Here is a 72,089-nt window from a genome sequence, read left to right as displayed (position 1 = left end):
AGCATCTGAATTGACAGTGCAGGTTATAGTGGGGTCAGTAATGCCTAGGCAGATTGGTTCTCAAGACAGAGTATGGGTTAATGTATTCCCAGATCGACTCATTCCTCTCAAGCAACATTTCTCAAAGGTCACTTGAAAATCTAGCTTGAGTCTTCAAGGGGAGGTGGGGATGTTACATGAGGTACTGCCAGCTATGCCAGGAGAAGTAGGGCAGTGGATGTATAACATATGCCAGCACAGCTAGCTGGAATTTAGTAAAGAATTATACAATATTTGAATATCAAACTGATTTGTACAGACGCTTGTTATGAAAACAGCTTTGTAAAGCTGCTTGTGTTAAAAATGTATCAACAGTGGGTCCTGACTGTATTGTAACTGAATTAAATGTGTGTGTGTATATATATATATATATATATATATATATATATATATATATATATATATATATATATATATATGTATATATATATATATATATATATATATATATATATATATATATAGATATATATATACATATTTTATATATATATATATAGAGAGAGAGAGAGAGAGAGAGAGATACATGTTAACAAATGATTCTGGAAGAAAAGTGGTTAAGATCAACTCCTCAGCTCCAATCTACTTTGGAAAATAGTAAGAAATGAAATTACTGGACTTAAGACATATAGATGTTATCTCACAGTTTTTATTGAAGCCAGAGATGCAATGTCTGTAAGAAGCATGATTTGTTAGTTGCTGTAGGAGGAGTTGAAGTTTGAAATTGTTTTATGACTTCCAGAAAACAGCTTCAGTCACACAAGAACTAATAATCCAGAAAGCAGGAAATCACCAAACCTCTCCGTATGCTGACACCGGAAAATTTAGTAAAAATGAAACCACTTCAGTACTATTATACACAGCTCCAAAATGATGATGTAGATTCACAAAGGAAGCCAGAAAGTAGGTATAAAACTTTAATCCACAGATCAAAAAACACCACGATAAATCAGCTTTTTCAAGTGTACTAAGTTGCTGAAAGACTCTGCTTTTAACATAAACCAGTCCTGCCATGTGATTCTGTTAATTAGACAATTGCAATCAATTAGTTAAAATTCACTATGTAAAATTTGCGAACAGCGTTGTCAAGTATCAAATGCAGTTCATACAAATACAATATTTACTATATACATTATACTAACTGTCATTTCAAGACAGAATTCATTATGTTTTAAAATTGATTGTGCCAAATAACAAATACTTTCAAAGCTTGGATACCATAACTTATATTAGCCATGATATTTGTTTAAAAATGCTCTTTAAAACTATGGCCAGAAACATCAATGACTGTGTAATAAATATATTTTCAAATACTACTAATCTGTATCTATTTCATTGACCATAAGTTTTGTGTTGACTCTTCGTGTGGTTAACTTTATCAACATGAGATGATTAAATTAACTTTAAAAATGCTTACACAATATTCATGCAAATCCATTCATCACAATTACTGAAATGTGGTTAACTTGTACATGAAAAACATTTCAAAATACATATTAAATTAATGTTAAATTCATATTAATATTGATTTGCATCTTAAAAACATTTATTTGCATGAATAGTACTGAAGTGGTTTCATTTTTACTACATTTTCCGGTGTCAGCATACGGAGAGGTTTGGTGATTTCCTGCTTTCTGGATTATTATGACTTCCAGAAGCTGCACCAGATCTGAGAAATGCTCTTGTGTATCTATTATTGAAATGTAGGTTCTAATTCCTATCAGTTTCTAACAATGGAGGGTTGCATGACAACCAGAAGCCAGATGACCAGATGTATGTGATGTCATTCTGTACAGAAATAATATATTAATATTAAGTGAGACAGACATCTCAGAGCAGTCTATTTCTTGGAACCTGATATAGAAGCATCCCTCACCTACTTCCTCTTGCCTTGCTCTATTAAGTACATAGGAACAGTAATTCTCTAGATCAGTGAGGAAAATATAGTGAGAATAGTTAAGTATTGTTTTTCTGTAACTGTATGAATCTTTCCGGCTGTGTAATTTTTAATATTTCCTGTGATTGAAACTCCAGTGTTAACTGTAAATATATATTTTATATTTCATGTTCTTTTATTACTTATTAAATATATTTAAACTTTTCATTGTGGTTCTTTAGAGAACATTTTAACCTTTGAGAGTACTTATATCTATTGCTGACAGTGTTGCCACTCCTGAAGCCTGGCTGTTTGGTCAACATTACCATTTGTATTAATATTAATTTCACTCAGTGTAATTGGCTACCCTTGCAAGAGCTTTAGGTAGCTGTTTTTTTTAGTTGGTGGTGGCAGTGATAACTACCTTATAGTCTGGGCAGAAGGGAGCACAGTGGGTAAATCTGTACCAGCCTTTCCCAGGTGTCTGTGCGAGTGTGTGTGTGTGTGTGTGTGTGTGTGTGTGTGTGTGTGTGTGTGTGTGTGTGTGTGCCTCTGTGGAAATCAAATCTCAAAAAGTGTGTGTGCAGAAGTTACTTGGAGCAGGGACATAAAGCACTTGTTTCACAAAGAGGGTGCTGCGGGACTTGGCTTAGACACTTGTCTGAGGACTTTACAGTGGTGCCAGTGGGGACCCTTACTGGGGACCTAGGGAGAAACCGAAGGAGAAAGGAAGGAGAAGGATTCGTTTGGGAATTAAACCTGCTTTTACCATCTTTTTGCAGCAGTTGAATTACTGTCTCCACGGGTGTGTTTGGATATTGTTCTTAGTTGCTTCTCATTTTTCACGAGTTTTGTTCCTGTTTGGTATCATGACCACTCAACCCTGCAGTTACACCGCCTGTTACAGGAAACAGACGCTAATCTCCCTGTAACGAATTTAACCAGGTGTTAGACATGCTAACTGAGCTTAAGGGACTGCTAAAACAACAAAGCAAAGACGACGTAAGAACTTCTTCCTCTAATATCGCACCTAGCATTGTTCCACCGATACAACGGTCTACCGGAGGGGAGGTAGACGGAGTTAGGATTCCATCTGAAGTTTCTCAAGAAAACCATGTGGCCCAGGAAAGTACAAGATTCTCTAACAACCGAAGTAATCCAGGAGCTCGTTCCAAAAAAGCCAAAGACAAAATGAAAGAGTTTGATTTTGCAAACTGGGCGAACCAGCCCTTTAACTTTAACAAAGGTACTGTTAATTATGTCAACTCAGTGGCTATTGACACAGATTTTACAGCATTTAAAAACAAGCTGTATGCATTAAAATGTAATCAATGTGAGATTGACTATCTGTCAGAATGTGTCAGGACTAAGCGTATCCCTAAAGGGCTACGCTTCTTTAAATTTCCTAATTTTGTTAAACAAGGCTCTGCACAATATAAACAGCTTTGTAGTATTTTTGATAGAGCAGGCCTTGAAGTTTTAACAGTTATGATAGAGGAATATGAAAAGAAGGCCAGGGCACTTACAGAGGAATTAAATAATTTACATAACAATGTAATTTCAGACACTGACTTTGGCATGGTCAAACATGACTACGACAAAGTCTTTGATGAAGTTGACCAGTTCTGTTCTAAAATCATTTCCAGAAAGATCAAGAAACTAGAGAGAGATATGCATGAGTATAGGGAAGAGATAGCATATCCCTGTTACAACAAATCAACAAATAATAGTAGATACAACAGTACCTATGATAACGGAACTGATGAAGTTTTTCAGCAATTATAATGAAGCTCCACGTAGGAGCGTTTGGCTGAGAAAGATAGAAAGGAACGAAATCAGGATTTTCACTATCCCCGGGAGAACCGGGGATGGGGGTACAAACCACAGAGGCCAGGGGCCAGATGGAACAACAAATAAGCGTAGGAAGCTACGATGACAAAGCCCTTATCCAACTTCAGTTACTGCTCCATGCCCTTTGGTTGAGTTGGATGCATACTATGATTGCATCCAAATAGTGGATGCAGTCAATTGTAAGGTGTTTAAAATGAATAACTTCAGCATTTATAACTTTACTGATGTTTCAATAGACCCTATAGCCTTTGGTATTTTTACCAAAGGCTTTCAATTTGTACCTTCCCACAGAACTAATTTAGCTAACTTACTGGTAGATCTTAAATTATTTACCAGAGCACTAAATTTGAAACATTTTTCAAAAACACAGTATATAACTCAAATGGGCTTAACAGAAAAGTACATTTAATCCACCCATGGTACAACCTTTGAAACTGTATGAGGAGCTAGTGGAACATGAACTGCGTGATAAGTTCCTTTATTCTCTGAACATGCAGCAATCTAATATAACTAAACAAGAACTTGAATACATCTCAATGCTATCCAGGGAACATGTCAGGGTAATGAAGCCGGACAAGGGTGGTGGTGTTGTACTTATGTATGACCACACCTATGAAGAAAGTATACATAACATGCTGCATGATGACCAACAATACTGTCTCATATCCCGTAATGAGTATAACATAGCCCTAGCTAAGATTAAATATACATTATATGATTATCTTTTACAAGGAGCTATTAATGAGCAGCTTTATAACTTTCTACTAGTGAATAAACCCAGGGTTCCTATTATTTCGGAATCCCTAAGACCCACAAAGGCATCAGCCCGTTACCATTCAGACCAATTGTCTCAGGTGCAGGTGGGGTAACGGAACCTATTTCTAAATTTATAGATTTTGTCACTAAACAGTACACCCTGGCCATGACCCATGTGATAAAAGACTCATGGAGTTTCTCAGACTTTGTGCAAAAGAAAAATGCCTCACCTCTTCATTAATGATCACTGTGGATATTAAGGAGTTATTTCCAAGTATACCCCATAGTGTTGGTGTTGAATGGTTTACTGATTTTCTCAAACATGAAACCAGGCTAAGTAGCAATATCATTAACTTAACTTCTGAGTTGTTAAATATTGTTCTTAACAACAGTTATGTGTTTTTAACGGGAATTGTTTAAACAAACCAAGGGAGTGGCCATGGGTGCTTCCTGCGCTACCGTATATGCCAATGCGGTATTACATAGATGGGAGCAGGTGCACATTTTCCAGTCCCCTTGGGCACAGTACATCACTTTTTATTGCCGTTACCTGGATGATATTTGTATCATCTGGGACGGCACTAGAGATCAAGTAATAGGTTTTCTGGAATATATCAATTCTTCCACTGATTTCCTTACATTTACTCATGAAATCAGTGAGAATGAGCTTCATTATTTAGATGTACAATCCTTAGAGATGCACAATCAATGGAATTATACTCCAAGGTTTATAGAAAACCTTCATTTTCCAATTCTCTGCTACATTTCAACAGCCAACACCCATTCCAACAAAAGAAAGGAATAGTTAAAGGTCTGCTTATTAGGGCATCTCGTATGTGTAGCAGATTGCCTGATTTCATTGCTGAAGCTAACAACCTTAGGGTGATGTTCACAGAGAGAGGTTATCCGGATTATTTGGTGAATAACCTTATCCATGAGATTCTTAGTAAAAGGGACTCGTTATATACACCATTGTTTGGGAACAATGATGTTGGTATCCCCATCCCAAGGCCCTCCAGCACACAAGCACAGGAGAATTCTAGCTATTTTATTTATACTTTTCTGAGAATTCAAGGAGATAGAGAACACAATCAATAAGTTCTGGTTTGTGTTACAAACCAATGATGAATTTAAAACTTGATTCCAAAGAGACCAGCTTTTGTTAGAAAAAGAGGTCGTAATTTAAAAGAGGTGTTTGAGCAAAGACATATCACTACTTGTATGACAACTCAACAAAGGAATGGCACCTTTAAATGCGCACGTGCAAACAGTGCCCTTTTATTATCAATAGTAACCATCTATATCTTAAAGCACGTAAAACAAACTTGAAACCACACGGTCACTACACTTGTAACACGAAGGTGTGGTATACATTGGGTATTGCTTGACCTGTATGGATTTTATATAGGAAAAACTGAAAGGGAATTTAGGAAGCGCATATATGAGCATATCTATGATATAGGTAAAAGAAAGATAGTAACGCATTCTATAAACATTCCCTTGGTTGCCCTAATTTCAAACTTGCTTTTATGGTGCTTGAACAAGTTCATCCAAGTAGTAGGGGTGGAGACTGGGAATCCACCCTGGAATTTAAGGAATTAATCTGGCAGCTTAGGCTTGATGCTAGCAGTATACCTGGCATGAATGAGACGCTAAGCATAGGGCCAGTTCTCAAACTTAGAAGAGCCAGATTATAGCTTATAACACACACAATTTTTAATATAGGTTGACATTTTATACAACAAATTCAGTAGCTGACAGTTTGGTTGTTTGGTGTACAGACAACATTTCGTTGTCTATTACAGTTTTATGCTATACCGTAGGCTTAAATGTTGTTTTAAAAGTTTTAAATGTAATGTTTTAAGAAAATGTGTTATTGTACAGTATATGTTTAATATATTTGTATATGAAATCAATTTTGGTTTACACAAACATTTACATCCCAATAGACTTTTAGTAACAAGCTAAAAGGAAATGGAATATGTCTTTAAATTATTCTCTACTAGCTTGTTTTGTCTAATTAACAATCAATTTAAGCATGTGATTTAGGTATATAGGTAGTGCTTTCACAGTTTGTTTTTACTCTGACTTGATAAAGCCTGGAATTGTCCAGGCGAAAGCGCTTGTCTCCACTGTGTTTTTTCTCTGTGCTAAAGGATTCGTTTGGGAATTAAACCTGCTTTTACCATCTTTTTGCAGCAGTTGAATTACTGTCTCCACGGGTGTGTTTGGATATTGTTCTTAGTTGCTTCTCATTTTTCACGAGTTTTGTTCCTATTAATATTAAGTGAGACAGACATCTCAGAGCAGTCTATTTCTTGGAACCTGATATAGAAGCATCCCTCACCTACTTCCTCTTGCCTTGCTCTATTAAGTACATAGGAACAGTAATTCTCTAGATCAGTGAGGAAAATATAGTGAGAATAGTTAAGTATTGTTTTTCTGTAACTGTATGAATCTTTCCGGCTGTGTAATTTTTAATATTTCCTGTGATTGAAACTCCAGTGTTAACTGTAAATATATATTTTATATTTCATGTTCTTTTATTACTTATTAAATATATTTAAACTTTTCATTGTGGTTCTTTAGAGAACATTTTAACCTTTGAGAGTACTTATATCTATTGCTGACAGTGTTGCCACTCCTGAAGCCTGGCTGTTTGGTCAACATTACCATTTGTATTAATATTAATTTCACTCAGTGTAATTGGCTACCCTTGCAAGAGCTTTAGGTAGCTGTTTTTTTTAGTTGGTGGTGGCAGTGATAACTACCTTATAGTCTGGGCAGAAGGGAGCACAGTGGGTAAATCTGTACCAGCCTTTCCCAGGTGTCTGTGCGAGTGTGTGTGTGTGTGTGTGTGTGTGTGTGTGTGTGTGTGTGTGTGTGTGTGTGTGTGTGTGTGTGTGTGTGTGTGTGTGTCTCTGTGGAAATCAAATCTCAAAAAGTGTGTGTGCAGAAGTTACTTGGAGCAGGGACATAAAGCACTTGTTTCACAAAGAGGGTGCTGCGGGACTTGGCTTAGACACTTGGCTGAGGACTTTACAGCGGTGCCAGTGGGGACCTAGGGAGAAACAGAAGGAGAAACCCTCATCCTGGGCTGAGTGTGCTCCTGTGCACTCTTAAGGGAAATTGTGCTTGATGCAGAGAGCTGCAGCTGGAAATACTGGGTGTATCCATTTTTGTTCCAAGTGGACATCCCTGTATAGTGCCAGTGGTGAGGATTCAGGCTCCTTCATTACTGGCCCAGAGAGGGGACATCACAGTACAAAACATATACTTGTGAATTTTAACATCATAGTGATTTCCATTTAATCAGCCTTGTTTTGCATATATGCTTGTATTGTTATTATTATTATTATTATTATTTTATTATCATCATCTAGATTTTTTTAAATCTTTTTTATCTGTTTACAATTTACTTTGTGCTGTCATGTGTCCTTTCTGATAACTGTCTTTGCATAGCAGCATTTATACAGGTAATAAATGCAAATAAGTACATAAATAAATAATGAGCAAATAAACACTTCGATATACATCTATAAATAGGAACAATCCCGGGGAATGACTGGCTTGTTAGCCTAACAGAAGTAGTAAGAAAAGCCACTGAAGGATTCTGCAGGGAAATTCTCTTTCCTGTCTTAGTGGGCAATAATCTTCAAGGCAGCAATAAGCATGGTTTCATGGCTAGAGGAATCTAACAAATCTGGAAAGGCATTGCCAGTGCTCTACATGAACTTCAGAAAGGCTTTTAGTTATTTGTACACAAGTGTGTGTGCTAAGGGAACTGGATGACATGACAGGAGGACCAAGATTATGAAAATGAAACACTTTATGGTTAAATGGTTAGACACATAGTGTTGTGATGAGATGTACAATATCAGGAGTAAGGAAGTTAATGGAGTACAGCAGAGGGTGAGATCTGAGTGCATTAATCTTCAAAATATTAAAATCAGATATACCCAAGGAATGAGAGAAAGATATCAGGCCCTTCTGTAGTGACATAATGTAATGATCAACTAGCATGTTTGAGGGTAGGCTCAAGAAAAAATTGAAATGATAATTAAGCAGGCAAAAAAGTGGCAGCTGGAGATCATTGTAGAGAATTGTCATGTAACACATGACCACAGCAATCTCAGGGTGAAGTATAAGCTGTTTGTAGAAGAAGTGATGCCAGTAGAGCAGGAAAGGTTTCAAGGTGTGTTGGTCATACACTGCCTCAGGAGCAAAGAGAGAAGGCAGTGGCAGCAGTGGCAGCAACAGCAAAGAGAATGTTAAAGGTGTAATTTCTGTGCCATAGTCTCCAAGATAAAAAAGGAGATGCTTCTAACCTACTGGGCTTTTGTCAGACAACCAATTATATGCTGTATGCATGGAATTAACTTTTCCCTCCACTGCCTATTCTGTTAGCCCTGGCCCTTCTACCTGTAGATTTTAACCCCCAAATTTGCAACCTCACCAACATGTATTTCACTCCACTCACACTGAGTTCATCTAATCCAAATAAAGTGATAGTTTTTACCCTTACAATATTCCCTCTTTTCATCCCTGCTCTGCTCACAAACTACAACATTGCCTACTATACTTTCCCTTGCACACTAACTATACAACTACTGATATCCTCTTTCTCATTCAGTCTTATTCTGGTATCAGTCAACAACTTTTCCATGCAAGTTTCCTTCCTAACACTTTACTGTCTTCCCCAGTGTTGCCAACATATCAAACTACTTCACTGTTACTAAACTGCTAAGCTACCCAAATCATTGAAAGTCATTTTCCTTTCAACTTTCATTTCACATCTACACTGTGGGGACATACATACATCCATTCCCACGCCCCTCCCCCATATCTCCAATAATCAACACCTCACACATATACTCGACCAACATAAATATGCTAAAACTTTTTATCTAAATGCCCAGAGCATAGTTAATAACATCCCCTGCCAATATGCCTGGACTGAATCAAATAGTCCTAGTATTCCAGCCATAGCTGAAACATGGTTAAAACCCACTGTAGCCTCTGAAGAGATTTTGCTACCAGGTTATAGGTTAAGATTTGTTGACCATACAAACTCTACTAAAATAATGTCCAGTGTTCTCTGTTGGAGAAATCACTTCTATCTTTCTGGAAATCAGAAATCCTTATCTCACTCCTAAAGACTAGCAATGCCGAATCTACTAAAATAATGCCCAGCATTCTCTATTGCAGAACTCACTTCCATCTTTCTGGAGATCAGAAATCCTTGGCTCATTCCTAAAGATTAGCAATGCTAAATCTATTTTCGCAACAGCCCTCTATGTCCAACCCTCTAGTGGCTCACACTGTAGCATATTGGAAGACATTCTCTCCTGGTTACCCTCCAATATACCACTTTAACTTATCATCCTAAACAATGTAAACAATTGATCTTCCACAACACTCTTGACTCACAGTCCTTGTATAAATCTTTTTATCTACAGTTGCAACATCCGTTTTGTAGGTGTTCTACCAGATCCACTAAGTGACCATCATCCAATATTTGCTCTCCACTCCCTACCTAAATGCAAAGTCAGCAGTCTACAAGCCTGCCAGTAATTTAAATAAAAAAAAATAAAACATTTTCATTCAGTGTATCCCTTCTGGCTTACAACTGAGGTACACTAAAGCTCCTACCCACGATAAAGCTGTCCAGTATGTTAAGAATACTTTTTTAAATATCCTAAATTCTCATGCCCCATACCCCTCAGGCAAAAAGAATCAAATCTATCCCAGGCTATCTACCAAACAAATCATGTACCTATGAAATAAAACACTGTAAACCTGGCAAAAACCACAACTACCACCATTACCATTAACTTCATAATATGGCCACAGCCGAAATAAATAAAGGCAAAAATATATCCTCCCCCAACAGAACCATTACACCCAATATCCCAAATTGTTCTAGTCTATCATTTCTAAATGTTTAAATTTAGGCAAACCCTAACAACCTAACTACTGAATCTGACTTCAAAGTAGTTTTTACCTTCATCATACTCTTTATCAGTACTGCTACCTCCCTCTGAAACTCTAACCACCATACAGACACACATCCTACTCCAACATGCCATACGGAAAAATACTCCTGACTTCAAAACCAGTCACCATCAAAACCATCAAACAGTATCTCCATAAATTAAAGTCATCACCTCAGCCCTAGATAGCCTCCCCACAGAATATCTAAAACTAGCAGGCGGGATGCTTAGCTTATAATGACTCTCTCTTAAATAGTATCTCAATCCAGGAAGCATACTTCCCTTCCATTTGGAAAAAAAATCCTTCATCTTCCTGCTATACAAAAGGTGGCCTTGGTATTTCTAACTGCAGGCCCATTGCTCTTTGATAAGCCCCCCTCAAGTATCTTAAAGAAATGTATCCACTTGGAATTGCTAATTTTCCATCTCAACCACAACTTCCTCTCATCTTAACAACATGCTTTCCAGCCCTCTCACAGCACTGAAGCAGCTCTCCTGTCATTTTCAGCAATGTAAATAGTCTTACAAACAAAATTATCCTAGTCTCAACAGTATTCCATGACCTCTCTAAAGCCTTTGATAGTGTTTCACACCCCCTTCTCCTTCATAGACTCAATGATAGACTTATTAGACAAAGCCATCATGTAGTTCAAATCTTACCTTCTCCAAAGAACTGAGAGTTTAAAATGGTTACAAGCCTCCTTTGCATTCAACTCACCATCCCATGTGTTTTCCCTCAAGGACTTATTCTTAGCATATTTTTCTTCAGTATGTTCATAAACTAATTGCCCCCACAAAGAGCAACACCATTCTGATCCACTATGCAGATGTCCCTACCATTATCTGCTCAGCTCCATCTATGTCCGAACTATGAAAGGTCACTCAACATTCCCTTATATCTGTGGAAACCTAGTTTCAGGAATCTAGCCTAGTCCTAACACCCCCCCCCCCAAGACAAAGCCTATGTTCTTCTTCTCTGTTTTAAACCAGTATCAGCACAAATCAACCTACTTGCCCTTCAATCATGAGATAGAACATTAATTGAACTAGTACATCACATTAAACTACTTGAAATCACTACTGATGAACACCTAAAATTTGATTTACACATTCACCATTCAACCCATAAGAATAATCAAAAATTTGACGTGTATTTTTTGTCTGATTAAGTAAGGAAGGCTACTGGTACTGCCTACATTTTTTTTTTCACTTGTGACATGCTCCTGTACATTATTTACCAATTGGCAGTCAACACAATTCAAAAAAGACATTAAGCAGTCATACAACAAGATTGCAAAGTTTGCCACCAATCCCCCTCTAACACATTGCACCACTGTGTAACTCTCAGATAGCTAAACTGGCTCAACTTCCCTAAATTCCTCAAACTCAAACATTTAAAAATAACACAAACAATCCTTTACAATTCACAAGTATATCCCTATCTCAGTAGTATACTGAACCAACATTTCCCTTCTCCTACTCTCCATTCATCTGAAAAAAAAAAGTCTGGAAAATGTGACTCCCTCACATAACACTCCTGGAGACTCATGCACAAAATGCCTTCTAACAGGATGCAAAATCAATCCTTCTTGACAATAGCAATGTCACTGCTCCAAAACACATTATCTTCTCCCCTTCTTTCCAGCTTTCCCCAAATAATAGCATACTGCCATGGTTAACTACAGTATATATTTTGTATCTTCTAAACTAGCCATCACCCAAGTGCTCCCCTAATATATAACTGATCTTTTCAAGGTGCTCATCTACATCTCAACAGATACATATAGGTTCAAAGGTAGATACTAGGCTAGTTGCCCTTGTAGACCATTTTAAGCTTAGGCAACTTCACTTGGTGAGAATCAAACCCTGTTATTCTTGTTTATGAGGTAAAGCCTGTAACCATTATGCTAGCTTTCAGCCCTTCTCCCTATCTCATGTGAAGTAATCTTTTTAGCCATCCCATATCTCCCCTTGCATGTCTTCTGGAATATATTTCTCACAAACACATCACCGAATGAACTTCATCTCTGTCTTGTATCATACTAATACTTTTCTTTATCCTCAACTATTGTTCTCCTTTCTACTATGCAACAATCGCTCTCTTTCTCTTTCTACATTCATTCATACTTGTATCAGCCTGCCGTGAACACCTAATAAACAATGCTCCCGTTACTACCCGAGTGTTTAACTATCTCCAATACTGTCATTGCATAAAAATTCCTTTGAAGTATGCTTATTATGTAGCGCAATCAACAAACTGTCTGTGTATTCATTTTGTATAAAATATTCACTTAAATGTATGTGTACTAGTGAGCTACCACCAAACACTGTCTTTGCATAATTTTTTTTTAAACATTCAGTTAAATATATATGCATTGCACAACCCGTTTGATACATGTTTTAACATTGCCATAATAACATTGTATATGTAACCACAGAGGCTTTCTCCCAGTGTCTTAACTGAAGTTTCAATTACCAGTCAGAGTTTCCCTGTAAACAAATGTAAGTAAAAAAAAAAGAATTTATGGAAAGAAGGAAAATAATCAGGCCACTGAAAAACATTTAGAGGAAAGCTGCCAGAAATGTGGAGGAGAAGCAAGGGAAAACATCACCCATCACAATGAAAAAACATTTTTTTCTAACCTAAGACAAAAATAAATTGGTGGTCTGATGTTGGTGCAAGCAGTTGTGAATGAGTTGCCTTGAACTGGAAATAAACAAGAAAAACATGGGAGCAGAGGCAATAGTTTGAAGGGACCAATTACTTCATCACTCTCAGAAAGTGCTTCCTCAAAAACGAAGGCCCCATGGAATGGAATAACAGAATCCGTGTGGTAGAGACAAAGAATCTATGAAGGCATTCAAGAGGGCATGGGACAGGTGAAGAAGACTGAATGGCAAAGATATGAAAGGAGGTAGAATATTGAATGTAATTAAAGGGCAGATTTTTTGTCTTCTTTCTGCCCTTGGGTCAAGTATAAAAATAATATAATATAATATAATATAATATAATATAATATAAATATAATATAATATAATATAATATAATATAATATAATATAATATGATATAATATAATATAATATAATATAATATAATATAGCAGTAACCTAAGATGTGGTATTTTGAAGATTTACCCACGGTTGCTGTCATTTAACCATGACAGTGAAGCCTGTGTGATTAAACAAAGGCAATTGTGGGTAAATCTTGAATATATTACACCCAGGAGTTGGTTATTGCTATGACACAATGACATTATTTAAGAAAGAAATTACTTATTTTTCTTAAATAATGTCTTTGTATAATGGCGCTGTGGTGCTCTTCCACATTGTTTCCATATTATGCTGCATTGTTGATGTACAGGACATGCGTATAGGACTTCAGTTCCCACACTTACGCAGTACATCAGTGCTTTGGAAAGCAAGCAGTGGAGAAAGAAAGATCTTTGTTGCTTATTTTTTTTTTTTTTGGAAAAAAAAATTGTGAAATCCAGACAGTTTATAGGTACAAGAGACAGGGCAGAAATACAAGAAAAATTAGGTATGTTTCTTTCATTTTGTATAACCTACCTGATCTTCCTTGTATTTTCTCTGCCCTCCATAAGTACCTCTCAACCTCTTAGTTCAAGAAAACTGCAAAGCCTTATCATATATTAGTAGAAGAAAGGCTGGGTGACCAGATTTTTTTTTCTTTTGGTGTATGGTCGATTTACAATGGGCACTCTGGTTGGGCTAACCAATCAGCGTGCACATTTTTGAATGTTAATGAGATACCATTGTATAATATAATATTTACATATTTTATATACACATTTATAAATATATAATTGAGGACTTCTGAACAAAATAGGTCAGAGTGCTTATGTGTTCCCAAGTACAAGCTATAGCTTAAAGTGTAATGTTGGGAGATAATTTTACTGCACTATTGACAAAAGAGAGGTGCATTTTAAGAAAAGTGAAGTTAGAATGCATATAAAAAGCTGTCATTTGGAAAGAAAATATGTTTTTAGAGGTATACAGAAGGAGAATCCTGAGAAGCAGAGGAACTCAAGGATGACCACTCACTTGACCTCTGCTATGATATACTTTTCGGTTATACCAACAAGGTAGGAGTATGCTTTTCAAACAACTCTCACTTAGCCAAAATATAGTTCTAAGGAGGGAAAGATTTCTCTATAGCAAACAGATCAAAATTGCAACTGGTGTTTCACACGTCATCTGAGATCTCATAAGGAAGAATGCATCCTTTGTCCATGCTTGTAGGTAATGTGGATGGAGAACTATCAATTGTCTAATGATCCACATTTGTAAACTGAAAAAGAAACTATAAATAACAGGACAATTGTCTTAATCGTTTACATGTATGAAGAACAGAAAGGCAAATAATCATAATTTGTGAGTTATTTGAGGAACTCCATTGGGTGATACTGCTGTGGAAAAGAATTATAAGATGTTTAATCAGTTCATCTTGTATATGGCTGCATGTGTCATAGATACCCTGGTGATGTCAGGCAGCAAAACAGGAAACTGTGTCAGTGCTTTATATTTGTTGTTGTGCACATGCTTAGTTTTAAAAAACATGTGGAGAATTATTGTTAGCTAATTAGATGCCTGCAAAAAGATGATTTTAAAGTACACATTTTCTAGATTAAAAGTAAATAAATAATTAAATAAATAACCATATCTAATGAAAACCTAAGAGATAAGGAACAGAAATGTATAGCCCATGCCACTTTCTGTGCATTATGTATAGAACATTGCTTTATTCTTTTATTGCAAATGTTCAGATTGTAATATAACTGTTGTAGACTCCGATGTTGAAACTGTTACAATTAGAGCAATAATGTGTGTGTGTGTGTGTGTGTGTGTGTGTGTGTGTGTGTGTGTGTGTGTGTGTGTGTGTGTGTAGATATGCATGTGTTTCCCATTATTAATATTTCAGATAATTTTAAATATATAGTTTTCAGGCTCCCCACACATTCTTTACAGTTATACTTTGGTGGCATTGCAAATATATAATAATGAAAATCATGAAAATGAGTTAATTATTTTAAAGCTGCATGAATCCTTGCAAAGTAGATACTTAAGGAATAAGAAAGAAGAGATGTATGTCCATCATTTAACCTGCTCTTTCATATCTACCATTTTGTAGTTATATACTAATTATTCCTTTTTCATTAAGGTTCAGCATGGTTTTATTTATGTAATATTGCTAGTAGTTTATTATTTTGCTTATAACTGGTCTTTTCAATATATTATTACTGTATATGTTGTAGAGCTACTGTATGATGTATCCTTTACAAGCTAAGCCTTATAAAACTATTTTACTTTTTAAAGTGTTTTGTTAAAGCAGACAAACCCAGAATAATGTTTTTAAAAAGGTAAGTGATTTCACAGTTTCCTAATTGTTCCCCCTGTGAGTGTCATTATATGTTGTTATTAAGCAGCTTCCATCACATTTTATAGAAGCTATTTCAAATCGTAGAAAAGATCAAGCAGAACAGATTACACTGGCTTGGGCACATATGCAGAAAAGCAGAAGACAATCTGGTGAAGAAGGTTTGAGACAGACAGGAAGATGGTAATAGGAAATAAGCATGTCCAGCAAACTGGTGGATGGATTGTGTGAGAGAAGATCTGCGACAGTCAGGCATGAGTGTTGGAGAAGGCTGGAATGTGGCACTGAATCAAGAGAGATGGCTACAGTTAGCATGACACCCTGACCCCATGTAGAAAAAATGGGAAAAAGGGGGTTTGATGCGGATGATGTCATATTTTATACTAAAACAATAATCCATAACTATGCATCAGTATATCAGGATTTATCCAAGATTAGTGTGGTTCGATCACAGGGCAAAGTCCAAGTGATTAAACAAAGCCAAACTTGGGTAAATCCTAATATATTATTGCACAGTTGTGGATTATTGCTTTTATATAATAAAATTATTTAAGAAATTACTTACTTTTCATAAGTAATGCAATTGTATAAGGGTCATCTGTCTTCTTCAGCATTGTCTTTGCTATTCCAAAGTAATGTGCATACCTAACATTCCCTCGCTTGCACAGTACATCAGTACAGGAGAAGCAACAGAGAAAACAGAGTCTCTGTTGACGTTTGTTTAGTTTTTTTTCAGCTGTTAAAAAACAGACATTTACAGGGACATTAAAAAAATATGAAGAAAATCAGGTATGTATAAGTTCTAGTTTTGCAGAGTGTACATTATTTTTCTCATATTTTCATATGTCCTCCAGTAAATGCCAATAGAAAAGTATGACTGCTCAATGGTACTTCAGTAGGTGGACTTTTTATGTCAGTAAATGCTCGATTTACGACAGGCAAGTTGGTAGGGTTGTCCAATCAGCATGCTCATTTTTGAATATTAATGAACCATTATTGTATAATGATAGTTTATGCATAATTTATTTATCAATTATAAAGATTTTAGGGTAGAATAAGTTGCAGTTAGCATTTGTTGGGTTTTCATCTCTGTGTTCATCACAAGCACACCTAAAATATATCAGTCATATATAATGAAGAAATCATAGCTGTCTTTTACATATTTTGAGAATGTCTTCTCATTTTTTTACTTCAACAAAGTCCGGCTGTAACCTTCCCTAGCAGTATGAATTTAGAATTTTCATACTGAAAGCCAAACGGACATCCTTGCTTAATGTGTCCTATAGCTTTGTTTCTACTAAAGCACTCATGCAAGTTCTAAAGTTTCCAGACACATACACTTCTTTGCAATGAGGTAGTGCATGGCGACAGATTCCTCCTTTATGTTTTTCTTCAGCCAGCAGCAACTGCATGTTTTCTATACCATGGTTGTAGTATTGTTGTTTCTTCCAAACACATAGCAATGACAGTCTTGGTCTTAAGCATTCTGTCTTTCTGTGTTGTCAACCCTGTGGTACAAGGGTAACTCTTCAGAGCTGGTTCATTCCTCAAGCTAAAATATTGAGTGAAGTCTTCAAAATTCATGCTACCTATAGACATTTATTCATTTGACAATATAAAAAAGAGTTATCCCTCAGGGACTTAGTAACTATATCCTTTAAACTTGGAAAACAAAAGGAATTACTCACAGAAGATGTGATCATATTATATAGATTTTTGTATATAAAGTACTAAGAAAACATTGAAAACTATTATTTATTCATACATTACAAAGAATATCATTGATAAACGATACCTTGTTTTCAAGAATAAATTTACATCACAGCACACTTCATATGCAGTGCATTCCTTAAATCTATTCAGACCAAACAGCAAGTAAAATGAAATGTGTGCAGGTATGCAGTACAATATGTAGTGGTGAAATAAACGGTCTTTAACAACTCTGTGTGTAGCTGAACTGTATTGCATTTAATGTTTTAATTTATTCAGTTTTAATTATATTTTCTTGATTGTAAAATCTTGTACATTTTCATTTTGATACTTTTTTGTAATTCTGGGATGGGACTGAAATTGGTCCATTGTGATCAGATGTCTGCCCTGGTAAATACATACATGCATGCATACATAAATAAATAAACTTGAAAACTGTTCATCATTGTTAACTTGCCCATGTGTGTGTTACTGATGGGCATTATGTTATGCAGTGATTTATAACAGGTTTATTTACTTTTTCCTTTTTTATGTTTCTTGCTTTCTTTCTTTTGTCATATTTTCTAAATGATCTGTAATTAACCAGCTCAGCTTCCATTGGCTTTGTTTATCAAACACAATCAGAAATAGAATCTGTTCTGCTGGCTGGCACTGAGTATACTGAAACATTGTTTACAGGAAGGCTAGTGCACATTGAGTCACATAAAGTCTTTGTGCCCTTAGCCTCACCCTATAACCACCTAAGGCTATGACCCTGCCACCTGTTCATTGCATAAACAACAGAATTCCTAATAAATCTTTAATCTTTTTAAAGTTGCTGTCATCTTGGCAGGAAATTATATCTTAAATAGCTCCTCATAGAAAAGATAACTGTATTTGCTTCAGTAGTCAGATAAGATTACAAACAGGCTAACTAAAGTTATACGCAACAGAAAAAGCTCAGACCTGCCTGGCTGAGTCATTCTTATTCAGTGGGTATCTTTTTCTCAAGATAAATATACATCTTAATAAAAGCAGTCTTTATGCAATTAAGCCATGCTTTTTATCTGGTTCTTTCCTTGCTTGCAAATGTGCAGTATTGTTTCACCTTTATGTATCTTAGACCTGACAAAAACGCAGAATACCTGCTGTTGCTGTGCATTGTTATTTATTCTTCTTACAAAACAAACACACTATTATTGTTCAAAACTTAACATTTCTAGAATGATGGTGATGACCTCCAAATCATTATCATTGTGTTTTCATTATTATTTTGTGTATTGCATTTACAATAAAAATTCAGCTTGAAACAGATTTGTATGAATTGCTTCTTGTAACTGAATTAACCATTTTTATTAAACAACCTTAAATCATTCAATTTGCCAAACTGTTAATAAATCAAGTGAACTACATAAAGCAATTGCATCAACTACCATAAAAACTGTGTAACATAGGAAAGGCCCATTTCCATTAAAAAATATTCTGTCGTACTTAAACAAAGCAATGATAGATCCATAAATTCATTATAATGGACAATCACTCCTCCAAATGCAGGCCATGAATTAATGTGACACTACCTGCCACCAGGATTAAATCTGCTTTTGGCAGTAGTAGTCATTCCTCTCCAAAGGACTGATGTTGAATTAATTGCAAAAAGCAAATGTGTGATGACATTTAAAGGGCATTACATTTCACTAAAATAGATGTTAAGACATGGATGTTAAACAAATTCACCTTGTGAGTTTTGTTGCATTTGCTCTCAAGGTAAATGTTGCCGCCTAGCTATTTCCTGCTGTGAGCTGCCTGTTTTGACTGAGACAAAACTTTTTGTACCTAGTTGTACTTGCCAGCCAAGGAGGCAGAGCTTTAAGTAGAGAATAACACTATACTTTTGATTATCAGGAGATAATTGATAGGTTCAGCACAGACAGATATATTATAAGGTTCTTGTGAGCATATATGACCCCCTGCAGAGGTACTAGTGGGATGCAAGTACCTTTTATCTCTGCAAATATTAAGGTAGGTATAGCTATCACTATACTTGCCAGAGACAGACTGGGGGAATGGTGGGTATCTCACAAGCTTCTTCTTCAAGGATATGTTGACAGCTTGTGGAATACTAATGGCACATTTGGATCAGTACATCTATTTCCTGGTGTCATCTTGGACTGAGCCAGGACTAAGCATGCCTTTTATGGTGTAGCATGTTTTTCTAAAGTACTCAGTGTGATAGACTGCACCCATTGTTGCAATTAGAACCCCGATCTAGTGCACAGGTGGAATAGAACTGCAGTAGGAAGGGCTACCATTCCATGGCAATGCATCACCAATGCCTTTGCTGAGCATCCTGGCAGGGCCCATGATTCCCATATCTGGCACACTAGCTCACTCTGTCTATTCCTGCATGGTACGATGCCCAGTGATCATCTTGTTGGTAAGTGAAAAATATATATTTTTTCTTCTTTATATAATTATTCATATTAATATAAATTAAATAGTAAATGGATTTTTTCTTTGTTTTTTTCTCCTCCCCGTCTACCTTTCTGTCTTTTTTTTTTTGAGGTGATGCTGGATATTCACTGGAGCCATGCCTCAAGATACCAGTGAGAAACTCAGTGGAGTTAATAAAGAACACTTTAATACAGCCATGTCTCAGACCTGTATTGCCATCTAAAGATCTTTGACCTCTTAAAGATATATTTTACATGCCTGGATATGGCTGGGGGGGTGCAATTCATTATGACCCAGCAACTGCATGCAGTATGTTTACTGCATATTACATTCTGCACAACATGATCTTGCACCAGTCTGGTGATAAAGTGACCCATGCTGTCATTGCAGCTCCCAGTTCCAGGCCTAGAATGACTAATAGTAAACAGCTGGCAGCAGTACTAAGGGGCCCCATGTGACAGGTTCGTGCGTGGCATAAGGCCATGTAGATCAAGAGGCGGCATCTAGTCCAGAACTTTGCACTATGATATCCTGGTTACTGTTTCTTTTCGTGTGAAAAACAGATAGAGCACAGCTGATGCATGTGGTGGTATCTGTGGTCTATAATGTGTGGCACATGGGCTACTGCCAGTGTTCACCAGACATTCCTTCTCATTGTTAAATAATTATTTTTTTTATTTCAAAACAGGTACTCATTTTATATAATTGTTTGTATATGTCATGTTTGAGTATTCACTGACTTCTGGTCACAGATGTTGTAAGGCATCATATAGCAAATAATCACATTTCTACCTGTTTTGTACAATAAATTCTGTTGAGTCAGTATACCTAGGTATGTACATACTGAATGTCCTGAAGTGGTACAGTTATTAAAAAGAGTTCATGCCTTGCAAATGAATGAAAACATTATTTTTTTATTATACAATGCTTTCTCTGTTTGAAGTATGTTGTCTGTAGAGGTACTGCACATCAGATTATTTTATATTGTCATATTAGTTTGCTAACTGTAGCAATGACAATATGTAGAGCTTAAATGGTCTTAATGACTGCAATCTTATGTTATGACATTTTGCTTTCTTTCTTTAGTAACATTACAAGAATGAAATGCATAAGTGCTCCATCTTTATTTTATGTAATAATGTATTCCCCTTTAAGTTATACATAGGAATGTGTGCATTTTGGTCAAATAGTAAGTAACAGAAATATCAAACATGAATAACAATAGATCAAGGTCCAATGTGTCAAACACATCACTAAAAAATAGGCTGGATGATGGTGCAAGTGATTTTGAAGAGGGGTTGTCATGAGTGCTGGATGCTAAGCTTGTCTGATGTTATGACCAACTTGATGTAGGTGATTCTCCAGACACTAATCAGACAGTGCTGCAGGACTGTGACTGGGACCTTGAATGAGTGTTTCTGCTAGGTGTAGATAAATGCTAATGTTGCTTACATGAAATATTTTGTGGTTGCACTCCCTTGTTAATTAAAGTATTTTCTTGAAAAGCACTTGTAGTATCATGTGATCTGCCCCCACATATCTGGACAGTAGCCCTTCCTCTTCCCCTTCCTGGATTGACTCCTACTTTAGTCTGGTAATTCCTACCTAGTGTATGAATGGAGGCAGCTGCACATGTCTGGTGTGCCACCATACTATGCATGATTGTGATTATGACCTTATCCCTACTATGTGCCATTTCCACATAGTACTGGAAATACTCATGTATGTTCTGGAAGACTCTGATCATTTCTACATGACTATCTGTGGCAGTGCTCTGAGTCCTAACAATGTCACAGCACATTTGCTGCTGGGTAGTCAATGCTTTACATATTTCCTGGGGTATCTCTGGCAAATTTCTGAGCTTGACTCCCTTTTGTAAAGGTGGACACCATTACCTCTGAATGTCTGCCATCATGTTTAAGGTGTTTGTTTGGGTTTAGAGACACCATCGTAGAGGTGTTTGAGTTTTCTTCCTCTAGAAGTTGAAGTGTAATGTCAGCATGTGATTGACTTTGTGATGCATGGTCACGTTCCGCAGAGTTACTAACATGATGAGGGGTGCAGATCCTGCCATTAAACTGGGGGACTGCATGCCACTTGTAATTATAACTATATCATTATCTTCAACAGTCATTCTGTTGCTGATATCCTCACAATTATTGGTATAGTGCAACTGTTTATTTCTCCTGTTGGCCCTGTAAAAATATTTAAAAACGATACCAATAAAGAACTAGCATGCACTACTGTATGCTGAGTAAAGAAGTGGGGGGCACTTATCATGCACACTGCCTTCACTGTTATTCTCTGCAGATGTGGAAGTTTCACCTGCTGATAGTAACTGACATGTTTAATGTGATCATTCCATGTCATTATTCAGTTCTCTATATAAATCTTCATTAATGACCTGTATGCTGTCATCCCAAAAGTCAGCTGTATCCAATACACTGATAACTCAACCCTGATCTGCTTGGCCACATCTCCAACAGACTTATGCTCAGCTACCTAGACCATTTTAATACTATAAAAAACTGACTTTTTGAACATCGTCTGATACTAAATCCCAAAAAAATTAAATGCTATTATTTTCACCAACACATAGGTCTACTGCGTTTACCTTTACCATAAATGCAAATGATGGCACTATAATCCCCCCCCCCGACCCCTCTACAAAACTATTAGGTGTCATTATAGATAACAATCTAAAATTTGACCTACATGCAAACCAATCCATCAAAACCATCAATAATAAATTAGGGTCACTTTACAGAATTAAAGCCTTCCTAACCCCTCCAGCCAAAATGACCATAGCTTGCTCTCACCTTCTTTCAACACTTCTGTATGCATCCCCTCTACTCTCTAATTTAAACAAGATTGTCTTTAACAAACTCCCAATCTGCTACAACCACATTGCCAGGTTTGCCACTGGGCTGCCTTTTAGAACACATCATTGCATTAATCTAAACCAGTTTGGGTGGCTTGAACTACTCAGTCTGATCCAATATAACCAACTGATTATGGCCTATAAAATCCTTTATAATGTGGACAATAATCCTGCACTTAAAAATCTTATCACCCCCTATAACAATCCTCGACTACTTTGATCCTCTAACAGACTACTAATTCAGACAAGCAAAATTAACAACACAGCCAGTGACTCTCTCTTTGCAAACTCTGTAGGTAGATCATGGAACTCACTTCCAGCTGATATTACTTTGCTTTCCTCCCTAGGTCAATTTAAAACTAGACTCAAACAACATCTGGCACTAAACTGGCTATGTCATTGTATGAAGCCTGGCTAACTCTGTTCTAGAATGTGTAAAATCTGTTAATCAGCTTACTGTGTAATTTACTCCTGACTTTCACTCAGGATTAACTCTTAACATGTGGAACATGTTTATCTTGTTTGCTTATGTAATCATTGTTAATGTTCTATTTGTAATATGTTTTGTTGTGACTATTTACCTTGGAGCTTTTCTCCCCGGGCCTCCGCTGAAAATGGACATGCATCCAGTCAGACTATCCCGGTCAACAAATGTAAAATAAAAATAAATAAAATAAATAAATAAAATAAATATATATTACTGCTTTTAAACCAGCCTTCTGAAGCTGGCATGTGCTGCTGCATATGTTGATAATAGCCAGTGTCCTCACCACCTCTAATTATTCACACAACCATCATCATTTGTGTCATAGTCATCACGATGAATAAAGAGGAGGTATTCCTCATCTCATGTTAAAAGAATAAGTGTTGGAGCCCCCCATTAGGTACTAGCAATTGCATTCTGTCAGACCTTGTTTATATCACATCCTACAATATAATCTGACCTCTTCCTGCACTGTGATCTGTACGGTTCTTTTTACTGACTGCTTTTATGTCCATGACAAATTAATTCCAGGCTTTTGCCCACTCAGTTTGTTTGGACTGCATTTCCCAAGAAGATATTTGCCGTATATCCCAAGGGCTGCCATAAAGATATTATTTTCCTCATGGCTGAAGTTGTCCTTTCTCTAACATGATCCCTTATTCTGCAGCATTACTGCACATAAAAATATGCCACAGTCATAGACAAACAAACAAACCAGTCAAACACACAGCAATGAAAGCATGCCTGCCATCCAGAGAAAAAAAATTAGATGACCTAAACTCCATAAGTATATACACATGCAGATTCCAGGCAAGTAAAGTTGTGCTGAAGTACGTTGTGCTGAAGTAATGTCTTTGCTATACTGGATTCAGTCACTATAGTAAAGAAAACAGTTTGTAAACAGATCCATCCCTCCCCTAGCTCCTAACACTTTCTTGTAATCATAACACAGTCAGTTTTCATACATCAGTGGCATTCACAAAGCTTCCAGTAAGGATATATTTTGAGGCAAAGAAATTAGTTCAGGACTTCAAAAATAAATCACTGCAGTTGTACCATATATGCACTGAAAGACACCGAAGTAACTGATTTCTCAGTGATCACTGCTCGTTAATACTGCTGCTGTAATGATTTCCAACCTACAAATAGCTTACAGTATTCAGAAATGCCACTGTAATATGTCCATCCTATCACAAAAACAAGCATTCCTTGAACTGAACTCAGTAATCTTACATCATTTGAACTGTTTCTTATTTCTGTGCAATAATCCTATTGTTTTTTTTCGTACTTTATAAACTCTGTGGTCCAAGTAATTTACCACTTAACTCGAGTAGTCGCAAGTTAATATGTCTGTATTAAACTTATTTGCATAAGTTCAGAGTCATTTACTTGTTTTGTACACAGATTAGTCCTTTCTACATTTGTCTTTTTTAATATCTGAATGCATACAGAAACCCATATATGTAATTAGGTCTTGGCTGCTTGGGAACATGGCCTAGGGTTCAAGTGAACACACTAGGAGTAGTGAAAGAGTACACAACAATCCTCAGCAATCCCGAGTATGCCTTGGAAATGTACGGTTAACTTCAGTTACTCTAAAATCTAACCATGTTAGAAAAGGCAAAATAGATTCCGACACATGTGAGTTTGAAAAAGCATAAAGTATCATCCCTGCCCATCTAATACACGGCACACTTTATTACCACAAAATATTCAGCATTTACTAAAAGGAACATTTAGTTATGCAAAAAGCAACCCCCACCTCCCAAAAACATGCGAATGACAAATAATTTTACCATAAACAACATTTTTCATATTTCATATCTCACCCTTCCCACTTTTTAATGAAAGCATCAGAGTGTTCACAAAAGGATATCACTATACAGAACATAATAAAAAGCCTTTCTGTTTTTCTAATACTAAATAATAATAGCTGTACAGTCTGCTGATTTCCCCACCACAAGTGACCATAACCGCATTCATCCACAGTATCTGACTATATATGAATTTCATGCAGTCCTTCAATTATACTTAACACTTAGCTTCAGGTACTTTATGCTTTTGTTGTAAGTAGTTGTGTTTATCAAAATGGCTTCTTATTTCCTTAGTTAATGGGAATAACCTCTGCAGACTGTATTTGCATATAGATGTAAACCACTATGAAAGTGTTAAACTCGGGACTATGAATACCACCCTAAGTTTTTATCAGACAAATCTGACCATAATTTTTATAGTACATTGAGTTTTGTAGCTATATATATATATATATATATATATATATATATATATTCTGTATGACAGTGCAACAGTGAATCTCAGCATAGCTCTTTTTGTTTATTTATTTATAAAAGTAGAGTTGTAAAAGAGCTAAATAGGAATGTTCACATTTTGCTGCTGATATTTCTACAGCAATAAACACCCTCAGGTAAAGCTGAGACTTTCTAATACTTGTGGATTTAATGTGCAGAGCTTAATCAAGGAAATAAATACCTCTCTTTACCCATAATATCCTAATCAGTTTATACCATTTAAAATCTTCACTAGAAGACCTTAAGGCGTGATTGGTGAAACAACAGAACTGCAAGGCTTCTATAGCTATGAACAAAAGACAAATACATTTCAGTACTGTGGATTAAATTAATGTCTGTTGACCAATACATTTCACAATATTCTTTGAGGTACATGCCTCCAAGTATCTGGGCCAATTTAGGCAAAATAAACACTGGAATAAATTCAGGTTATGCAATTTCTCTGCTGACAGAGTGGAGTCACATTTAGTTGCTCTTTGAACAATAATTAGTGGAATAACATTGCCTGCATATACTTCCTCTTACTTCATTTATTATTCAGACTTTCTCATAATCATGCATTGGCAAAGCAATAAAGCTGAAAAAAAGAATTAACAGTACAAAAATATCTCTTCAGTGTCATGCAGGACACTGAGCAGGGAAGACTGACATTTGCCGACCTCTAGCTGAATGTTCAGTTTCTATATATTGTAATATATATTACAATTAAACTAAATTACCATCAGAAGAGGTTAAACACCAAACAGTCAAAGATAGTACTTAAATATTAAAAGAAAGTTACAGACCTGTTATTTTCAGTTAACACAAAAGAGCACATCACACCATCAGACTTAATTATGTGAAACAAAGCATTTTGAAGAAATCCAAATCCTGTCCAACTCAAATATCTGATCAATATTTTTGACTTCTAAATCACATTCACAGCAAAGTAGGTTAGGTCCAATGTTCCATGCTGCAAGTCATATAAAAAATAAATTGGCCTCCTGTTCAGAAGGTAAAGAAGTTGTCCAGTGTGAATAAACAATAGAAGATATGAATTACTTGAATTGGATGAGCTGCAGGAGAAGCAAATTAAACATTGCATTTTGGCTTCTCTAACTGCTTTTGATTCTCAATTTATTCAGTCTGTTGATGTAATTAAAGTAATGTAAATGTCTGATCCCTATTTGTCTCTAATTTTCAGCATGGTTTGCAACATGAGAAATATTTTTTCTCAAAAGTACTGATAGTAAAGGCAATCCCATAAATAAATTAATTCAGGTAAATCATCATCATCATAATCATCAAACCCCTTTTCCCATTTTCTACATGGAGTCAGGAGTCATGTCAAATGTTAGCATCTCTCTCTCTATTCCATGCCTTCGTTGACACTGTTGCCTACCTGTCACAGGTATTCCCTCACATAATCCATCCACATCTTTGCTGGACACCCTCATTTTCTCTTGCCTTATTCCTATCTGACCCAAATTGTCTTCAGCAGAATGTCTTCTGCTTTTCTGTACATGTGCCTGAGCCATTGTAATCTGTTCTCTTTGACCTTTTTGTAAATGGAGCTACTTTGGCTTTAGCTCTCATGTCTTCATTTGTTCGTCTGTCCCACAATGTGCATCCTACCACCCTTCTCAGGCACTTAATCTCCTTCACCTTTAGCTTCCTCAACTGCTGTGCCTTTACTGCCCATGTTTCTGTAGCATAGAGTAGTACTGGTCGCACCAGTGATTTGTATACTTTAGTCTTAAGCATTCTTCTGTTCAGCACTACACCTGACACTCTGGGCTAGTTCGCTATAGCTATAGCTTTGACCTTCTCTTTCTGAATTCCCTTTTCCTCAACCACCCCTCTCAGATACTTGAGCTGTTAACCTGTTACACTAGTTTCCCCTTCTAATTCATTTCTAACCTTCTTCTGATTTCCCACATTTATAACTGTCATGTCTGTACTCAGTTTTATCCCATGTACCTTCACTTTTGCATTCCATTCCCATATCCTTTGCTAAAGTTCTTGCCCAGAGTCTGTTTTTAATGCCATGTTATCTGAGCCCCCTCTGTGAGACAGATCTCAGTTCATACTTAAGTCAGCAGGTCCTTTTACATAGCTTGCACTAATTTTATCAATGTTTCTAGGACTTCGACTAGCTACGGGGCTACCCAAATCAGCTGTTTTGTTACCTTGTCATATGCTTTCTCCAAGTCTAAGAATGCCCAGTTGGACTCTTTCTTCATCTCTAGCTTCTTCTCAACTATCTGCCTTACTGCAAACATTATATCAGTAGTGCTTCATCAAGATCTGAATCTGAATTGCTCATCTCCCATTTTACTTTCTACTCCTCTGTATATTCTTTTATCAATCACCATCTTCAGAACATGCAATTTGACAGGAGTTTGATATGACTTCCTGGAATTCTACATTTCACCACCAGCTTTCCTTACGTAAGTTATTTTTATACATGGTTTAGCCACATATCTGTTCTGTAGTTCTCACACATGCTGTTTTCAGGTGCTACCATTCTTCTTCAACTTCACCTATTTCCTTTACTTCTTGAAGTGCTGGTTTCCTGAGTAATGCCTTGAACTGTTGTGCTTTCTCTCCAGTCAACTTTCAGGTCTTCTGCTTCTCCTTGGTCTCTGTTGACCTTAACCTTCTCTGACGACTGCTTGCAAATGATTGTGGCAGCCAGCAGTTTATGCTGTAGGATGACTGTATTACTGTTATTATGATGCAATCACTGATTCTACCCCAGTACCCCTTCTTTACTAAGAGGAAGTCTACTTGAATTGTATTCTGGTCACTCATGTATGGGATCTTGTGACTGTCTCTCTTTCTGAACCATGTGTTGGCTGCTATGAGCCATTTACCAGACATAGGTCTAGAATGGCTTCTCCATCTTTATTTCTGTTGACCCACCCATGTAGACCCAGGCCATCCAGATAGCTTGTTCTATCTATCCTGATACGTGCATTAGGGTCACCCATTAATAAACACCAATTATTCTTGTCCTGCTTTATCTAGTAGGTCCTGCAATTGCTGTCTGAATGCCCCCTTTTCATCACTTTCACAGCCTTACTGTGGGGCATAGGCTGAGATTATGAGTACTGACTTATCCTTAAGCTGGAGTCTGCCTGCCATGAATCTGTCACCAATTCTGATAACATCCTTCAGCTTCTTCTGAAGCCTCTTCCTTACCACACTTCCCATCCCATTTATTGCCTGTCCAGCTCCTGAGTAGTAGACTCTGGATTCCAAGCCAGATGTTTTTTCTGCACTGCCCTTTCATCTTGTTTCCTGGATACATAGGAATCCCATCCTTCTCCTTACCATCATGTCATCCACTTCCAAGCTGTATCCTGACAATGAACCTACACTGAATGTAACAATTCTAAGTTTATGTTTGGCTGCTTTTGATCAACAGAGCTATCCCAGGTAATAAAAAATGGGCAACTTTAGGTGGAGGCTATATGGCCAACTGAGAGCAGTGAATTTTGAGAGCTCCATAAACTAGTATAATAATATAGGAAAATTGTATTATTTTCAAGTTTAAAACATCAGAAATCTATAGATAAACTACTAAACTACATAAATATCAATTTTGGTGGGGATATACAAACATTTTCCTGTCAAGTAACTTGGAGATATATTGAGTCACTGAATATAAACAACTCAAGGAATTCTCATCCAGATGCTGCTTTGAAAAAAAGAACTGCAATTGATGACATCTACCTTGCAGGAACTATCTTTGAAGATGGATGGCTTTAAAAATAACTTAGAAAACCTCAAATTAAATTCTCAAAAACAGACTGATACACTTAAGGAACTATTCCAGCAAAACCATACAAAAATAACAAATATAGAGACTTCTCTAAGACTCAAAGAGGAAGAATTCCTAAAAGAATTTCTGCTTAAACAGAATACATGGCTGCTTAACAAATTAGATGACTTAGAAAATAGGGAAAGGAGAAACAACATAAGGATCTTTGGTCTGCCTGAAAACACTGAAGGAGAAGACATTATTTCATTCTTAACAACCTGGATTCCTGAATTTTTAAACTTGAAAGAGGGACTTTCATTTGGAATTGAAAGGGTGCATAGAGCACTGAGGAAACTTGCTTCTCACTCATCAAATACTCCACCTAGATCCATAGTTATAAAATTTCTTTCATTTCTGGAAAAGGAACTAATATTAAAATCTGCTTGGAGAAAATCATTAAATAATTCAGCAAGATACCATTCATCAGAGTTCAGACTCAAATGTAACAAATTAACATCATATATGTTGTTCTTTCAGCCTTTCCTGGTTAGGGGTTGCCACAGCGGTATTAAATCACCAAACGCTTAAAAAAGCGAACGGTGGTTGATCAACAATATGTAAGTGAAAGCTTACAATGTCGAAGTGTCAGAACAGCAATTTGTTTCCAAAAATAAAAATAAATAAAAATGAATTTAAACATTACATTAAGTGGGGGGGGGGGTAAAAGCCTCCCTCACCCCTACTTAAATATACCAACTTCGAGACCGCACTACAATGCCGAAAACGGCAAAGTACCAAAGCAGCCAAGCAAATTCTTTCCCAGGGGAAGAATTTGCTTAACAGACACTTCGATATTTTCTGTTTTCTGCCTTTTAAGTTCGACCAAGACACATTCGAAAGAATTCATCTTCGGTCTTCTAATATAGTCCCTATATAATAGCAGTAACAGTAGAGTGTTTTGAAAAAAATGCTGTCATGGAGACTAATGCCTTCTTCAGTTAAAGTATGATTTAGAAATGTCATGTATATCCTGGTTAAATAATAGTAGCAAGATCTTAGTACAAATGTCATTATTATTCTGTCTAAATATAGTTAATATCAATTATGGCAGGTATCACAGCTACGAGTGCTGTTTGATCAATCCTGATATGGTGTGCATGGATGCAGCTGTGTCTGGCAGCTAGTACAAATGTCATTATTATTCTGTCTAAACTTAGTTAATATCATTTATGGCAGGTATCATAGCTTTGAGTGCTATTTGATTAAGCCTGACATGGTGTGTGTGGATGCAGCTGTGTCTGGCAGCTATTGTATGTTGCCATTTTCATCTCTGGGAAGCTGTGAGTTGCAGCTTGTGATTGCTGTTTACTGATGCTTGTGTATCAGGAAGAGACATTTGGTGTTTTAGCCTGGATCCAGGGGAAGAGGGTGGCTAAAACTGTGATTTGGGATATCTTGGCAGATGATACTTTGTTTATACATCTGCTGAGTGAGATGTGGGAAGGCTGGAAGAATGTGTTATCTCTCTTGTTGTGGCAGCCTCTTGGGAGTTTTTTTTTTTTTAATTTGTTTGCTCTCTGTTCTTTTCCTGGCTGCTGCCTTACTGAAAGGGAGGGAATTTAGGCTTGAAGTTGCAGTGAAGTGAAGCCTTCAGGTGCATCATGAGCCTCTGGTATGCAGTACACTGACACACTAACAGAAACAGATGCTCCCAGCTTGCTATGGTAATGAAGACAGACTGATGATAATGCTTAATGGCTCTGAGGAGCCTCTGAGATGATTCTTGGCAATGTTTTTGGTTTAAAAATAATATATATATATATATATATATATATATATATATATATATATATATATATTATAAAAGTGCTGTTTTAAATCACATGTACACATATTGATGGTCTTCCAACTCGTCAATTAGCTCATTAAGTTGATACTTGATAAAAAAAAAAAATAATAAGCACAATTTTATATTTAAAATGTATTTTGGTCCAAACACATTAAGAACTTACATAAGAGTGGAAGTCTGAGTTATTGTGAAAGAATAGAAGCACTTTGTCTTGTGCAGAACTCTTTGCAGTGGTCTGGGAGGTAAGCTTGCTCGGATGTGTTGGGCATATGGGAATAGCTTATTCTAAGGGTGTTTGGGGTTGGTGGGAAGAGCTAGAGAGTCATCAGATTTCCTTTGTGAAAATATCTGTGGGAAAGGAAGGTGTGTAGAGTGGCCACTGCATGGAACAGGTTGGAAAAATGGAACAGGACAAACATTGGTTTGGATATTTTAAGAACAGCCTGGAAAATACACCATATGAACTAGTGAATGGTATTCTGGCAAAACTAGATGGGTATTTTTGCCCGTGCTTGAATTACTGATATGTCTGTATGTAAGGATGGAAATATACTTATAACAAATAAGAAACTAGAATGGTCTCATAATTTAAAGTCTATGGACTGTATAAACATGCTTGGAAGGAGCTAATAATAAGAATAACCATTACAGCTTGTGGTCTCTCAAATAACTAAGCAACAGCCAAAAAAAAAAAACAAAACAAAATAAAACACAAACAATAGTTATGTAAGGTATGATTTTAGTAAATCTAGACGTAAAATATATAAATGTCATAAAAGATGAAGCAGTCTTCTGAATTTAGATATTAAAGACATGATTTAATAACATGGGCTTGTGTATAATAACACTACTGTCTTAACTTGTCATACATGACATACACTAAATTGAACATCAAGGGGAAGCATTATTATTTTCTTATATAAGTAACTATGCATAACACGTCATGTAATTCCTTTAACTTAAATTATAGTTTTTGTAACCCATCTTGACCATATATAATACTTAAGTGGTTACCAAGGTAGCTAATGTTTATACATGGCATCAAACTGACAAAGTTGTTCAAGAGAAACAATAGAAGCCTGAACGCGAAATGACACAGAATGTAACAATCATATTCTGAACAAATAGTACTAAATTGACAATAGTCACTCAGTTTAATAACATGGGCTTGAGTATAATAACACTACTATTTTAACTTGTCATATATGGCATACACTACATTGAACATCAAGGGGAAGCATGATGATTTTCACATATAAGTAAATGTGCATAACAAGTCCTATAATTGCTTTAACTTGAATTGTGGTTTTGTAACCCATCTTGACCATACATAATACTTAAGCTGTTACCAAGGTAACTAATGTTTTATACATGACATCAAACTGACAAAGTTGTTCAAGGGAAACAATAGAAGCCTGAACTAGGAATATTACAGAATGTAACAATCACATTCTGAACAAATAGTATTAAATTGACAATAATCACTCAGTTTAACCTTTGCTGATTATACAAAATAGAATGTTGCCATTTAAATCTAAAAACTTTCAGTATATGCCATAAAATGGCAATTTATGAATATGGAAAAGGAACTTGTAATCATTAACCACAATAAGTGATTTTGTTGTTTTTAACCTATAATTTCACTCATTTTATAATAAGAAATGGCAGATATGAAAATTCTTATGTGTAGGAAATGGTGGAAGAGGGATGCACTGATAATTAAAATGCACTAACTTTCATCAATGTTTACATAAACCAAACTTTATGCTTTAAGTAAGTTAGCAACAAACAAACTGATTAATTAAATGCTGGCAAACAAGGAAATATAACTTCTGATATTTCCAGTAAAATACATTATATTATAAACATTAGGTATAACTATTATTACCATCTATTTATATTAAGTAATACGTTTTGAAAGACTTCATCAATAAGGGTGAATATGTTAAATAACTATGTGCTATAATCTATTACTGAAGTTTTATATATGATACATCCTACTTTACTATGAATTGTTTGTCTTTCATGTAAATATTAATTGCTTATACAATAAGTAGACATTTATATTGTATTAGAATTTTGTCTAATCTACAATAGTACTATATCTGTTCAAAATAATATAAATATTGCTTATTCCTATTACAGATATTATCCATATGATAATGAAATTTATAGAACTCAGATGTTCTGGATTGTAAAGGTATGAGTGATAATCTGATGGACTTAGGTTTATCCATCAGATTAGGAATGATCATCATTCCATGGCTAGTGCGGATCTTAGTTTTGTTAACATTTATTAATTTAGATTTGTTATTTCACAAAAACATTTTTAGTTCCAGACCAAAACATTACTTTATTAGTAAATACTCAAAATATAAAACTGATAATTTCCTTTAAAAGCTCAAACATATACTTTATAATTATCAGAGGAAAATGTTTAATAGTCACAATAAAACAAAAAATACATAGTCTAAATAACCTAAGATGGATTTAACTTTATTATCTTTAAATACCAATGGATTAAACAATCCTAGCAAGAGATCAAATCTACTGAAGTATTTAAAATTGAACAAACCATAAATTGTCTTCCTTCAAGAAATTTGTTTCAAAACAAATGACAATTACAAATGGAATCCTAAGGAATATATGATATTGGTGCAATCCATTTATAAGACAAAGACAAAAGGGGTAACAATTTTATGGAAAACAAATGTGATTAACCCAGAAATCATAGGTTCATAGGTTCATAAGTAGGTACTAGGCTATTGGCCCTAGGGCCTATATAAGCCTAGCCAAAAAATGTACCCTGGCTTTCGCCACCCAAGAAAATTATTTTCCTGTGCTCCTGTCGAGCAGAGACACAGAAGTGATCCCTGGAGTGAATTTCCCATTTCCCATCCAATCAACAAGATTTTTCTTGAAGAGTGCTAATGAGGAGCTCTGTTTGACATAGATAGGTAGTCTGTTCCAGAGTATGGGAAGTCTCTGGGGCAGGAATCTATCCCTAGAGCATGTTCTGTTTATTGTGGTGACAAGGTTTAGGTCCCTAGGGTGAGTAACCTGGAGGGATTGGGATTTCTTTAAGTGGAACATGTCCAAAAGCTCTGTGTTTGACATAGCTTTGTATGTTAGGCAGAGATCACCCCTGAGTAGGTGATATGCGATGGAGTAAAGCAGTAGTTTTTTGAGACGGTCTGCATAGGGCATCTGTTTGAGGCCAGTAATCCTCTTTGTCAGGTATTTCTGTGGTCTTTCCAGTTGTTGTAGATGTCTTGTGAGGTACATACCAAAAGGGGCGTTGTACTGTATAATGGGTCTAATGAGTGATGAGTAGAGGGGGACAATGACCTCTTTTTTTCTGGATGAGAATCCTTTTGTGATGAGATGAGCCATGTAGAAGGATTTCCTGGCCACTATGGCGATGTGATTATCAAAGGAGAGACTACCGTTCACCTGTGTCCCAAGGTCTCTTATCACATTTTCGGCATTAAGTAGACTACCAGCTATGTGGTAGTTCATGGGTACAGAGTTTTTACCAAAGGGGATGACAATACACTTTTTGGCATTGAGCTTCAGGCCATGGCTTTGACACCAGGTATCTGTCTCAGTGAGGCCCTTTTGTAGTTTTTCCACATCGTTAGGAGTTTCGATTATGGCTCCTAGTTTGCAGTCATCTGCAAACTTTGTTAGCCAAAGACCTTCTGTGTTAGCCTGCACTTCAGAGAAGTAGATACCAAACAGGAGAGGACCCAGGACTGAACCCTGTGGTACTCCACTTGTCACTGGTCTGAAGTCGGATTTGGAATCCGCTACTTTCACAGTGTGGGTTCTGTCCGTAAGCCAGTTGGCAACCAATCTTGTGACATAGGGATTTATACCTAGTTTAGTGAGCTTATCTATAATTCCAAAGTGGGGGATGGTGTTGAAAGCCTTGGCGAGATCTAGATAAGCTGTGTGAACCATTTTACCCTCATCTATGGCTTTGGTGACTGCTTCAAAGAAGTCAATTAGGTTTAGGAGACATGATCTGCCTTTTACAAATCCAAACTGGGTAGGGTCCAGAGTTTGGAGATTACCAATGTCTTTGTTTATGAGTTCCACGATGATACGTTCCATGGCCTTGAAGACCAGGCTCGTCAGGCTAATGGGGCGGTAGTTCCCGGGGACCGTCATGGCTCCCCCTTTGGAGTGGGATAACCGTCGTGGTGCGCCATTCAGTGGTACAAAGCCTGAGGTGAGGCTATGATTGAACATGGTACTTAGGTTCAGTTCATTCTGTAGTTCGTGTAGAACGCAGCCTGGGATATTGTTAGGTCCCATGGATGCTGTGTTCTTGGCTTTGGAGAGTGTGTTTTTTATCTGTGCAGCCATGATTATAGGAACTTTGCATTCTTCCGGTATAGAGATGGGACCTCTAGGGGGTGAGAGGGGGGTAAAGTTAGCACTGAACCTATCTGTTAGGATGTTGGCAATATCAGTTGGTTCTGTATATTTAGTGCCATTGTGCTGTGACTCAGAGCAGTTATGAGTGTTCCCATTGAGATTCTTGACATAGCTATAGAATGCTTTGTGGTTGTCTTTAGAGTCAGTGGCAATTTTGTTTTCATAACTAGCTTTGGAGGATTTTATGAGGGATCTCAGCTTCTTCCTGAGGTTGACCAGGGAGTTCCTCCAGTCATGGGATTTTACTCTTTTTTGCAACAGTTTCTTTCTTCTGTTGTAGAGTTTGTTTATGGCAGAGGACCACCAGATTGGCTTCTTTTTTTTGGAAGATAAAATCTTGGTTCTGTAAGGGATAGCATGATCCATGCACTAGTGTAAGTGCTTATAAGGTGCATTTGTGTAGGATTCAGCAGTCATACCTCTATTGTCCGTCTGCATGGGTGCCATGAAGTTTGCCACTTCTGTCTTTAAGAAGTGTGAAGTTGGCTTTGGAGAAGTTTTTTACGATGGTTTCCCTAATTGGGGGTGGGGGTGGGATGTGGATGTCTAGGCTGATTAGCTTGTGGTCAGATCTGACCAACGAGGAACTGACCTCTGGTGTGGAACACTGGTTTCCCATGTTGGTAATGATCAGGTGTAGGATATTGCTGCCCCTGGTGGGGATGTGAATAAGTTGATCCAAGGCGTTGGAATTTATTAATTCTAGAAAACGTTGAGCAAAAGAGTTGGTACATGAGTAGTTTTCCCAGTTAATGGTGGGGTAGTTAAAATCGCCCATTATTAGGGTGCTGGGTTGTACCCTAATACTTTCCAGTGTATCAAGAAATGAGGAGTGGGAATCCTGGGGCATGGTGGGGGGTCTGTAGCAAGCTACAATTCGGATTGCGGTCTTGCCCAGAGTTAGTTGCACTTGGATAATCTCGGATGCATTATGCTGTGCATCTAGCCTGGAGGTGTGGATAACCTTAATGAATATGGACACGCCTCCGCCTTTAGTGCTTCCTTCTGGGTTAGGTGGCTGAAAGGTGTTGTATGTATCGTAGCCTGGTAATGCAGGGGTGCTCTCTGGAGCTTTGCATCAGGTCTCTGTCACTGCACAGATGTCAGTGTTCTCCATTTTAAGGAGTGCCTCGAGTGAGTGCATTTTGAGGTTTAGACTTCTAGCATTGAGTAGCATTACCCTCAGATTTTGCTTGCTTGTACCTGTTACGGTGGTGAATTTGTCATTTGAAACTTGCCTAAAAAAGGCACTATAGGGGTGGCAAGAGCCTTAGCCAGTATCTGGAATCCTAAGGGCGATAGGTGCAGGCCATCTCTGGCAAAGCATCGTAGTCTGTTGATCATATCGTCCCAGGCAGACAAATACTGGATCCCCTTAGAATGACACCAGAAGCTTAGCCAGTTGTTGAAGTCAATCATTTTGTCCTTGTACTGTGGTATCATCCTGGGTGATGGCAGGATGCTACTCAGGGTTAGGGTCATACCTGCCTTGGATACAAGATCGGAGAGCTCCTCCATGTCTCTTTTCATGTAGTCCAGAGAGGTACATCTCAGGTCATTCACACCAACATGGACAATGACAGTATCATATTTGTACTTATTGTGGAGTGACCTGAGTGCATGCATTATGTGGCAGATCCTGGCACCTGACAGGCAGCTGACAGTAACTTTCTCCTTGTTTAGTCTAGTGAGTGGAACATCAGTGTGCCTGATTATACAGTCACCTATGACTAGAGTGTTGGGTACGTTGTTATGCCATATGGGCTGTGGTTGAGTGGCACACTGAGTTTGTGGGCTATGTGTCATTTGGGTTGTGTTGGGGGGTGGAGTTTGCTTGTGTTTATGCTTTGGATGTTCCTGATGCTTGGGCAGGTTTTTATTGAGGGCCTCCACGAATGTAGGTGTGTGTTTTGTGTTTCTATGTGTGTGTTTTGGTGGTGTAGGTTTTGAGGGACTATGTGATGAGTGTGGTGTGGTGCAAGTGTTTACCTTCTCCTCTTGACTGTCTAGTCCAGTCTTGGGTGAAGAGAGATTTGCTTCCAGTTTGGCTATATAAGTGCATCTCTCACAGTTTGTAGTGTTGGGTGGTAAGAGGAGAGGGTTGTCTATGTACATGAGGCAATTGCTGCATTGCCCCAAGATGCCCAGATTCATCAGGTAGACAGGAGAAAACACTGGGAGTTGACCCTTAGACATGCCTGGATAGGTGCTTATTTATTAAGTACTAAAAACTGCTTTCCTCTAGACAAGTGAGGAAAGTTGAGTGCTGTAGTAATTTGCAGCTTATGTAGTGCTTACAATGAGTTCTGAACAAGTGCTGAATTCAAAGAAACAGATTTGAGTGCTGAAACTAGAAAACTGGCTAGTTATAAGAAACAAAACTAAGCTAGAAGGCTTCTCTCCAACACAGAAGGGCTTGGGGGCTCAGACGCCTACAAACAATCTAGACCACTTAACAGGAAAGGCAGGAAACAAGTTTAAATTTTTTTTTTGTTCTCTTTCCCAGATGCTCTCTTTGTACACAGTAGGAGTGCCTGAAATCAGAATATTATCTCATTGCACTCAGTTGAGTGAGCAAATGAGATGGGCCCAGAAGGAGTATCCAAACACAAATTTACAAGAGGGGCAGGCAGTTTCAAAGCCACTAAGATTAACAACAAAACAAAAACAGGGAGGGTGGGTGGGAAACTAACTGAAGAACAGAGTCAAAACTTCCACTTGAGTTAATATTCATGCAACACAATTAAATCAATTTAAATACTGTATTATTTGAAAAAAGTGCAGATAAAAGATACTTAAGTTCTCTTATACTTCCAGTTGAATACAGCTAGATCTTAGCTGGCCAAAGCTGAGTTTTTAAGCAGAAAATATTTCAAACTGTACCACTTAAATAGTCAGTGACAGAAATCAAAGAATGTGGCTACCCCCACACCTGCAATTACTAACAGACAATAAAATTCAAGCAAGCACCAACTGAAGAACAGAGTCAAAACTTTCACTTGAGTTAATATTCATGGAACACAATTAAATCAATTTAAATACTGTATCATTTGAAAAAAGTGCAGATAAAAGGTACTTAAATTCTCTTATACGTCAAGTTGAATACAGCTAGATCTTAGCCAGCCAAAGCTGAGGTTTTTAAGCAGAAAATATTTCAAACTATACCACTTAAATAGGCAGTGACAGAAATCAAAGAATGTGGCTACCCCCACACCTGCAATTACTAACAGATAATAAAATTCAAGCAAGCACTAACTGAAGAACAGAGTCAAAACTTCCACTTGAGTTAATATTCATGCAACACAATTAAATCAATTTAAATACTGTATTATTTGAAAAAAGTGCAGATAAAAGGTACTTAAATTATCTTATACGTCCAGTTGAATACAGCTAGATCTTAGCCAGCCAAAGCTGAGGTTTTTAAGCAGAAAATATTTCAAACTGTACCACTTAAATAGGCAGTGACAGGAATCAAAGAATGTGGCTACCCCCACACCTGCAATTACTAACAGATAATAAAATTCAAGCAAGCACTAACTGAAGAACAGAGTCAAAACTTCCACTTGAGTTAATATTCATGCAACACAATTAAATCAATTTAAATACTGTATTATTTGAAAAAAGTGCAGATAAAAGGTACTTAAATTCTCTTATACATCCAGTTGAATACAGCTAGATCTTAGCCAGCCAAAGCTGAGGTTTTTAAGCAGAAAATATTTCAAACTGTACCACTTAAATAGTCAGTGACAGAAATCAAAGAATGTGGCTACCCCCACACCTGCAATTACTAACAGACAATAAAATTCAAAAAAGCACTAACTGAAGAACAGAGTCAAAACTTCCACTTGAGTTAATATTCATGCAACACAATTAACTCAATTTAAATACTGTATTATTTGAAAAAAGTGCAGATAAAAGGTACTTAAATTCTCTTATATGTCCAGTTGAATACAGCTAGATCTTAGCCGGCCAAAGCTGAGGTTTTTATGAAGATAAAGAAGGCCTTATGGCATTAGCAATAGTTAAATATCATAACAGAATATGGACCCTAGCGAATTTATACTGGTTCTGAGGCATTGGAACAGGAACTGTTAAAAAACACTTGGATTTCATTTCCAGTAATTATAAAGGCAACTTAATATTAGGAGGAGATTTTAACTGTATATTTGATATTTCTGAAACTACAAATTAAAGACCACTGTGTACATCTGCTGTATCAAAAGCTTTAAACAAGTGGGTAGAATCATTTCATCTTGTAGATACTTTCAAAATTTAAAGAAGATAAATCTTTGTTGTTTTTCAATCAAGATTACATATTTGGTACCCAAACTAGAATAGATAAAATATTTGCTGCCCATGACTTGCACTCTAAAATCATTAATTTCTCAATCACTCCCTGCCATTTTAAGACCACAATTCATTGAAACTAAAACTTTAAAATGGGTACAAACCATTAATCTCCAGAATTCCAATTTCCAGCATAGATAACTAAAATTAAAGAGTTTAAACCTTGGTTATTATCTGAATTACAGTTCTTCTTAGATATTACTTACACCACAGAGATAAATAAAATAATGATATGGGACTAATTCAAAGCGTACATATATGATAAAACCCTAACTTGGTATAAAAAAATCAGAGACTGGGATTCTGAATTATTAGATCTACAATCCAAACTTTTGTCAGTAAAAGCTGAAAAAAAACAAAATCATTTGGAGATGGAAAAGAAAGTAGAAGTATTAAACAATAAATACAATGAAATTATAACACATAAAACTAGTTTAGCTTTAGAAAAAACTAAAAATTAATACCTTGGCCACTTCTCCCAAATATTTACAAAATGTGTCCACAATAATCCAAATACAATCAAAAGCTAATAACATTAAAACTATCTTCCCTGAAAAGAAAGGGGAAAATGTCTCAGATATAGGTGGCATTCCTGATGCCTATAGAAATCACTGTATGGAACATTTCCAAAAAGAAAATATACATATTGATCAATTAAATCTAGATGAAAAATGTTGTAATATAAAAAAAATACCAGAAAAAATAAAACTAGAACTGCAAGCACCAATATCTAACAAAGAAATTACAGATACAATAAAAGAGGGTAAAAATAATAAAGCTCCAGGTACAGATGGCATAATTATGAAAATATATAAACTTTTTCCTTCAAAAATACTATCCCTCTTCCATAAAACTCTATTAGAAATTCAGTCACAAGCTTTAATACCACTCTCTTGGAGATATTTCTTAATCACACCAATCCTAATGAAAAACAAATCCCCAAACATCTGTACCTCAGATAGACTTATATCATTATTAAATAATGACTATAAGATATTTATGACAATATTAACTAACAGAATGAAATACCACTATCCAAAACAATAAATAAAGATCAAACTGGATTTATATATCATAGACACACACATGGCAATATTAAATGGATACTTTCTCTTATATATTTTGTTAATAAAGAAAATAAAGAAACACTCATAATTGGCTTAGATATAGAGAAAGCCTTTGATTCCCTAAATTGGGTCTATTTATTCAAAATCCTAATGCTATTTGAATTTCCTGCATCTTTTGTTCATCTTCTAAAGAATATAGATACACACCACACGTCTGAGAACCCAGTAGTGAAATTCACCGGAATTGATGAAAAACAGGCTTCCACAAAGGTCTATCGTTTTATTACAAAAAAATATACGTTAAGCGCTTTCACCCACTTAATGCAGGCTTCATCAGAACAAAGCATCAACATGATCTAGATCTTTAAATACTCGTTTTGGTGCCAAATTGCCAACAAACATTTAAAGGAATATACCTAATTGATAAAAATTTCATAAGTTGTAAAACTTCTATACCAAATAGAATCAATATTATACATATTATACATAGAGTGTGCGTTTGAACAATACAAAGGCATTAATTCTAAACCGCAGCATGAATATCAAGGGGCATTGAAAGATTTGATTTATGAATTTGGGAGAAAGTTGAATTTGATTAATGCCATTAAATTAGACAATTCATATTTATTGCATTGTATAAATTCTAAAATGGTCCCTATGGGACTTCGTTTTTTTAAAGTGCCTATGGGAATTGAGACAACAGATGAAGTGTGTGCAGATTTCAATCAATTATTTGATAGGTTTGGAATAGATTACATGAAAATGTTAATCAAGTACAATGATGTTAAATTATGTAAAATTTTGAATGAAATTGAATGTATGAATGACAAAATTGTGAAAGATTTAATGTTTCCAAGTTGGGAGAAGTTATATACGAAACAGTTTGAAAATGCAGAGAGTAAAACTTTGAAAATATATGAAAAGAAAAGTAAGAAGATGACTAGAGATATAGAACAGTATAAAGCAGGAAAAGTATACAACTGGAGAATACATAATTCAAAATCACAGTATAAGAAGGTATATTATGACAATAGTGACAAAGAAATATATGAGGGGGAAAATTTCACTCATTACAATCACAAATCGGAAAATTTTCAAGAGGGGTTCAACAGGGGTGGACAAAAAAGATGGATGAAAGCAAAGACATGGAGGTAGTAAAACCATCTACCAATACTACTGAAGTATCTGTAGACAACATAGAAGATAACACTGCACATGACACAAACTATGATGTTATTCAAACTGGTCATATTAATTCTTACAACAATTTTCAGATTTTTAATTATACCAGTTTAAAGTTAAACAAGGCACACTTTGCACTTTTATCGAAAGGTATGAAATTTATACCTGACACTAGATTTAAGGTTGCAGACTGTTTGTGTGATTTTAAAAAATACATTCGAAAATTAAATCTATCCTTGATGTTCAAAGATAACAACAGAAAAGCAGACATTATGCCAGAAGTTCCTGACACAGCCTTAAAGAAAAGAAGCACTTTTATGCCATTTATGAACAAAGAGGTACAGAGGTATGAAAAACTAGTGACTCAAGAGATTTACAGAAAAAGTAGGAACCTGAGGGAGAAAAAACACGTGACAAATCTCTCTAGTGAGGAAACAAATATTTTAAAAGAGCTTACTTCTACTAACAGCATTAGGGTTATGAAACCCGATAAAGGAGGGGGTATTGTGGTCTATGATAGTATGAAATATAATAGTAAAATGTATGAGATTTTACATGACTCAGATAAATATGTAACAACATCTCTCAATGAATTAAACATTGCATACAGAAGGATTGACCTCTATTTAGAGGAATTCTATCTAGATAACCGAATAACTGATGACATGTACCAATTTCTCAAAGTGGAATTTCCAATTATGGCCACAATTGTAGGCATTCCTAAGATCCACAAAAATGTAGACGACCCCCCGTTTAGGCCTATAATATCAGGCAGTAAGTCAAAAACGTTTCCCTTAGGGAAGGTTATAGATACCCTTCTGAAACATGTTTACCATAATGTAGATCATATGGTAAAAGATTCGTGGGAATTTTTAAGGAAATTTCCCACACATTTGGATAAGAGTGATTTAATTTTTACCTCAATTGATGTTATAGATTTATTTATGTGCATTCCAAAGGAAGAAGGCTTAGCAGCTTTTAGTGAAAGTATATATAGGCACAGTAATTTAGAATGGGATAGAATAAAATTCATAAATGAGTTGATGTCGATTGTATTGGAATACAATTTTATTTTTTATGAAGGAGAAATTTTTAGGCAAACCAAGGGCGTAGCTATGGGGGCAGCATGTGCCCCCATATACGCCAACTTGGTTATGCTTAATTGGGAGGAAGAAACCATCTTTAAAAGTGAACACCAAGGTAGGATTAAATACTACTCACGTTTCTTAGATGATATTTATATCATTTGGGAAGGAAATCAAGATTCATTAGACAATTTTATTACTTATTTGAACAACAGCAGTTCATATTTGAGATTTACATCAAACAGTAGTAGTACAGGAGTTCCTTACCTGGACACAATGATAACCAAAAAGGACAACAAATATTTTTCCAGAGTCTACAGGAAAAATACGTTTACTAATTCATACATTGATTTTAGAAGTTGTCACCCAAAAAGAATGAAGAGAAATATTTACAAAGGTCAGTGCATAAGAGCAATGAGAATGACGTCTTCATACACTGATATGGTACAAGAGATTCAGTTTATTACTTCATTATTCTTAGATAGAGGGTACAACCTACAGATGATGGAAAAAATTAGCAAACAAGTGATGGAAGAATGGGGTTCCAGATTTGCCCCATTATTAGGAACTAGTCTCAGTTCCACATCAGGATTAGGTTCAGGTAGAGTGTGTAAAGTAAATGACACTTTTAACAGATCTTGTATTATAGAATATGGACACTACAGTGGTTCAATTAAGGAAATTATGATCAAACACTGGGATACACTGTTAGTAAACGACGAAATGATAGAAGTATTGGGAAACAAACCAAGCTTTGTATTTAAGATGGGACGGAATCTGAAGATTATTCTAGAAAGGGGTTACAAGGCACAGGATAATAGAAAGAATATCCACACTTCAAAATGTGGTGCGTGCTCACAGTGTAGTTACATTATAGAAGAAAAACACACAGTCGTAAGCAATTTCAACAGGACTAAAATATTTTTTAAGAAAGGAAATTGTAATACCAAATACATAGTGTATCTGGCAGTATGCTCAAAATGCCCTAGTTATTACATAGGGAAGACTGAGCAACATTTTAGAAAAAGGATATATTCACATACATATAGTATAAGGACTAAGGACGACAAAAATGCACTAGCCAGACACATTATGAACAAGGGTACAGATCATCAGTTCAGATTTGGCATATTAGATATTGTAAAGATTGATCCTAGGGGGGGTAACATTAAAAGCAAACTTGCATTTAGAGAGAGTTATTGGCAACTACTCACAGATGCCACTACCCCCCCAGGATTGAATGACTTCATATCAGTTAAACCAATACTGGAGAATTTTTGATATAAATGTCCATGCTTGTGATTCTTATGTTTTAAAACAAGTTTTAATATTAGAGTATAATATGGAATGTAATACAAAATATGTATATTATTTTTATATTAATTTTATATTTATAGATATATGTGACATTTTATTTATGAATGTATAATATTGATTCTATTTGGTATAGAAGTTTTACAACTTATGAAATTTTTATCAATTAGGTATATTCCTTTAAATGTTTGTTGGCAATTTGGCGCCAAAACGAGTATTTAAAGATCTAGATCATGTTGATGCTTTGTTCTGATGAAGCCTGCATTAAGTGGGTGAAAGCGCTTAACGTATATTTTTTTGTAATAAAACGATAGACCTTTGTGGAAGCCTGTTTTTCATCAATTCCGGTGAATTTCACTACTGGGTTCTCAGACGTGTGGTTCCTACACATCATTGTTTCACAAGGTGGTTACAAGAACTTTTTTAAAGAATATAGATACAAATAACTTTGTGTATGTCAAGTTTGGTCCTTTTACCTCTGAATCTATACATAAAACAAAAGGCACTAAACAAGGATGTCACATGTCACCAATTCTATTTGCTATGACTATTGAAATATTGGCAGATTCAGTTTGTAACAATATAAAAATCAAAAGAATAGATGTTTATGAACAATACAATTCTAAAGTAATGCTATTTGCTGATGAAATATTACTAACATTATCTAATACAAAAGAGACATTAGAAGAATTAGATATATTAATTTACAAATTTCACATGACTTCAGGACTCCATTTCAATAAATCAAAATCATTTTTTTTATTTTTAAATAAAAAAAAAACAACTGCATGCTAAGGGGGAATCACATCATAGGGATGCAATAATCTACCTTAAGATATATAGGAATTGAGTTATGCAAGGATTATAATCAATTAGTCTCAAAAACTACAATAATATCATCAATACAATTAAAATCTCTGTGGAAAAATGGAACAAAATAATATTAACATTTGAAGATAGACTACAGTTAATAAAAATGTTTTTACTGCCCAAGATCCTATAAATAGCCTTGGCAATACAACTGTTACCAGAAAGGAATATACTTAAAGAAATAAATTCATGCCTAATAACATTTTTATGGTTTCCCCAAAAGAAACAGAATAGCTTTAATACCTCATATCAGACCATGGAAACAGGGAGGATTAAACATTCCAGATATAGAAACATATATAAAATCATCAATATCTAAAACAATATCATACTGGATAAGTCTAAATTACTCTGCAAATTGGAAAGAATTACTAACTGTAACATCAGTAAATGAATTTGATTTGCAAAAAAAAATTCAAATAACAGATAAAAACAATTTCCCATGGCACATATTATGTATTAGTATGCAATATAACATAACTAAACCCTCTAAAACTTGTATGATTAATTATTACATTGACTCATTTAGGAAACTTATTAATGCAAATATAGATTTAAAAATCTGGTTTAATCTTTTAACACCATTTATAGTCACAAAGAACTTTCAACATAAAATATATACAGAAATGATTAATTCTTGGGAACAGAAAGGGTTTGTTTGTTGGCTCCAATATCAAAGATCTAAAAGTTTTAATTATGCAAGCAATAAAAACAACATACAAAATTCCACAACAGAACTGCCTAACTTTACAGAGTATGCTATCATATTTGCAAGATTTAAGTAGAATAATTAACAATTCTTCATTTAAACAAATACCTAAATTTACGAAATACATATATGAAATCATATAAAATGACTTTGACATGGGAAACATTATTTCAAAATGTTACAAAATATTGATAAACTATAAAACAACACCCAAAACCTCATATTGAAATATATAACAAAAGGACAATCAATACAGTTAACTGAAGATATTAAAACAAATATTTTATTATCGATAAAATAGACATCCTTTACACAATACTGGAAAGTTTTTAATTGGAAATGCTTGCTCAGAGCATTCTTAACCCCAGACAGAATCAGTACTATTAGTTCTTCCATAAAAGGAATATGTTGGAGATGTGAGCAAGTAGACAATGCAGATAGGAACCACATTTTCTTTGATTGTGTTAAAATTAAGCCATTTTAGAAAGGTATTAATAACTTTTTACAAGCTTTATTTAATTAATCATTTTATTTAACTAAAGCTCTTGTATTATTAAATGTGAATGAAGGCCCTCATTTGAATAGGTCAAACATGTATCTAGTATGGACTATGCTTGGAATGTAAAGGAAGTGTATAACAAGAAGATGGAATACAAACACAATACCAACTTTGGAAGACTTCTACTACCTACTGCAGGCTACAGCATTACTGGAAATTAAAATTAATGAACTAAGAATGTATCCAAAGCCGTTTATCAACAACCCTTGGGGAAAAGTCTTATAGTTGATTGACACTATACAATAAATGATCAGACACTCTGACAATGGATTGGACATACTAAGAAAATAACTGTATACATTATGATTGGTTATAGTGTCAGGCTAATGTAAATAGTGCACATAGTTATTTACGATGTTATGTATAAATACTATGGAATTCATTCAAATGTATTTGAAAAAATAAAATTTTGAGAAAAAAAAAGATGGGCAACTGGACACCAGCCATTAGCTTATTGACACAGGGCTACTGAGTTTTATGTTGGTCACACACTTACCAGTAGGGGAACATACACCCCTCCCACTGTCAGCATGGGTTCCAGGTCTAGGTAGGAGTTGCCCAGTTCTTCAACCACAACTATTTAACGACATTCAGATGTGCCTGAAAAATATGTTATCATCTACTCTGAATTAAAACAACATCCTTTGTATTCATAAAACATGTGTACTCAGGTGTCAATGAGGTGGTCAAATGGTGTAATCATCACACCAAAAAAGTCAGATCAGCCGATCAAACATTGCTGGTTTTGATGAACAGTGGAGATCAGAGAGATCACCATTTTCCATCTATACAGCTATCTTAGAAGTGATATATATATAATTAGCAGGGGGGAGTGGGAGAGCTGGGGACCAGTTTTTGTTGATCATATGCATGTCAATTATATGAGTATATGACTAACAGTCATATAATCATATACTCAAGAGCTTTATGTTTCCCAAAAAAGTGTATAATATATAAATAACAATTTCCTTTATCTGCAGGAGATTGTAGCACTAGTTACTAGAATACTTGTCAATGTGAAGTAAGTGATGTAGATTGAATGACATGAAAACAAATTAGAAATGAAATTCCAAACATGACACACCTCTGTATAGATAACCTAACTTTAAGTAAACATTTACTTTTCAATGCAGAAATGGCCATATGTCTCAGTCTGCCATCACCAAAATATGGAACACTGCTTTACTACCTGAGTAACAAATGGGAAAATGTGTAACACTTGCTAACTTCAACTATAAAGTTTGATTTGTGGCTAATAACTCTTTATACCTATTTAAAAAATGTTCCTTTGATGAATTAATATGATCCAGTATTATTAGCCATGGTTATTTATTATAAAAATTCTTAGCAATGAATGTATGTCAGACCCTTCAATTATGGAATTTATAAGACTCAGCGTGAGGAATTCTCCTCATAAAAAGATATGCCAAAACCACCAGTGATAGATAAGCAGAAGGATCAACTCATGTCAATGTTCCTTCTAGAAAAAGGAATACACATAACAAGCAAGAGGAAGTCATGTATACATCTTCATATAAGAAGTGGAAAACCTTTGCATAAATAATTTACATTTGTGGACTATGGGTTCAAGCTACAATTTCTCTGTGGTACATGGATAAACTGAAATTCAGAGGTAGGGACACATGGTTGTTGTAAATTCACTGTGGGGACACAATAACCAAATGCACATAGGGAAATAATGTCCGTGGTCCACAAGACACCTAGAGACAACAGGCAGTATGCCAGGCATCAGCAGCAGGATACCAACTGGGCACATCAGTATCAATGAAAATTCAGTGGGCAAGAACCATTGCCTTCACTAATGATGTGTGAGTGGACTATTATACTTTTTGCAGTGTCTACGTCTTGGTGCATAAGTGTGACTACAGCAGCATTCAGGATTTTTTTCATGATGTTGCACACTTCTACATGTTATACATGTAGTTACATAAGGATTTGCTGTACATCAACAGAATTCACATTACATCCTGTGCCCCCACCCCAGCATTCTTTACCATTGCAAACTGTAGCGCAAACTAGAAAGAGAAAAGGCAAGGAGAAATATTGTATCAGATGAGTAACAGGCACTGGGACACTGCAATGACAATTGGCTTGATAAAGCTGGGTGGAAGGTTTGCAAGGAAAATTATCACTGAAAAATGCATGTTTAATAAAAATGATTTTTTTCTAAAGCAAGTGAAAGTTCAAAGATTCTGAAGTTTCACTTGCTTCAGAGACATTGAGATGGATAGAGAAGGAAGGAGAGAGACAGAGGGAAACAAAGAGTGCATTCCTTTGGCCACAGTGAGTTAACTTAAACAATTTCAGGACACTGGCAGTGATGTTAGCCAATCAGCTAAGGATTTAATCATTCCATTGTTGGCAATGAAGATTGTGTTAACCTATCATTCTACCAGTAATCAAGGAGCCTCAATCCTCACCACTGACAACAGTGGGGGATGTACACTGGGAGGATAACAGGTACATACACAGTATTTCCAAATGCAGCTCCCTGCATCAAGTACAATTTCTCTTAAGAGCACACAGAGACCATGGTCAGTCTGGGGATGGTTTCTTCCACTTTCCCCAAATCCCCAATAAGACTCCCCACTGGCACAGCTATAGAGTTGAGATGTCAGTTGAGTGGCCAAGCTAAGACCTCCAGCACCCACTCTGTCCAACAAGTGTTTCGTGTCCTTGATGAAGTAGCTGACACACACACACACACACACACACACACACACACACACACACACACACACACACACACACACACACACACACTCTTTGAGGTTTGATTTACACACACACACACACACACACACACACACACACACACACACACCTGGGAAAGGCGAGCAGAAGTTTACTAGCTATGCCCCCTTTTGCCCAGACTAGAAGGTAGTAATCACTGCCACAAGACAACTCCTTACCAGTGACTTTAAGGCCCTTAACATAGGGTGTCCAAACTCACTGTATAATATTATTATTAATACAAATGGTAGTTTGACCAAGAGAAAGGCTATTAGGAGTAGCCACCAGTGTCACCGAATAAATATGCAAGTGCTCTGAAAACTTAAATATCTATTACAAAGATCACCCACAATGAAAGGTTTAAATATATTTAATAATAAAAATAAAAGAACAAAAAAATACTCAGTATATATTCACAGTGACATCAGAGTTCAAAACTATAAGAAATATTTAAAACAATATTGCAGGACAGTCTCATATAAATAAAGAAAAACATCAAAACTATGCTTTGCTATATTCCTGACTGAATCTAAGACAATTACTATGCCCTAGTTAACTTACTTAAGAGCAAGGCAGATGTGGTGAATGGATCTTCTAGTTGTTGTTGTCAGGTCCAAGACAGAATACAGAATACAGAATGCTGTGTCTGTCTCTAAGAGACCACTCAAATTAATATCTCAAATATTACTGCTGGGATAGCTTGCAGAATGACATCATTTCTTGTCATCTGACTCTATCCCAGGTGAAACCCCCACTGCTGGAAGCTGACAGTATTTAGTATCTACCTGTGAATATACATAGACCTCAGATCTTTAGTAGATGCTGGAAGTCATAAAACAATTACATGCCTTCAAATTTCAAGACTATTAATTATTTCTCCATAGAGACAATACAGAAAGCTACTGCGGTGGTGGTACTGCGGTAGTGTTGTCGCCTCACAGTAAGATGTTGTCCTGTTCGATTCTCAGCTAAAGCGTCTTCTGTGTGGAGACATGAGTGAATGGGCGTACCTTCGTTGAAGGTTGTGTGTCAGGGCTGGCAACTCGGTACGTATAAATCTACTGCCAATCATTAGCGGACCGGAGTTCCACTGTGGTGACCCCTAACTGGGAAAAGCCGAAAGAAGAGACAATACAGAAAGCTCCATAGTTTTAGACATTGCGTCTCCTTGCTGCATTGAAACTGAAATATATCATCTTTTATTGCATAGCCATAAAATAATTTAACTGGTTTACTATTGGAGTTGCTAACCAGCTTTGGTCAATCATTTAAAATGTCAACCCAAAATGCTGAATTTTTAATTCTAAAAAGGAAACCAAAGTGAAACTGAATCCATTGACCACCGTGGTTTGATTTATTTGACATAGCAGGAGGTGATGTCTTCCTGCTATGCACATTAATGTACCATTGACCTCTACAGTCAAAGGTATGTTAATTCTATATTTTGCACACCCCACTCCCCCTGTACATTAAATATACCAATGCCAAGATTACACTACAGTGAGGAAATGGGCTAACTCCCTGTTCCTCACTGAAGCGCGATCTCCCTGCACAATGTAAAACCCAAATTATGGACCTACACTACCCATTTGCTGTAGTGTAGTAGATCAATTTTGGGTCAGCATTCTCCCATCTTGGAAGCTCCAAGTCGACCACATGCCAGTCAACCAATGCACTTTCCATGTTTTGATAGTAATTAATTTCAGCTATTTTTCTGAAGTTAACCTCCTGTATTCCAGTTTCCACTGTTAAAATATATACATTTAAACAATTACAATAGTGTATGCACATTTCTGTTCTATTCCAGTAGGGCATACTGTGGTTAAATTTTAAGCACAATCACTTTATAAAATATCTTTTCAACACACATGTCTGTACAAACCTATTTTGATATACACATGACATACTGTTCTAATACAGTTGTAACACAAGCAACATATATGAATCATGTTGATATTCACAAATGACATAATTATTTACAAAATTCCAAATAGCTCATTTGGCAGTATTTCCCTTTGTCACACTTCTTCTCCCCCTCAAAGACTCAAACTAGTTTTTTAAGTGACCCCCTAAGAAATGTTTCTTGAGAGGGATGCGCCTAAATGGGAGTACATTACCCCATACCCTGTCTTAAGATCCCAGTTGCCTTTGCATTGCTGATCCCATTGCAGTGTTGCAGTGTCAAATCATATGCTTGCAACCATAGACTCCACTATAGTAACTTGAAACTTTGCTTTCTGGCTTGCTGATGCCATAGATCCCCCTCAGACTCCTTCTGCTTCCTACTACAAATACTTAGCACAAAGGTCTCCTTGTCATGGTAAGGTTTCATCATGTTAACATGGTACAATTTGTGCCCCTGCCTCCTACCTAGCAGTTCTTCCATGCAGTTAACATCAATGACCTTCCTTACCACTTTAAAGGGTCCCTCCCAAGCTGCCTGCACTTGTTGTGTCTCACAGGAATGAGAACCATAACCTGCTGACCTACAGCATACTCTCTAGCCTGAGCATTCCTGTCATACCAGACCTTTTCCTGCTGTTGGGCTTCTAACAGGTACTCCTGGGCCAAGACCATGCATTCCCTGAGCCTTGTCCTGAGGTTTAGGACATATCCCATAACAGACTTCTTGTGGGATTCACACTCACCCTCTCACTTAACTTGAATCAAATCTAGAGGTCCCCTCATCCTATGCCCATACAGAAAATCAAAATGTGAGAAACCTGTGGATTCCTGGGGCACCTCTCTGTAAGAAAACAATAGATAGGGCAAGCATTTTTCACACTCTCTCTTGGACTGGTCTGCAAATGCCCACTGTATGTTCTTTAGAGTAGAGTTTATCCTCTCCACCAGACCATTAGTCTAGGGATGGTAGGGGATGGTCTTTAGGTGCTTCACCCCACAGATAATCCAGCTGGTCTGACATGAAATTGGCACCTCTTTTTGTCAGTATTTCTTTTGGGAAGTCTACCCTGCTGAAAATCTCTAACAAAGCATTTGTCATCTTTTCTGCCTCAATGGTGGGAAGAGCCACTGCCTTAGGGCATCTGGTAGAATAATCTACTACCACTAGGATATACTTCTTCCCTGTGGAACTTGGAGTACTCAGAGGCCCCACAATATCCATAGCTACCCTCTGAAATGACTCCTCTATCACAGGTAAAGTCAACAAAGGAGCTTTGACCATGTCTCCTGCCATGCCTACCTTTTGGCACTGCTCACAGTTCCTGCAGTACCCTGTTACATCCCTGGAAATGCCAAACCAATAAACGTTCTGCATAATACATCTCTTTGTATGCTTTATGTCCATATGACCTGCAAAGGGAATGTCATAGCTGATTGAATGTCATTGCTGATTGAAGGCCCAATGTCTGCTATTCTAAAAGTGTATTAGTTCTGGCTTAAGCACTTGGGCTTCAGGCCAGTTATTCTACATTAAGAAGATTTGTGGTCTGCACTCTTGTGGGAGGAAAGGCTGGATTCTGTCCTTCTGAGCTGGGAATTTTTGGTCACAGGCTTATTGTGACTGCTTATTTGAACTGCTTCTTTCTGAAATTGGTGTGCCTTGTTGCTGTAGCATAGACCAGATTCAGGTCTGCTGGATCTAGCTTTGTTTGTATAACTTGAGCACTGATCCAGGCCATCTTTTTTTGGAGAAGGTTCCCCTGCACCCTAGTAAGCAGGGGTGTGCAGTTAGAACTTGTCTGATTTAAGACTGCTGGAACAGGGTTCAGTTCTGAGCTTTTTTCTGGTTAATTGGGCAACCTGTTTAAGTCAGTTTGTGTGTTTTCTGTTGTTTTATATATATATATATATATATATATATATATATATATATATATATATATATATATATATATATATCAGTTGCACTTTATTCATCTGCTTTTACTGTATTTGTGTTTCTTCCTACTGTATTACTGGAGGCATTGACTACAACTCTGATCTGCGATATATAACAATAAGTATCCTTTTCTGTGCTTTTAAACTGTTTTTTGAGTGTATCTGCTTTATTTTCTGAAAAAAAAAATATATATATATATATATATATATATATATATATATATATATATATATATATATATATACTTACTTCCCGCCTTTCTATGCTAGTATAGTCCAGTTTTCAGGTTAGTGCTTAATTCAGGGCTGTGTTACAAATCTCTGTGTTTGCCCATGCCTTACTTGGATAGAAGGAAGTTTCTCTGTTCACCTGTGAGAGACGGGAGCTTGGAGCAGCCTATCTGTCCCTGGAGGAGCGGTTTCAGCCCAGAAATTAGTAGTTCATTGACCATTTTGGGCTTATTTCTATCTCTTTCATTTCCCTGCTATAAATACCATATTTGCCTGGTTTTGAGCACCTGGCAGCACCAGTTTGCTAGGGTAAAACTATTTCCGGCACCACAAAGTCTCCTCTTCAATTTTTCCCTTGGAACTAGACAAACTTTCAACTTATGCACTCAAGCCATTCATTTTTCAGCCCAACACTTGCTCAAAACTTATAGCAAGCACTTATAAACTCTAGCACTAGACCCTCCTGTACTGTACAGAAGGACAAGGCTCTCTATTCGACCTTACCAGCCATCCAGTAAAACAGTTCACTGTACCTATCCAGGCATGTCCAAAGGGCAGTTTCAGGTGTACTCTCCAGTCCAGCTGGGAATCTGGGCATTTTGAGGCAATGTTACAACTGCCTCATGTACACAGACATCCCCCTCCTCCTACCACCAAACACTAATACATGCCAGAGATGCAGTTTTACAGCCAAACTAGAGGCTAAGTTCTCTCTACCCAAGACTGGATCAGACAGTCAAGAGGAGAAGGGAAATACTTGCATCACACCACCAGTCTTACGTAGACCCATTAAAGCAGCACAGGCAAAAAACACACATAAATACATGAAAACATACTCGTAGGCTCTAAATAAAAATCTGCAAAACCAGCAAAGACCTCCAAAGCAAACATTCAAGCAACCTCCACCCCCCAACACAAACCATGAAACACATACTTCACAAAACCAGTGTGCCATGCAATCACAGCCCTTAAGGCAAAATAACATACCCAACATACTAGTAATAGGTGACTCTATAGTCAGGCACACAGATATCCTACTCACTAGGCTGAATAAGGAGAAGGTTACTGTTAGCTGCCTGTCGGGTGCCAGGATCCGCCACATAACACAAGCACTCAGGTCACTCCAGAACAAGTACAAATATGACTCTGTCATTGTCCATGTTGGTGTGAATGACCTGAGCCATACCTCCATGGACTACATGAAGAGAGACATGGAAGAGCTCTCTGATCACATAGCCCACGCTGGTATGATCCTGAACCTAAGTAGCATCCTGCCCTCACCAAGAATGATATCACTGTATAAGGAAAAAATTCTCAATTTCAACAATTGGCTAAGTTTCTGCTGTCATTGAAAGGGGATCCAGTGTCTGTCCACCAGGGATGACATGCTCGACAAGCCACACTGCTTTGCAAGAGACGGCTTGCACCTGTCACCGTTAGGCTTTTGAATACTGGCCAAGGCTCTTGCCTTTTTTAGGCAAGGCTCAAATAACAAACCCACTGCCATAAATAACACAAGTAACAAAAAAATGAGGATAATGCTACTCAATGCCAGAAGTCTAAACCTCAAAATGCATGCACTCGAGGCACTCCTCAGTATGGAGAAAATTGATATATGTGCAGTAACAGAAACCTGGTTTAAGGCTCCAGAGAGCACCCCAGCACTACCAGTCTCCAACTCATACCATACATTTCAGCCACAGAACCCAGACCGAAATACAAAAGGCGGGGGCGTATCCATATTCAAGGATACCCACACCTCCAGGTTAGTGGCACAGCACAATGCTTCAGAGATCATCTACATGCAATTTTCAATGGGCAAAACTGTGATTCAAATTATAGCTTGCTACAGATCACCCACCATGTCTCAGGACCCTCATTCCATGTTTCTGTGAACACTGGGAAACATAAAGGTCCTAACAAACACCCTACTATTGAGTGATTTAAATTACCCAAACATTGACTGGGAGAACTACTCAAGTACTAACTCCCTTGCCCAACTTTTCCTAGAATTTATAAACTCAAACACCCTGGTTCAATTGGTCAACACTCCCACCAGAGGTGAAAACATATTGGACCTGGTCATCACCAACATGGGCGACCGGTGTTCCACACCAGAGGTCAACCCCTCGTTGGTTAGATCTGACCATAAACAAATCACTTTGGACATCCATATTCTGCCCCCACCCCGGACAAGAAAACCACCCTGAAAAATGTTTCAAAAGCAAACTTCACATTACTTAATACCGAGGTGGAAAGTTTAAAAGCCCCCATGCTGAAGGATAACACTGTCCAAGCTGCAGAATCCTTTACTAATGCATTCTACGGGCAGCTACAAGAATGCATGGATCATGCCATCCCAAGAAAAACCAAGACTCACTCCTCCAAGAAAAGGAAACCAGTCTAGTGGACTCCTGCCATAAACAAGCTATACAATAGAAAGAGGAAACTAGTACAAAAAAGAGTAAAATCCCAAGAAGGGAAGACATCCCTGATCAGTATCAGCATGAAACTTCGATCCCTCATAAAAACATCCAAGGCGAGCTTTGAAAGAAAAATTGCCAAGCACTCCAAAGATAACCACAAGACATTCTTTAGCTATGTCAAGAATCTAAGTGGCAATGCTCAGATCTGCTCGGAGTTAGTGCAGAATGGCACAAAATGCACTGAACCTACCGATATCGCCAACATCTTGGCAGACAGGTTCAGCGCAAATGTCACCCCCTCTCACCCCCAAAAGGGCCCATAACCATACCAGAAGAATGTAGAGTCCCTGAAATCACAGACATTCAGGTTAAAACAGCCCTCTCCAAAGCCAAAAACACAGCAACAATGGGACCGGACGGTGTCCTATGCTGCGTTCTACACGAGCCCAAAGACAAACTAACTCCTCACCTAAACACACTGTTGAAGCTCAGCCTCTCCACAGGCTACATACCCATAGAGTGGCGCACAGCAATGGTTATTCCACTCCACAAAGGTGGAGCCACAACAGACCCCAGGAACTATCACCCTATAAGCCTGACTAGCTTGGTTTTCAAGGCTATGGAGCACATCATCATAGAACTCATTAACAGAGACATTGGAAACCTCCAAACACTGGACCCTACCCAGTTTGGCTTTGTTAAGGGGAGATCATGCCTCCTAAACCTGGTGGACTTCTTTGAGACAGTTACCAAGGCTATAGATGAGGGAAAGGTGGTACACACAGCCTATCTAGACCTCGCTAAGGCCTTCAACACCATTCCCCATTCTGGTATTATAGACAAGCTCACTAGCCTGAACATAAACCCCTACATCACAAGATGGGTTGCTAACTGGCTCATGGACAGAACCCACATGGTGAGAGTTGCAGGAGCTAGGTCTGACTCTAAACCGGTTACAAGTGGCGTTCCCCAGGGTTCAGTCCTAGGACCCCTCCTGTTTGGCATATACTCCTCAGAGGTACAGGCAAGCACAGGAGGACTATGGCTGACCAAGTTTGCAGACGACTGCAAACTAGGGGCTATAATTGACTCTCCAGCTGAAACAGACATCCTCCAAAAGGGTTTCACTGAGACGGATACCTGGTGTCAAAATCATGGCCTCAAGCTAAATGCAAAAAAGTGCATAGTCATCCCCTTTGGAAAAAACAAAGTATCTACAAACTACCACATAGGTGGTAGTCCCTTAAATACGGAAGACTTAATAAGGGATATGGGGACCCAAGTAGAAAGTAATCTTACCTTTGATAATCACATTGCCAAAGTGGTTAAAAAATCCTTCTGCATGGCCCACCTAATCACAAAAGGGTTCACATCTAGGTGAAAAAAGGTCATTGTGCCCCTCTACTCATCACTCATCAGACCCATCAGAGAGCACAATGCCCTATTTGGGATATACCTTACAAGACACCTGCAACAGCTGGAAAGACCATAGAAGTATCTCACCAAGAGGATCACTGGCCTCAAACAGATGCCCTATGCAGCTCGACTGAAGAAACTCCAGTTGTACTCGGTTGCATACCGCCTACTCAGAGGTGATCTCTGCCTGACATAAAAGGCCATGTCCAACACAGAATTTATGGACATGCTCCACCTAAATAAAACCTTATCCCCTTGAGCCACATACTCTAGGGATCTAAACCTCACCACAACAATAAATAGGACATGCTGGAGGGATAGATTCCTGTCCCAGAGACTTCCCATGCTTTGGAACAAGATCCCAATCTACATTAGGCAGTGCTCCTCGCTAACACTCTTCAAAAGAAACCTTGACGAGTGGATGGGAAACAGAAAGTTTACCTCAGGGATCACTTTAATGGCTCTGCTGGACAGAGGCACAGGGAACTAATCTAAGGGGGCGGCGAAAGCCAACACATTCTGGCTAGGCTTATAAATGCCTTTGGGCAGATAGCCTAGTACCAACCAATGAACCTATAGGCTATTTCTAGAAGTGCCAGACAATAGGCTCTGGGCACTACCAACTGCTGTATTCTCTCACCCTCTAGCCCTCCCTCAAGGGTCCACTCTCTATACAGTAACCCTTTGTCCCAGTATACAGATTCCTCCTTTCCTTGAGAATCAGGTCCCTCATTAGCTACCTCTGTCAGGCCTTGTAATGTAGAGTCTGACAGCTGAACCTGTCTCAAGTCTCTCTTTGTAACCCTTCTGGGCTCCCTCCCACAGGAAGTCTGGCATCCTCATGACATCAGTGCATCAGTGTCAGCCTATGTACTGCTACTCATCTCTGCCCTTGCAGTCACTCTATCCAAGGCAACATAAGTACCCACAGGCAGCTATGGCTCACCTTCAGTCTCACTGCTACAGGGTAGCTCTCTTCCTGAAGTAGCCACATCAGCCATCCTGGCTTCAAGTGTGTGGTCTGTCTGAGTCCCCCCCCCCTCCCGACTACCAAACCCACATGCCTGTCCCCAAGTCTGACTGCATGTAACTGCATGCACACAAGGTACTGCATAATTAAAATCATTCTCTACCAGGACATCTGCAGAGAAATCTTCAAACACACCTGCTTGCTTGCTTCGTTTTCCACCCTCCCAGTCAAGGTGAATCCTCACCAATGGTATCTGGAAAGCATCCCACCTAAAGATCTGACTGGAGTGGACTGCTCAAAAAAGTAGTGCTTCTCTTTAGCCATTACAGGCTTCACAATTGTTAGGTTAGAGGCTGTGTCTCTCTTAGCAGTGGCCTCTTTCCCATTTACTAAGGTAGGATATAACCTCTTGTGGTAGTTTGGTACTCTTAACCATGTATCTAAACATCTTACCACTGGCATTCTGTCATTTACATTTGCTGGCTCCCCCACATTTTGTTCCCCACTTTGCCTCCATGGACATCTATATGCTACATGGCCCCACAGGTTACATTTAAAACATTTAACCCTTGATCCTTGCCATGTACCTAAACTAGTAGCTTCCCCTGCTACTGGCATACTCTGTTGAGGCGGTTTAGGCTGTCCAACATGGGTTCCCTTAGACCCATGTGTAGCACTGGGTATTCCTTTCCTGTGCAGTGATTCCCTGCTTGCTAGGGTTAGGTGTCCCTTTTTCCCCATCTCATCTGCGGTATTACATTTTCTATGAAACAACCAGATTCTCATGTCCTCAGGCAAAGTGCTAAGGACTTGGTCCCTCACCAAAACGTCTAACAGCCCTTCAAAAGTGGTGATCTGACACCCACTCACCCATCTATGAAAATAAGTGCTTAACTCAGCAATATATTCACACACACTTTCATCTGCCTTGCATCTATGCTCAGTAAACGTTTTCATATAAGCTTCAGTTGTCAACTTAAAACATTCCAATAAACAATTTTTAATTGTATTATAATTTAAACAATCATTATCAGACAATTTTGAAACATCAGTTACAACTTTACCATGGAGTAACAGGGTCAGGAACAGTACCCAGAGCCCTTGGTCAACATTATAGTGTTTACATACCCTTTCAAACATATGAATAAAACTATCAAAATTATCACCCTCTGTAAATTGTAGAAGAAATTTACTGACCTTTACTACTTCTGGGGTTTGGTTACTCCCTTCCCCATTACCTCCATGACCCTGGCGAAGAGTCAGCATCTCCTTTTCATTTTTGCCTCTGCCTCTCATTTTCTTCGGCTTCCAGACATCTCAGTCTCTCCACTGATTTTGCTTCGACCACCAAACACAGCAGTCTCTCTGCTGATTCTATTTCCAAATGTTTGGACTCCAATTCAGTTCTCTTTAACTCCAGATGGATTTTTATTATATCAGTCTAGAGCCAAACCTTTTCTTACCTCTGGTCTTAAACACCCTCTAAGAAGCAACATATGTTGTACCTATAAAAAAAAACACTTGTCTTATTCCAGACAGTGTGCATATGGACTGGAGTTACTCTACACTAAAATGATCTTTAGTCTTCTGCAAGCAACAAAGGAATTACAAACACATAAACACTACTATATTACCAATGAGTTTGTTACATATTTAAATTTCCACACAAAGCCATTGTTAAAGAATCCATTATGTGAATTGAAAAACATCAGCTCTTTAAATAGCACACATTTAAATAATTTGTATTTTCCTTTTCATTTATTGGTTTATTTTATAAACTGATGTAACTGACGAGAGGTAAACACATCAAATTATTTGTGTTCCCTTTTTATTAGAATCTTTCTTATATAATATAAATACATTTATAGCTACATGGTTTAATTTGCAAATGCAGTTTAATTCTTGTATTTTATTTTAAAGTAAAAAAAATCTCTACTTGACATAAAGCTGTTGATATATTTAACTTATTAGCATTTAAGCATGCATATGTGTGATTTGAGATTCTGCTTTGCTTTATATATGCTCATGCTTATTGAATCTTGAATCTTAAGAAAATCTTTTGTTTCTATTTTGTGTCCAACATCTGTGAATTAGGACATTTGGATACCCGTGAGTAACTATGGATGGCAGAGGTATTGATTTATCAATTGTTTTTCCCACCTCTCTCCTATAACATGTGTGAATGAGGTGAAGTTTTGCAATTTTGATTAAAATGAGCTATGTAAATGGAATGATCTCCTACTGCTTAAATTTAAGAGGAAAAATAGAGAACCACTTAAAGTAATACACTCTTGTTTATGTCTTGCTCTCTCCTTGAGCAGCAGGGTAACAGCACTGCTTGATATACTACTGGCTGACAAAATTCAACCACAGTGAAAAATTCACATGATTAATCAAGCACAAAATATATGACTTTTGCTCTCACAAAGGTCTGATGGCTCCAACATTTGAATGGTAAATATTGTTGAGAGGATGTCTATGGCCTTCTGTTATTGTCACTCATTTCTCACTAGTATAGATGAAGAACAGGTGGGGGAGTTCATTTATATGCTCTGTTACATAGAAACACATCAGGATGAATAGCAGCATTACAAAATATAAACATACTGATTAACAGACAGACTATAAAATATACAGTGCATGGTTACATCTCAACAGCATACTACAAAATGGCAGTCAGGATCTCATGTGCTCACTATTTATTCACTTGTGCAAGCCCCTAGAAAGCTTCCTAAAGCTGTACACACACACTGATCTACATCATCCCTCTTAAAAAGATTGCCCTCAATAAAATGACATTGGAATAAGACATGCAATAATATAGACATCAGAAACAAATACAATGTTCATGTCCAAGTTGCTGTGTATCTCTGTAACATGGTCTGGAAATGCAACCTGATCTGGTAACATGGTAATAAGAATTGGGTTTTGAAAAAGGGATGGTCTTCAGTGAATAAATCATATCAGAAACTTTGTGATTCATCTCAGGAACAGGGATATTTACTGGAACATCCTCTGGAACTGGAACATTGGATAACACTCTGAAATAAAGAGTCTTTCTCAAAGGCTAGGTACTGTGGCACAGGCTCGGACACCGGGATCAAATGTTTCCAATTCCACCTAAACTCTGCTCCTTCTGATTCCACAATGTACGATCTAAACTCTGGACAAATACTTTTCATGACTCCAATCTGATTATAACCTTTGCACATTTGCATTCTCACTGTCTCTCCTTCACATAATGGATTGAGCAGTTTGCTGGACTTGTCATAATAAGATTTCTGGGATAAGTGTTTCTTTAACAGATGGACTTTTACAGATCTGTTATTCTTAGCACTTGCAACCGATAAACTACTGCTGATTGGTAATGTGGTTCTGGTTTGTCTCGACAGAAGTCTCTGGGCAGGTGAACCAAGATGTTTATCACAAGGAATATTTCTGAGATTCAAGAGATTCAGGAAAACATCACTATTGTCTTATTTTGACTTCTCTATTAACTGTTTCTCACTTTGAACTGCATGTTCTGCCAAACCATTTGACTGTGGGTATTCAGGACTACTTGTGACATGGATAAGTACCACTCTTCAGCAAATCTTTTGAATTGCTGGCTAGTAAAGTGTGTGCCATTGTCAGAAATAACTTTGCATGGACTACCATGGACTGCAAAATGATGCTTCATCTTAGCAATGACAGTACTGGATGTTAGATTGGAAAGTAGGTCAATCTCAAACCGATTGAAATAAGAGTCTGCTAACACCAAGTAATGCTGACCATTCCATTTGAAAATTCAGTGGCTACTGTCGACCAAGGAAATTCAGCAATCTGGTTTAGCTGAAGTGGTTCCTTCTGTTGATGTGGCTTTGTACTATTACATACAGAACAAGATGAAAGCACTCTCTCAATGGCCTATGACATAGAAGGCCATAATACTAGTCCTCTCACCCACCTCTTAGTAGAATCAGTTCTTGGGTGGCCACGATGCAAAATAGCAATATACTCTGGTTGCAAAGCTTTGGAACAATTACTTTTGGACCTTTCATGATGATACCATTGTCAGACAAAATCTCATCTCTAAGAAAAATAAGGTAGCAGTTTTTGAGGTAAACTAGATTGCTTTGATGGCAGTCCTTAACTGAAAAAAGTTGTTGAGCTTCTGTAAAACAGGATCTGAGGCTGCATGATTTCTAGGTTCAAGATGTGTGGAAGAAAAATTTTGCCCTTCCATGACTTCAAAATCAAGTTGCTTATTCCCATTCTGTTCAGTGGTATTTCTGGGTTATCTGGAAAATGTACCAGCAAGATGAAGTTTGCCTTTTGTGTAGACAAGATTGAAATTGTACTTCTGCAATTTCAACATTATATATTGCAATTTGGCTGGAGCTGTATGCATAGGCTTTCTCAAAACAGTAACTAGAGGTTGGTGGTCTGTTTTGATCTGGATAGGTCTACCACAAATATCATAGAACTTTGAACATGCAAACACAATTGCCAAGTGTTCTTTCTCTATTTGCGCATACTGCATTTCAGTTTGGGTTAGAGACTGGACGCATAGGCAACAGGCTGGCCCTCTTGAAGAATGACTGCACCAAGACCAAATTCCAAAGCATCAAAGGAAAGAGTAACTGGTTTGTGAACATCATAGTATCTGAGATTTGGTGGACTGGCAATTCTCTGTTTCAGGACTTCAAATGCTCTTTGATGCTGTTCCAACCATGACCAGGATACATCTTTATGTGTCAGCTCTCTAAGCAGTGTTGCTAGTTGGCTTAAATCTGAATGAACTTGCCTAGTTAGCCATGCCAAGAAAGCACTGAAGGGCTTGAACATTGTCTGGAGCTGGCATCTCAAAAATAGCTGTTTACTTGGAAGGGTCTGGTCGTAAGCCTGGACTGGTAAACAAATGACCATCATAAGTAACTTCTCGTAACCTGAACTTGCAATTCTAAGGATTCAGCATAAGATTCACTTCACATGCTCTTTCCAGAACTTTCTTGAGGTTTCTGTTCTGCTCAGCTTCACCATTACCTCCTACTAAAATATCATCTACTATAATAGCACAAGGATACCCAGAAAAATTTGCTACATTGCATGCTGAAAGACATCACTAGCAGAATTTATTCCAAATGGCATTCTCAAAAATCTGTACTTACCAAAAGGCGTACTGAACATAGTGCGCAATGAGGATTTCTTGTCAAGCAACATTCTAAAACAGAAAAAACAGTGGCATTTGGCATCAGAGCTGCAACTTCTTTGACTGTGCGCATTGGCTTATGAGATATTTTCAGTGCTTTGTTCAAATCTCGTGGATCAATACATATTTTGATATCATCTGAGCTTTTCTTATGAGCTACCACCATGGAAGATACCCATTCAGTTGGTTCATCAATTGGACAAATTACACCTTGTTGCACCATTTTATCTAGTTCGGCTTCGACTCTGCTCTGCATAGCTACTGGAAGTTTCTGGTCTGGCCTGACAACTGGGATGACATTTGGGTCTAACTTCATGGAGTGCACAACTGGAAACCTGCCTAATTTGTCTTTGAATAAACAGATCAGCATAGGTAGAAAAAAATACTGGGTGAAATTAGAACTGTGGTCTTTTAAACTAACATGTTGGACTTCCTGATTAAATGAAAGCAGTCCCAATTTCAAACTGTATCTGAGCCCTAATAATGACTGGATATGCCTTTTGACCACATAAAATAACAAGTCGTAGCTTCTCCCAGCAGAGCAACATAAAAGTACTACTGAGCCCTCGGTTTGAATCTCTTCACCACCATAAGCAACAAGCTTCACACACTTTGCCAAATCAAGCTTCTCACCAGCACATACTCTTGCAAATGTTTCTGCAGACATAACATTGCACTTTGAACCTGTGTCAACTTTGAGCTCCATGGGTTTTACATTTATCCAAACAGTACACAATACTTCATTCTTTGCCCCTAAACCTACTGCATTGACTGATTCATGAAAAACTGACACACCATCAACATAAAAAGTAGGGTCACAGCTTTCTAATTGATCAACCTGCATCTTTGAATTTTAATAAAAGAGCGTGCGCCTTTTGATTTACAAAACCTTTTGAAATTATTCCACTTACTGTATTTGTGACATTGCTGACCAAAAGCTAAACATTTTTCCCTTTTATGGTCATGACTTCCTCCACAATTATGACAGCTGGCTATGAAACTGGGTATGTGCACATGCTTTGAGTTTGCTGAGTCACGCTTATGCTTCCCTGAGACTGTGACTACTCTAGAATTTGCTAGAATGCTATGAGGTTTCCAAGTGACTGCTGCAGGGGTTAGAGTTGCTGCCATATGCTTGGGCTTGTTTCTTGTAACCTCATGCTGCATACAATATGAGCTTCAGAAATTACTGGAAGCAAGTATCTCTCATTTGTAAGCATATTTGTGTGCTTTTCTGTAAGCTCATATATCTGACAAATCTCAATGGTCTTATTCAAAGTTAAATCACTGTCATGAAGAAAAATCTCACAGAATCATCTTTAGTACCACGCATAAGTCTGTCTTTTATCAACTCATGCCTTACATCACCAGATCTGCGTGTTTCAGCTTTGTTTCTCAAATCAGTTATATATGCTGCAAAAGTTTCACCAGGCTTTTGAACTCTTGTGTAAAATAAGTGCCTTTCCATTGTGATATTCATTTGTGGGTAACACATTTCTCTAAATTTACATTTTAAGCACTCAGGGTCCTCCCTTGACTCAGCCGGTACAAATATATGATGGTTTCCCCCCACTCCTGCAAAGATAGCAGATGCTTATACAAATGAACACTCCCTTTCTATGGCTTCTGAACCAGCTAAATTAAGCAGATTAAATGCCTTTGTACGGTCATCTTTATCAGAAAATGCAGCCTGTATGAAAATATCATACTCTTGCTCAAACACTCTCTAGTTCACTGCAATATTATTGTCAAACACAAGTGGAATTGGTTTTCAAAATCCATCTGCCATGCCAACAAGTTATGCCCAAACACACTGAAAATATGGCCCATGTAATCATGTACGAGCAAGCCCACAGCCAGCACTTGTAATAAGAATCAAATGCACAATAAACGCTTTGAAATACTGTACTTTACAAAATATCCTTTGAAATGACTGAATTTTGTGAAATAACTATACTGTAATACTTCACAAACATGTGAACACTTCATATACTTCAGACAACTTAAATAGCTTTGATTAATGTGAAAAGTAGTGCTTAGCAAAAAATTGCGGCCATTTCTCTTATTCACATTATATGATTCTGACTTTATTTCAAATATTTCCCATACTTATTTCAAATATTTCTATTAATACATTGTACTTTCAGATATTTCTGTTACTTATACATTTGTTTAGACCATTCTGAATGCCTCATTTCATATTTTGTGAATAAGAAATAGTTTGAGCAAGTTTTAATATCTGAAATTCATTTCTGACCTGTTTTGTGAGTTATACATGCAGTAGGGAAGATTCACTCCTGTATATTCCTACAGTCTTAATTGAGTCCCACTCGGTCTCAAACTGAAGAATCTGGGTCCCATTCTGGCATCATGCTGCTCATTTCTCTCTAGTATAGATGACAAACAGGCAGGGTTGTTAGTTTATATGCTTTGTTACATAGAAACACAAATGGTCAAAACTCATAGATAAGTGGACTATTCAAGCTGATAAGTTTGTGAGAGAAAGAAAGGATGGTCATATCACCTGAATGAATCAATTGCATAAAGTATTATGATGGATAGACTGAAATATTGGTGGATTATAAACATACTACATATTGTAATACTTTAAATAAGCTTGATGCTTTTGCTATCATACCCCTCATTAAAAATATGATTAAATTAACTACAGTCTCTGGTCAGTGTTTACTTGGAAGGGACAGCATAGGACAAAAGAGTTTGGTAGTTGGCACATTGTTCTGAACTCTACTGCCACACCTGTAAATGAATAAGAAATAAGTTGGGAAAGGTGTTTGGGTAACCATGGAAGGGAGGAACCAGATGTTTATCAAAAGTAAGGGAGGGATAATGGTCGAAAAATGAAGCCAGGTCTAGGGAGAACACAATCTGAAGCAGAGAGCAGTTTAATCTTCTTTTTCAACAGACTAGATGAAGTAAATAAAAATATCACTCTCTCTTCCTGGGAACTTAATGAATGAAAGTGGAGATTCTTTGATGAAAAGGAGGCCAACATAGATCTTTTTGGGAGAAGGGAGCAGGTGCACATCTACTGGAGCCTGTGAATATAATTTCATGAGACAGCATTGCAGTGTCTGTTTGGTATCTTTTCTTGGTTGTGGAGAGCCCAGGACAGAAGGGAGACAGATGAAGGTCCTGTCACATGACAGCAAGCCTTCACACTGAATATCACAGACAGTGGTACTTTAAGATACTGGAGACATGCAGGCTACCATATAAGCTCCAACAGTCAAACGAAGGGCAGCATCCTGGTGCACTAAGCATACATTAGTTCTCCTTCACTCTTTGCATGTTGAATTTCATAAAAGACTTGTTCCATCATAATGACTAGACAGTTAACAAAATAAATAACTAAGATGATCAGAGAGCTGAAGTGAGAGGCAGAACTTGTATCTTATGGTGGGCTGAGCAATGCCGTAATCATTATGAGAACCCTCAGGGAAGAAGGACTAACAAAGGAAAGGGTGGCAATGTCAAGACAGTAAGGATGGTGATATATAGCGCTACGCTTTGTAAGCCAAGTATATTTTCACTTAGACAGTTTCAAATGTGTCTATGTTACAAACCTAACAAGTCACTGTCATTGGTTTTTGACTATGCAACGGGGCTACTATTGGGTGCATATAGATACTTTTTTCCATGAGGAATGCAACTTGTTTTCAGGGTACCAATACAGCTGTAGTATAATGTATGTCTAGGTCACACAATCCACTTTTGAACCTCTGCCATTTCTGCATGCATGCATGCAATTGTTGATAACAGGTCTGTTGTAACCATACTGAAGGCCATTGTATGCAGGACATTGCTGTCATCAGTGGCTCACTTTTTTAACATCCATCAAAGTACCAATTCTGTATAGAGACAACAGTGATGAGTTTGATTCTATGATGACCATGGGAAGAGGCACATACTTTATAGTATATTACTGATGCAGTTAACAAATGTGCATGTGTTCATCTTTATAGATATGTCAACAGGCTTAGAAATGGTAGTACTATCTTGATGCTATATTATGGTACCTATTTATTATTTAATTTTAGTGTACACAGAAGAGAGTTAGCCTGATAGGATGGTAAGTGTTCCTCTTGTCGATTATATTCATATTTACAGCTACTGTTAACATTTGTAGCAAATCATTCATAAGAATGTAGTGGCACTTTGTATAAAAAGATTAAGGAATGCCTCATGCCCCCAAAACAGTCCAGAGGTATGAACTTGAAATCAGTGTCTGCAAATTTATGCATGATAGAGGACCTCACAGTGTTGTGATACGGAGATGTTAGTGAGGAGGGTAAATCTGCAAAACAGATATTGAGAATGTCTGTTGTACTGTTGAAACACAGTAAAGATGTGCTTTGGGGGTGGGAATAGGTTTCTGTATACAGAGAGAGAGAGAGAGAGAGAGAGAGGGAGGGTGACATGCTATATAAGTACATGCATATGGGTTTAACACTGCTGCTGAAGTTTGTGCTGGGAAACTTCTCACATCGCTGATTATATTATTTAGCCAATTTGAATGGAATTGCCATTTTTGTGATGCATAAACAAGTTTCTGTGTGTAGTAAAGAGGAGGAGCTTCATCCAAAGATCTGAGGCTTCTTGATTTCAACAATCTTAATTTGGGATGTGACTTGTAACTAAATTCAAATAAAGATTTCTGTTGTTGTTGCTGAAGCTGTGGAGATACCTGGCAAGACCTGTAGCTGCAACGTATATTGTCTGTTTCACTGGATGGTCTATATGAATATATAGTTTTGAGATCAATATACCTTTATAGACTAGAAACCTTGTTTCAAGGTAGTATAGATATCGGAAATAATTGATAGAAAAATATTTATGAAATCAAAACAACTGTTTTTTTTTTTCATTTTTTTCTAAATAACCTGTGTTTTTATATAACACATCCTCTGTTGTCTTTTCAAACTTACACTGGAGGACAACACCATCATTTTGGCCAATAACTGCCGCAACTACCCTTTCTTGCAGTGCCTCCTCAGCCAAGTGCATTTCTGCTTCTGTTCCAGTGGGTCTACTAGTAAAACTTTGTTTCTGATGCTGTGTGTTACAGATACAATTCTTTTATCCCATCCATTTCCCAGAGAGTTGCTGCAGCAATAGAGCAAATGTCAAAAATACTCATAGAATCCACTGTAGGGATTTATCTGAGGTCATGCAACTGCAACAACTTTAGGTTGGGCTGGCTAACATAAATACCAACCCCAGAAATGTTTTGGTCATAAAATAGCTAAGTAAAGATGATTATTTTGAATCTTATCTGGTGGCAAATTGAGTGTTTCTCTCCACTAGAACAGTATCTTACTGTACTGTGATGGTTTCACTTTCAAAAAACATTTACCCACCTGGGAAAAGCTTGCTGCAGTCTCCAATTCACTGATTTCATCAAGACCACTGAACACGGGTAGTTTTCTGGTCAATTCCCTCCTCAAACTGACATCACAATGACCATCCTAAAAACCCACCCATGCTGTGATGTCACAGCTCCCTGATCCTTCCCCTACCCATACAGAAAGTAAAGGCTAGAATAAGGAAACAGTACATGAGTCAGGTCTCCTGCTGTGAGCTATCAATCACAGCAGTTAACAGCTCAAATTACCCTTAGAACTTTGACAACTAGGGAAGTTAGGTGTGAAGGGGGATGGGAGATGAGTCAAATTAGTACAATTCAGGCTTCAGAAAAGACTGCAGTTTAGCCATTCTAAAAAGAAGCAGCAGTAAAAAAACACTTTGAAAGCCTGTTCTGTGGCATTTGCACTGTTTGTGTTTTAAGTAGTCATTGAACGGCATGGAATGTCACGTAAAGCTAACTGACTGAAAGACAGCAGTGTATACATGTACAATCAATGTAGTGACAGGAGTTTTAGGAAGAAAGAGGCCCGCACAATGTATTTTTTACAGACAAGCACTGCATTGTGGGATACCTAGAGGCAGACCAAACTATCAGAATTACTCCAAGATGCCAGACCCCACGTAGTCAGATGTCAAAATTATGTATACAAATATTTAAAAACCTGTAAATTGTCCCAGAGTTGTTTTAAAATGTAGGAAACACCAAACATGATGAGATAAACGTGTTTTTTGAGTCTGTGGTGCAGTTCTCCTTTAAGGTCCATAACAAAGGGTAACCAATTTTACTGATATTAATACAAATGGTAGCCAAGAGCAAAGGTATTAGGAATGGTCCACACAGTGTCACCAAATAAATATGCAAGTACTCTCAAAACTTATATCTCTACACAGATCAGCCACAAAGAAAGATTTAAATATATATATATATAATAATAAATAATAGAAGAACAAGACAATACTACATATATATTCACAGTGACATCAGAGTTCAAAACCACAAGAAATGTTTAAAATAACATTGCAGCACAGGCTCACACAAATAAAGAAAAACAAAATCTAAACTATGCCTTGCTATATTCCTGAATGTATCTAAGATAATTATACTATTCCCTAGTAATTTACTATTAGAGCAAGGCAGATGATGTGAATGATTTTTTCTTGTTGTCAGGTCCAAGACAGAATACAGAATGCTCTGTCTCACTGAGAGACTTCTCAAAATAATACCTAAAATATTACTGCTGGAATAGCTTGCATAATGGCATCATTTCTGGTCATCTGACTTCCAGTTCCCAGGCAAAATCCCTATTGCTGAAATGGCAGTATATAGTATCTACCTGTAAAAATACTCATATAAGGGTTTTTGCTCAGATCTTTGGCAGATGCTGGAAGTCATAGAACAATTCCATTACTTCATGCTTCCAAAGTAGCAATTATTCACCCCAAAGACAATACAGAAGGCTTCCTAGTACAGACTTTGTGTCTCTAGCTGCAATGACACCTGTCAGATAATGTTGTTATGGACTAGCCTATAAAGTAATTTAATTTCAGATATTTTTCTAAAGTTTGCTGGACTGAGATTAACCCTCCGGTTTCCTCTGTTAACATAGACATTTAAACAGTTACAATAGTGCAAGTGCATTTCTGTTCTATTCCAGTAGGGCACACTGTGGATACATTTTAAGCACAAGCACTATACCTTTTGAACACAAACATTTGTACAGAGCAGTTCGATATACATATGACATACAGTTCTAATATATTTGTAACACAAGCACCTTATAAATTAGTTTGATATTCACAAATAACATATCATTATTTATAAAGTTCCAGATAGCTATGCTGGCAGTACCTCCTTTCATCACAAAAGGCATAACATTTTATAATTGTACTTGTGCTAGGAAAACTCACACTGTACTAATTGGGTTAGGTAGTGAATGTGAATTAAATCACCACAGTGTTAATGATTTTTGAAAAATTATAACCTGTAAGCAGCAAACCAGAAATGGGGTTCCCTAACTAGAGTTTCAACAAGGTGTAAGGCATCTGCTGTACCTTCAGACCCAAGAAATATGGAGTTCAACAAGATGCAGTGGGGATTTTTGTGGATGTGACCCAGTACTAAATACAGATGATAATTACTTTTCTTGTTTCTGAATTTGAAAGAAGGCCTGGCAGAGTCTGCTGCTGGAACTTGTATGAAAAGAGGCCATTTCACTTGAGGGGCTATATGAGACTATACTTGTGTGAAATGGTGATATCTTCATGGATTCCAATCATGTTTCAGGGTACTGTAAATATTGTAAAAAGTGTATATGCAATTATGTTGCAAAGATAAGCATAGCTCTCAACTTCTTAGAGCAAGAAATCTTGACAAAGACATAAATAATTGGGGAACAATTGCCCCAAAATAGGGACAATGTTTAAACAGTGTTCTTACAAACTTAGAAAGTTGATAGAATAACAAGTTTTGCATTAGCATGAATTTTCTGAAAGATGAAGTCTGTCATTATTTTCTGACTTCAGTCCTCAAGGATTTGGCAATGATATGCAAGAAAACCACAAGTAACAAGTTAAAAAATATGAGGCAAAAATCTGGACAGTCTGCTTATAAATGCACTCACATACACAGACACACACAGACACACACACACACACACACACACACACACACACACACACACACACACACACACACACACGCACACACACACACACACACACACACACATACACACACACACACACACAAACATCTATATCTATATACAGATAGATATAGACATACCTATAAATATAGATATTGGGCCGGATTCACGATGGCTTGCATGGACTGTACGAGTAGAGTAAGACTCCATGCAGCCATCATGTCCGACATGCGATCCAGGAACAGCCTGTAGGGCCGTGTAAGAGAGCTCCTAAAACATGTCCTACACGGACAGGGCTGGGATATGCAAATTACCTCAGTTGCAGCCAAAAG

This window comes from Protopterus annectens, chromosome 5.part1 (genome assembly GCF_019279795.1).
Source record: "Protopterus annectens isolate FY-2018-M chromosome 5.part1, PAN1.0, whole genome shotgun sequence".
Classification (NCBI taxonomy): domain Eukaryota; kingdom Metazoa; phylum Chordata; order Ceratodontiformes; family Protopteridae; genus Protopterus; species Protopterus annectens.
This window is presented reverse-complemented; position numbering follows the sequence as displayed.